The 71,409-nt window shown below is 49.0% G+C and overlaps 2 long non-coding RNA genes across 2 annotated transcripts; one reads left to right on the top strand and one right to left on the bottom strand.

Moving 5' to 3' along the window:
* Positions 1-13,322: 13,322 nt before the first annotated feature.
* On the top strand, positions 13,323-28,117 carry LOC145505386 (uncharacterized). The gene is made up of 3 exons (XR_014052978.1): positions 13,323-13,836; positions 27,035-27,472; positions 27,571-28,117. It is a non-coding gene; the product is annotated as an uncharacterized LOC145505386 (long non-coding RNA).
* A 29,423-nt stretch (positions 28,118-57,540) lies between these two features.
* Positions 57,541-69,538, bottom strand: LOC145505385 (uncharacterized). The gene is made up of 3 exons (XR_014052977.1): positions 69,192-69,538; positions 66,373-66,832; positions 57,541-62,100 (listed from the first exon to the last, which is right to left on the bottom strand). It is a non-coding gene; the product is annotated as an uncharacterized LOC145505385 (long non-coding RNA).
* Between the last annotated feature and the right edge of the window lie 1,871 nt (positions 69,539-71,409).

The raw sequence follows: 71,409 nt of genomic DNA, 5'->3' as shown, positions 1-71,409 counted from the left end.
ACTCTTTGTTGCTGGCATCTCTAAGGACCAGCTCCCTGCTGTCCACACGTGTCATTGTTTTTGTTGCATTTCATATCCATGGAGACATTCCTCCTAACACCCCAGTGTCCCAGCCCCTTGGTCTCTGTTCTCCGAGGATCATGTCCCTGGTTCCCACAGGTGACCATCCCTTAGGCCTTCGCTCCCAGTGGGGCGTGCCGCTTCTCACACCAAGAGGTGGGCATCCCCTCTTGATCTGGGTTGGCCCTGGGGATTTGAGGACCAGTGGGAGGAGAGCTACTTCTTCTCAGAACCAGCCTCCACTCTGAGGCCACTTCTGTCCTAGCTGCCCATTGTGTAAATGAGTCATCTCTGTGTGCAAAGCCTGAGCCTCCCAATGACACCAATCCCAGGGCTGTCCAAAGCTGGCACAGGAGAGACCCCAAGTGAGACCCTCGAGCCAGTTCCACTCAGCCCACAGGAAGGTGAAAGCTAATAATAAATCCTGTTTTAAGCCAGTAAGTTTTGACATGGTAGATATTCAGTTGTAGACAATAGAACAAAGTTGGAACCAGAAAGAGGAGAGTGGCCGCCACAAAAATAAAAAACAGGTGGCACCACCTTTGGGATCGAGGGACTTGGAGGACAAGGAGGTGCTGTTTTCAGAAATTGGAGAGAGTTTGACAACAGTGCCACCTTGAAAATAGAAAATATACCTCATGAACTGGTGGACTAGGCTCCAGACATTCCAGACAAAATGTTGAAAGCACAGACTGGTTGATTGTTGCCACAAATGATAAGGTGTAAATACAGAGAAACAAACACGCTTCCAGTGGCTTTCCACGTCCTTGGGAGCAGAAGCCAGTCCTTCTCACAGCCTCACAGGCCCTTTCCTGTGGTCCCTTCCTCAGCTCTAGCCCCGCTACTCCATCAGGCTTTCTCCTCTGCACCCTCAGCTCCAGCCCCACCTGCTCCTGGCTGCCCCAAAGATGTGCTGGTGTGCATCCACCTGTGCTCTGTGAGCTGGACCCAGAGTCCACAGCCCTGCCCCCAAGGGACACTGCCTCAGTGTCGGGGACAGCTAGAGAACCCCAGGTGAGACAGGCCACCCCAGAGAAGCAGGGTCCAGGTGTCACGTCCAGCTCCAAAGCCCTCTGGTGGTGCAGCTCTGCACCCAGCCTCCTCATGTGCTATGGAGGAGTGGTGTCTGTGAGCTGTTCATCACTGGGCACCCGAGCCTGATGGAGGGCAGGCCGCGGGCATCGCTGGGCAGGCTGCAGGTGAGGCACTCAACAGCGGGTGATGGATGCCCTCGAGGGAGCCTCAGCATCCATCCATTCACATTCTCCTCCCGTGAATTAGTGCCAGTCTCACCTGCGCAGTGCCGCCTGGCTGATGGATGGGACAGACTAGCGGAGCCCAGGACACAGAGACCCACTCATCTTCATAGAGGAATTAAAAGGGATTCTGCCTAGGGAATAAATCTCAGCCATAGTCTGGGCACCTGGCTTCTGTTTCTCCTTGAACTCCTGGGAGGGAGTCCTGCCCTGACCAGCGGTCCTGCTGATGGGGCTTAGGACAGGACCACAGGAGACGACCCTATCCCCGCCCACAGTGCCCACTCAGAGTGCCCACCTGCCCCACCAAGGGCTGCTGTCTCCAGGGGACTGAGGGTTCACACGTCTCAGAAGAGCGGCGAGATGCTTTCAAGGGCAGCTTCCTAGTCTCTGTAGGAGTGTTCCCAGGGGAACGTGGTTCTTGCCTTAGCATCTCTCTCCTTCTGCTTCTTGTCCTGCATGGTTGGGGTAGGGCCTCCTGTGAGGGACTCCTGCTGGCCTTGGGCCTTGATGGCCCTGCAGGCGGAGGGTGGGCCTGGGGTTTCCCTGGCTCCCCTTGCCCCGTGTCCTCTAGCTCATCTCAAGAGGCGGTGCAGACCACAGATTTCCCAGAGGGTCCAAATGCAAAGGCTCCCCCTCCCACCATAAAGACTCCCATGGCTGAGTCTGGGAGGCTGGCCCATGTGCCAGGTTGCCACGGAGAATGGGATTCCTCACCTGTGTTAGAACCTCAGGGAGCTCACTCCTGTCACTCCTGCAGCCACCGTGACATACCCTGTGGCGAGGTAGCCTTCATTCTGCCAACAGGCTGGGTATCTGCTCAGGGTGGGCACAAAGGGTCCCAGTCAGGGCCAGCCCTCATTAGCAGGGATTTATGTCCTGCAGCATCCCGTGGGCCAGCTTCTAGGCAAGGGCACAGGGTGTTTACAATGCCCATGTCATCTTGAGGGGCAAGAAACTTCATCATCACCATTTCAACTAAAATTGTTCTTTGAAGCGGCAGGTCTCAAGGTGTGGCTATGAATTCCAGGTTTTGATGCAAGCCTCTCCCCTCAGAGTTTTGAGTTGGAAGGGTCTGTCTGTCTGTCCTGGGAGGAAGCAGAGGCTGACCAGACAGTAGGTTTCTTGTGGCAGTGGTGTCAGTTATTAATATAATCGGAAAAGTGTTGAGGGTCAGGATGCAGGCTTGAAATGTCATCAGCTGTCGCTTTCACAGGCTGTCCAGAGGATGGAGAAGAGGTGACCAGGAAGGAGGCAGCACTGGCCATCCAGGCCTGCCCACCTGCCCCTGGCAGTCATTGACAATAACTTCCTTCCAACTGTAAAGCCCTCGGATTTCATTATGGAGACCTGGAAACTGCAGAGGAGTAAAAACACAGCATCACAACTAGTCCTCAATCCAAGGGGTCTCGAGGGACGGCTGTTGTTTTTTATCTTCTGCATTGCATTCTACAAATATTAATTCTGCGTGCTATGTGCTAAGTCATTTCCGTCATGTCTGACTCTGCGACGCTATCGACTGTAGCCTGCCAGGCTCCTCTGTCCATGGGATTCTCCAGGCAAGAATACTGGAGTAGGTTGCCATGGCCTCCTCGAGGGGATCTTCCCAGCCCAGGGATCAAACCCTTGCCTCTTACGTCTGCTGCATTGGCAAGTGAGTTATTAACTCTAAATATCACAAAATCAAAATGATATTGGATTCTTAGGTTTGCATCCTGAATTGTGCTGTAACCTAACAACTATGGATAAACATTTTCCTGTGTTTTAAAATATTCTTTGAAATAATATTTTTATGGCTAGATAATATTCTAATTTACAAGCATGCCATAAATTACATATAATTTTCACATCTTGAACTGCCTGTGAGAGTCCTTGGGGCCACCTGAATAATAATAACCCATTTCTCATTCCTCATGGGGCAACTGCTGTGTGTTTATTTGGCACCTACTGTGTGCCAGGCTTTGAACATGGAGCCTGCAGTCTAGTGAGTTCTGTCCTGGTTTGCTTCCCTCTCCCCACCAGGACCCCTTGCATTCCTGGAAGATGGTCTTCAGGTAACAGTCCACCTGCCCACCTGCCCTCCCAAGGGAGCCCAGCCACTTCCTCTGCTTAGCACAATGCCAGATGCTGCCAGCTCCTGCTTTCTGGCATCCATGGGGAGGGTCCAGGTGTCCTCTGCCTTGCCCCATCAGGGTGCAGAAAGACCACATGTGGCTCCATGTGCTTTGTAGGGAAAGAGGTTTTAGGGGAGAAAGAGGAGCCTGGGATGGCTCTGGGGTCAGACACCCCTGGGTTCAACCCCAACCCCACTTCTCCACAGTTGTTTCTGATCAGGAAAGTCAGTCCTCTAACCCTGGTCTTCGCCTCTGTGAAATGGGGCAACAGCAATGCCTGCATCCCTGGGTCGCTCTGGGGATTCAATGAGAGTTGGCTGTGGCGGCAGCATGTTCAGTTTTTCCCTGAGCTCCTGCACTGGGCAACCTGGGCAGGGCCAAGCCAGCTCCCTCCTGATGGCAGAGGCTTGGCTACAGTGTCCAGATTGTCCCAAGGGGAGTTAATTCTCTCCCTCACACAGGCCACGAGAGACCCAGCAGGGGAGCCAGCCTAGGACAGGTGGTAACACAGAAATGAAAAGCAGATCCTAACCCATGGTGGTCTGACAACAGGGACTCATTTTCTCCTAAAGAAGAGTCTGGAGGCTGGAGACAGCTGGAATCCGTTCCAGTGCCCAAAGCTTCTGCCAAAGATCCAGGATCTGTCTGGCTCTCTTCTCAGTTTTCTTTGAATGTTGTTCTTTTGCCCCCAGCCCTCTATGTTTGTTCCCTCATGGTCCCAAAATAGCTGCCACAGCTCCTGGCAGTGCTTTGGTGTCCATGGGGGAAAAATGGCAAAGGAATAGAACCAGTGAGTGCCCCTTTTATGTCTGAGCTTAAAACAGGGAGGGAAGGCTCCCCAAAACTTGAGACCATGCATTCACTCATGGTTCCTCTGTCATGAACAGGTCACCTGGCTGTTCAGTCACTTCAGTCGTGTCTGACTAAGTCACTTCAGTCGTGTCTGACTCTGTGACCCTATGGACTGTAGCCCTCCCGGGTCCTCTGTCCGTGGAGATTCTCCAGACAAGAATACTGGAATGGGTTGTCACGCCCTCCTCCAGGGGATCTTCCCAACCCAGGGATTGAACCTGCATCTCCGATGTCTCCTGCATTGGCAGGCAGGTTCTTTATCATTAGCACCCCCTGGGAAGCCCAGATCACTTGGTTACCCTTAGCTAAAGGGACGCTGGGGAAGTCAGTGCCTTTGAAGTGGGAGGTGAACAGGCAGGAACGGTTTGGGAACAGCTGTAGGCTGGCTGACTCACCACAGATACTCCTGTCTGTGATCTGACTTCTCCTATTGCTGGATAAGTAGGCTGCTTCCAATCCTTTATTGTAAGTAGCAGTTTAATGAGCCATATTTGTAATATTTTCCTAAGTTTATGATAATTCTCTTATAATAAATTCCTTTAAGTGGAATTATTAGGTCAACAGCACACGCTCCTTGCAGCTCCTAACATATATGGATGTAACTGAACTCATTCAGTCAATGGCAACTCAGTCTGTCCAGCTCCTCGGGCCGCTGCCCCAGGTCCCCTGGGCTCCTTGCCTTCTCACAAGGCACTCAGTCCTCCAGCTCCCAGACTGCATCCCCCGTCGCCCTTCTCACCATCTCTGCGGTGGTGCCTCCTGCATTCAGAGCCTCCTGGGTCACCCTGCTTTCAATATTTGGTTTCAGTGCCTGGAATTTTATGATGCTGTTAACATACCTCCTCCACTGGGGACCTCCAGGGTCTCATTTTATGCTCAGTAAAGGTCAAAATCATAACAGGGGCTTACAAAGCCCTACTGGATCTGATCCCCATTATCCCCTGATCTGGTGTCTTATTGCCTCCCCCGGTCACCCCATGGCCCCCTGGCAGCTTCTCAAACCCACCAGGTACACCCTTCCTCCCCCAGCCATACCTCTCTCATACTGTCCCCTCTGCTGGAACTTTCTCCTGGAATCTGCATGGCTCGTTCCCTTGCCACCCAGTTTTTGCTCCAATGTCACCATCTAACTGTCCCTTCCTTGGAATGCACAGCCCCCAGAGGTGGGCAAGTCCACCTCGGCCTGACACCTGGCAGCACAACCCAAAGTGGCTTGTGAGCCATCCTGGCAATTTCACCCCTGTCCCCAAGGGGTCATTTAAATTTTTATAGCTTCATTTATTCTTTGTAAGTGGAAGCCATTTCTCTATTTTTCTCTTTGCCCCACATAAGCTAATTTGTTTGAAAATCTTTGCAGACGGCCCCATAAAGTTAATTTGATCTACTGTGAATGTGTGTTATTGTTGGATGTTCAGTTTTGTTTGTTGGCTTTTTAGCATTTCATTTCTACGTGTGTTAAGATTTTGGTTTTCAAGTCCATTCTGGATTGGAGGTCTTTGATTTTCTCTGACTCCTGATGCCCTGAGTACCCCCACCCTGTCAGTTGGACATCTGGTTGACCCTGCAGCACAGGGGCTCCACGCTCAGTCTCAGGCAGAGTCCAGGGCCCCATCACCCAGTGTTTGGGGAGGTGTTGCAGATCCTTGGTTCCTGGTTGCTAGACTGTATTGTGGCTTCCTGCATCCTTTGATTCACTGCTTGTTGATGCTATGGGGCAAAGCCGTGGCCTGGCTCCCATGTCCTGTGTTCTGCAGGGAGCTTTGTGTCCCCTTCCTCCCAGGGCTGGACTTCCACCACTGCTAGTCCCTGGAGTCCACAGGCTTAGGGCTTGGCTGTGCCGTGTCTGCATGTCAGTTCCTTTTCTGGTCCCGGGGCTTATTTATTCACTGTTTGTTTTAGCCCAACTACATCTTTCTTTACTTTCTATTCTTATTCCTATTCTCACTCTAATCTTATTTCTATTTTTATCTTACATTTTATCCATCATTGCTCTGTATTCAGAGCCAAGATTATTAAGGTGCGAGCTCAGTGTGATCTGTCTCGGAAGCCAACTGTCTCAGCAGCACTGATCCAGATACCCCACCCTGCTCCCCTGTCAGGTCAAACCTCTCCAGCTCAGAACCCCGGGGAGATGGGTGCTCACTCCATCCTCAGGACCCTGCATGGACGCAGCCTGCACTGCGTGCACGTTCACATTTGCAGGATTAGGAGGGAAGCCCCACTTGGCACAGCAGAGGAATGATGAGCTTTGCACAGAGATGTTGTTGCTCAGTAGCTCAGTTGTTGTTGACTCTTTGTGACACCATGGACTGTGACACGCCAGGCCTCCCAGTCCTTCACCACCGCCCAGAGTTTGCTCAGATTCATATCCATCGAGTCCGTGATGCCATCCAACCATCTGGTCCTCTGTTGTCCTCTTCTCCTCCTGACTTCAGTCTTTCCCAGCATCAGGGTCTTTTCCAATGAGTATTCTCTTCGCATCAGGTGGCCAAAGTATTGGAGTTTCAGCTTCAGCATCAGTCCTTTCAATGAGTATTCAGGGTCAATATCCCTTAGGATTGACTGGTTTATCTCCCTGTTGTCCAAGGGACTCTCCAGAGTCTTCTCCAAAACCACAGTTTGAAACATGACTCGCCACTTTCTGGCTGAGACACCTTGCAACACATCATCTTAACTCCTCTGACCCCGGGCTTAGTCATCGCCCATGGGGGCGACAGCTCCAGATTGTTGTGAGGGTCAGAGCTGGTAGTGCTCTTTGTGGGGTGCCTGGCTGTTGTTACCGGTGGCCCTGAACTTCACCAGCACTGGGGACAAGAGGGGTGGCGGGGTAACAGAAGGCTGAAACAGGTTGTGTCTTTCCATTATAGCACACGTCTTAAAAGGGTTATATGTGGAGGAAATAAGTTCACAATGAAAAACGCTTGGCATTTGCCTGGCAGGTGTGTGTGGAGGGGGAGGGGTATGAACACTCAGAGAACAAAGCCTGGAGACCACTGTAAATGCAGAAACTGGAAGCAGGTAATTAGAGCTGACCAGCCTGCAGCCGAGCTTAGGAGGAAGTAGAGAAGCCAAAGGAGGTAATTTATGCATCTCTGTGTCACACTCCATCCTTATGAATACAAATACCCGCGAATGTGGATTGTCCTCGATAATTGCTTGCAATGTCATCTTTTTAATGAAAATTAAGTGCTTCAGTAGCACTAAGTAGGAGCTTTGCTGGCACATTTAATTGCTGCACGGGGAGTTGATAACCTCGTTTAAAAGCAAGCAAAAACCTGGGAGAATTGGCTGCGGCTCCATTAAAAGCCATAGGGCCCATTAACTTAAAAGAAGAAAATATTTTCTGAGTTACTGTTGCCTGATTGTTCTTCCCTTTATTTTACCTCAAAGGAATGTGATGAATTAATTATCACACAATCTGTTTTCTAATCCAGACTTCCACGTGATGCGTTATCTGGAGCCGGTTTGCTCTCCCAGTCTCTCTGGAAGGCGATTAGACCGCGTGCAAGGAAGAGAAAATCCAAGTGCAGGGTTTAGGTGTCTGCCCGCCCTGGCTTCCTTTTGACTGCAGATTGGGCTGAGGGTTAACTTTATTCCGCCAGGTGCACTAAAACCGGCCCGAGGAGGAATGCAGACAAGCAGCAGCAGCCGGGTGGGTAATCGGACCAGGGGAATAATTAGCCCAGAACACGAGCAAGCTCTCTGCACTCGAATGTACTATTAATTGCAAATGATTCTTATCTGTTTATAAAAACAGGTTTCTTCAGCTCGACAAGGATAAAGCAATTAGTTACAAGGAAACTTCTGAAGTCGTCTTCCGTTGAAAGCCTTTGGTAGCCTAGAATATTTTCCTACAGTAAGCCTGAAATAATGAGATTTGACTGTATTCAAACTCGGAGACTTAAGTTGACTTGTTTTCCTAGTTTTCTTTCTTAAACCTTCTAAAATGAATAGGCTTTGCAAAAAATAAAAATAAAAAGAGCTCTTGAGATGTAAATGAGAGAGAAAATGTCATTCAACTGGTAAGTAATGTGTGTGGAGATGGAGGTTGTTTCAGAAAAAAAAAAAGCATATGACTGTGACATCTGGGTGGAGCAGAATAGTTTGGGCTAAGTGTTCAGTGTCTGTCATGTCCTACTCCTTGTGACCCCATGGACTGTAGCCCACCAGCATCTCTGTCTATGGGATTCTTCAGGCTTGAATACTGGACTGGGTTGCCATTTCCTACTGCAGGGGATCTTCCTGACCCAGGGATGGAACCCACATCTCCTGAATTGGCAGGCTTCTTCACCCCACCTGGGAAGCCCCACTTTGCCATGTCTTGTACCATATTCACAGACCTGGAGGATGTGAACCTCTCTGAGGGGACATAATCAGTTTAGAGCATAATCCAAGGCAGCATTCATTCATTCATTGTGTGAACGTTTCCTGAGCACCTACTATGTTCTGAGTTCACACCACACTGGAAAGGACAACCTGTCTTCCTGTCTGGCTCAGCCCAGCACCAGGGTGGTGGGGGAGGGGATGGAGAAGTGCTTCGCAGGTGGGCACGCCAGCTGAAGCGCCCACGGTGTCGCTGAGCAGGCACCTGCAGGGAGCAGGTAGGGACCAGTGACAAGGTGGGGATCAAATTGCCCTGTGGCTGAATGGTGGAATGTTCGGGACCTGCTGTGTCGCCCAGGGGCATTTTCACAGACTTCACATGCCTTTAGCCACTTCTGCCTGACATCAGAGCCAGAAGATGCTTTAGAGGTTCTTCAAATTCTCAGTGCTTTCAGAAGAAATCTCCTTCAGGAGATATAAAGCAGATTTTAAAAAAAGAGAGGAAGAGAGAGAAGAGCTTTGGTTCAAGGTGGGGTCACAGACAAGGTGGGGAATGGAAGAGGGGAGGAAGACCCTGTCTGCCAAAGCCCATGGGTCTCCTGGGCAGAACCCCACACCCCTCAGAACTCAGCTTGAAAACGAAGGGAAACTGACGCCTGAGGAGAGCATCTTCGCGAGCTCATTCAGCCAATAGCAACCGGGATGCCTAGCCAGTGCTTCCCCCTACACTGCGGTGCTGATGACTTCAAGCTATAACTTTTAAGCCAGGCTGGCATTGGAAGTCCAATTTATCTTGGAAAACCTTCTCTGAGGCATGTAGAAATTCCATCTATAATGAGGCACCCCTGGCCCGCTGCCGATTTTAATTCTGTTCCCCGTCTGCCTCCATCCCAAGATCTGAGGATGTGCATGCAGACCAGTAAGCCCCTTGCGGAATATCTCAAAGCTCTTTCTTAAGAGCCTGGCTCAGCTCTGTCTCACACGCACGGCCGCCACCTCCTTGCCTGGGCCACGTGTGAAGGAGGGTGATGTCAGTTTGGTGCCCTGCGGGGGCGTGTGGCCTCACGATGAGATGCTGACTCAATCTCTGGAATGTGTTTTTTGTTTGAAGCTTGGTAGACTCACTCCCTTAATGTCCCTTCGGAGGCCCATCAGCTCAGTGTTTCCTGCCTCTCAGCTCTCCCTGTTTGCCTAGGAGACTCAGTTACGTCCCAGTCTCCACACAGGCAGATTTATGGGGCCTCGAAGGCTGCCTGAGGCACAAAGGAGCAGCCCTGCCTGGAAAACAAGCCTCGGGCAACAGACAGATGTTGGGCCTGGGGGCACAGCCTGCTGCCTTTTGGACCCTCTCCCCACCCCCTCTGCATCTGGGTGCTTCTCAAATGCTCTGAGTTCCTGGCACTATGCTGGTCTGTGGTGCGGCTCTCTGGATAGTTCCTTGGGAGCTAGAATGACCAGCCTTTGCTGGTGGGCTTGCTCTACTTTCCAGAAGTTCAGATTAAACATCACCATTACCTGCGGTCACTGGACAACATCTCTGGTCAGCTCTGCATGGAAACATCATCCCCCAAATCCCCCTTTGGAGCCACAGCAGTCATTAACACTCTAGCTTAAATTAGGTCCTGTGACCCTTTCCACAAGCAATTCTGTAGGATCAGAGAGCCCCCTCACCCCAGTTCCAGCTGAAGGGAGGTAAAGGGGAAACATAGGGATTTTGAGAAGCCAGAGGGAATGGTATGGTCTCAAGGTTAGGAGGTGAGCAGGCTGCAGTCCATGAGGTCACGAAGAGTCGGAAACGACTGAGCACGCACTCACATTTTTATTTCAGTGAGTCTAAAATATCTCTTCCAGCTCAAAAAAATGAAACTTTTACCAGGGAGAATCATTTTCTTACATTTTACCTTTTCTTAGTCATCATGACTGAAATTAAAGAAAATGATTCTCCCTGGTAAAAGTTTCGTCTTTTGAGCTGGAAGGGATATTTTAGACTCACTGAAATAAAAATGTGAGTGCGTGCTCAGTCGTTTCGGACTCGTCGTGACTCCATGGACTGCAGCTCGCCAGGCTCCTCTGTTTATGGGGTTTCTCAGGCAAGAATACTGGAGTGGGTTGCCATTTCCTCCAGGTGCTGAGCTCCCTGGTCTGGTTTAGGGCGTCGGGATTCCCCGTTGTGCCCTGACTTGGTTCATGGGGCTCATTCTGCTCCGCGAGCTCTCGGGGTGGGGGGCTCCTCCTTTCCCACCCGCTCACCTCCACCTTCAGAAAGTTGCCACAAAGCAGCCGGGCCACGTGGAGGTGGTGCTGCCACCTGGTGGCCGGCCTTGCGCACTGCAGGTTGCCGGCGCCTGTCCCACTGGGGGCCCAGGACTCCAACGCGGACCCCGCCTGGCAGGAACCCGGCCTGGCACTGCGCTTTTAGGGGCACGCATCGCCGTAGATGGGGAATGGGTCCCTTTCCATGAATGCATGCACCACCAGCGAGCTGCGTTTGGCAAGGTCCTTCTGCCCAGGATGCCCAGGCTGGTGCAGACCCTCCCTTCTCTCTCTGCCTCCTCCAGGCAGATCCCTCCAGGCTGGGGGTCCTCCCAGGGGTCAGTCCCTGATGCGAGGTCGCCGAGATCCAGCAAGCTGCCCTCTCTCTGATTCCTGTGCGAAGCCCCGCCCTGTCCCCCGTCCTGCTCCAGAAGCAAAACAAAGCAGGTTCTGAATCTTGGCTGCTGGCTGTCTCCTGCTGACACAGGCCTCACACTCAGGCATGCACTGAGAGGTGAAGCCAAGGCTGGTGGACTCCCGGACTGGGTGCCCTGCCACCCTGCCTAGTCTGGCATGAGCTTGGGGAGACCCCCAGGACTTAGATGATGGAGCCTCACAAACTCTAGGTGGGAATACAGGGAGGGCCCCCACCCAGAGTTTTTGATTTGTGGTTTCGGGTGGGAGCCTGAGAATTTGCATTTCTAGCAAGTTCCCTTGTGGCTGCTGTCCGGAGGATCCCACTTTGAGAACCACGGATACAGGCCAGTGGTTCTCACCTTTGGCTGCAATTGTAAAAAGGGCAGATGCCTGAGTTCCCCACCAGAGTTGCCCTGTGATCAGGCAGGGCTGACCTCAGGCACTGCAGAGTTTAAAGGCCCCTTGGGAGAGTCTAATGTGCAACCAAGGTTAACAATCAAGGATGTAGTTCCCCCTTCATTCAGGGGAAACCGAGGCCCCAAGAGTGGAAGAGATTTACCCCTCTCTGGTCATAGGGCCAGTCAGTCCTTCTGGGGCAGGGTCTTCGGTTGGTGTTGCTGCACCTGGCTTTTGGTGGGAGTACATCTCTTTGCCTGGCCGCACAGGGATCCTAAGTGGGCGGGGAGCTGGGCTCAGGAGTAGGAGTCAGTGGAAGGGGGGCATCTTCAAGGACAAAGCTGTGTCCTACTGTGTCCTCCAACTCTGCCTTACCCAGATCCAGCCCAGGAACGTACACAAGGCAGAGCTCCAGACCACATTCCCTGGTTAGATGCCAGGTGGGAAATCAGAGCTGCCTGGAGAGGGGGATGGGTAGGCAGCTTGTTGGACGCAGACAGGGGCTGAGCTGCAGAGCAAGATGGCCTGGGGTTGGTAGCATTGGTGGGGATGAAGGAGGGAAGGAATCAGGACTGAGTCAGTCCATGCTGGGGCCAGGGTGGACCACTGTCTGGTCTCAAATTGACCTTGACCTCCTCTACCGCCTGGGCCAAGTTCTTCTGCAGGAGCCTCAGATGCCTCACTGTTACCATGGTGGACCCCATGGACTCCGTGATGGAGAGACAGTGCTACCCTGATGTCAGGAATTACTACAATCCTTACACACTCGCCCACCTGAATTGGGTGGACGCAGGATCACACACATCCTGTATCAACTCTGTGGGGTCTCAGGTACAGTTATACCTGATGTCAAGGCCCCACTTGCCACTTGCTCTGAGCACCTGACCACAGGCCATTCCTGCCACCCGCTCTGAGCCAATTAGCCACTTCCTTGGTTGGCACACTCGAATATTCTCCATGGAAATGTGGCGTGTCGGCAAAGCAGGGCTATAAATTCTCTAGTGAGCCATCTCCTCATTAGTTAAAAAGAGGAAGGGCTTCCAAAAGGAATGAGATAAGTGGCCCAGTACCGGAATGTTCTGCTCAGCATAAGTGTAAATATTATAAATAAGCATCTCCAGTGGTCCATCTGTCAACCGAGGCAAATTAACCTAGTGTTGGCACGCCTAGGGGAACTCTTGCAGCCACTCACTGCCCAGCCTCCTCTTCCCTGACCCTGGGCTTGCAAAGGAAGCTAGCAGCCTTTTCATTGACCTTGACACTGGAAGCAGTGAGTCTAAGGAAGCGAGAAGGGTGACAATGAGGGTTTTTCCCCAACCAGAGTACATCTCTGGGGGGAGTACCAAGTGAAGAGTGACATCACTGTTTCTCCCCGCCACTTAAATGAGGTCAGGAGTGCTGTGCTTGTCAGGGGAAAAGGCAAATTCTTTTTATGGGGCAGGGGTGTGAATAATGAATGAGATGGTTGCTGACAACACAAGGATTCTATGGGCACCTGTGCCAGCTGGGTCTTTCATCTGCTGTCTGCTGGTCCCTGCCGTTGGGCTCTCAGATGAGGTCGGGTATTCTTAGTGATGTCACGGGACAAGGAGGCATCATAAAGAGGGGAGGATAGAACCAGACTCTCATGATGGTGGAGAATCCTTACATCACGGCCATGCATCTGTCTCTCCCCGCATCTGCGCTCTCAGGAAGGGGAGAGGTGTCCCTGGGGAAGGGTTTTCCCTTCCCCGTCAACGTCCTGCTTTTTTCAATTCAGGTCTCCTGAGTGCTCTCTCTGCTACCCCCGCTGGAGGTAGGCAGCGCCTGGCCAGGTCTTCAGGGGGTGAAGAATACCCCTGGCCAGTCGGTCCTTCTCTCACTTGGCCAGTCGTTGTCCAGTTTCTCTGGCCAGGCCTCTTCCTTCTTGTCCCCTCAGCGGGAGCAGGCACAGCACTGCAGGCTCTATGAAGCCTTGCTCTTGACCCTAGGGTAACAGTCAGTCTCCAGCCTGCTGGGGATTGGTAGTTGGCAACCGCACCCCCACTCTTGGACTTCAGTCTGCATCAGCTGGGGGGCCGCAGGGTCCACTGTGGCCTGGTGATCAAGAGATGGGGTCATGTCCAGGCTCTCCTGTGGCTCTCTCCACCACACTGATCTCCCCTGAAAAGTCTCCACCAATACAGGTGGGTGTGTGAGTAGACTAGTGTCTTTGGCTTAATTCAAGATGGGTCGTTACCAGTTCCCTGGCAAGGAGGACAGGGGGTCTGAATTGGAATCCAGCAGAGTAGGGCATGGATACTGCCACGGGTCCCAGGTGTTGGAAAGGATGCTGGTCTTCACAAATGACCCCAGCTGACCCTGTGCCCAGATCCTACAAGAGCACAGCTTAGCGCTGCCCTGATGACAGCGGTGGGTGTCCCACAGGGGTGAGGATGGTCTAAGGCTCAGCTCCCAGAGGGAGGACACAGGGACTCCTTCCCAGAGCTGTGACCTGGGTCTGAGCATGTGGCCAATACCTCTGGGGCTAGCAGGGCTGCTGCATCCTCTCTGTCGTTTCTGTGGCTTCCTGCAGGCCAGACATGGTCCCCAGCCCTGGGGAGCCAATCACAGGTGGACAGAGATCAGACAGATGGCCCCACTTCCCTGGAGTACTCTACACAAGAGGCAACACTCCCACTTGGGGGACGCCTTTCTCACATAGAGATGCAAAAACACATGCTTGGCAGAGAAGGTTATTTCCTGCAAACATTGAGTTGGAGGTGGAGACACTCAAACTAATTCATGCAACAGGTTTGTGTTGGAGGGGTCCCTGTGGAATGAAGGATGATAATGTTGGGGTCCTGCAAGCCCATCTGCACTTCCTCCTTCAACCATGAATGGCCCAAAGAAGGAAAGGTCATTACCCCTCTCATTTGTGTTAGTCGCTCAGTCGTGTGTGACTCTTTGTGACCCCATGAACTGTAGCCCGCCAGGCTCCTCTGGCCATGGGATTCTCCAGGCAAGAATACTGGAGTGCATTGCTATTTCCTTCTCCAGGGGATCTGCCCGACTCAGGGATTGAACCCAGGTCTCCTGCATTGCAGACAGATTCTTTACCATCTGAGTGACCAGGGAAGCCCATCATTTACTAGATCAGAAAACAGAGTCTCAGAGGGACCAGGCATCTGAGCAGACATGCTAGAGCTGGGAAGAGGCCGAGGTGGATTTGGTGTGGCTGCAGTGCCCTAGTTCCTGACATCAGATGGAGCCAGGGGGCAAGTCCTTCCCTTCCCTAAGAAGTCTTTCCTGCTGGCTCATCAAGCGATTATTAGAATTCAGCGTGAGTCCCAAAGATTCAATTTGGTGCATTTAATCCTATTGCATCTATTACCAATGCCCTATCACATTCCAGAGTGTACACGACAAAATGCAAATGATAATTAGGTTAACACTGTATCCTCTAAAACAATAATAAATTAATGCTCACTTAATAACCGACCTTAAAAGTGGAAATGGCTATGCTAATATATGATAAAATATCTCTCTGTATATACACAACACTCTGGAAAATACATTAAAAATTAATTATAGTAAAATCGATATGAGTAGAAGCAAAAGTCCCTTATGCGAAGGCAGTAAATGTGCTTAAGACCTTACGGGAAAGAAAGAAAAGTAACCCCGTGTGATGAAAGAGCTGGGGAATGCTTATGGAAAACTTTTAATAAACGTTCTCTCCGCCAGCAATTTACATGACAGATGCTGGGAAGATGCTTCTCTCTGATGCAGTGTCATGAATGATCTCTGTCACTCTTTCTTCTTCAGCTGCAACTTTGTGGTTTGGTCTGCTGTTGCCCAGCCTTATTGGAGGCCACCCTCCAGGAGTCCCCAAGTGCTATATTGGTCCTCTGTCTGCCCTGCATCAGTCAGAATGGACTGGGTTGTGATGTGGTAACAAATAGCCCCTATGCAGGACTACCCACAGTGCTGTACTGTCTCTCCCTCACACGACAGCACTGCAGGGCTGAGAACTGTCCAGAATGACCATCTCTTCATGGCATGGCTCAGAGATGAACCTCCCTGTCAAGGACTCTTCCTGAATCTCTGGCTGGAGAAGAAAGTTCTGTATAGTTTCACATCAGCAGTTCCATCCCCCTGCCTGGAAGCCGAAGAAAGTCACTTGACCATTCATTCCTTACATCACAGAGTGGGTGAGAACTGTCCCCACGTTCCTGGAAAGAGGAGGAGAGGGAGAATTGGGGAGTTACATGCTGTCTTGGGGGTCCCTCCCCCAGGGGAGAGGTGGTCTCCACTGAATGGAGAGTCTTGGAAGCCTCTGAATGAAAGCACCCCTCTTGCTGCCCAAGTTCTGGAGATGCAGGGAAGTATAACAAAGCCGCCAGTTTCCTGCACAGGGAGGCCAGGCGGGGATGTGGCTAAGGTGTGCTGGTCAAGTGTGCTGGCTTGTCTGATTCTCAGATCAGACCAAACCTGCCCACATCCCCAGTGCCAGGCCTGCCTGGGCAGCCTGTCACAGAGTTCCTTAGGTAGAGAGTGTGGCCACTCTGGGCCAGCCTGCCCACAGGAGGAGGAAGGAGGTGGAGATATACCAAGCACACCTGGTTCCTCCTGTTTTCAGTGTAGATCTTATTATTGTTCAGATGTGTTGAGGTCGACGAGTCAGGAGATGATTGGCATTGAAAAGGTCATTTGTGACTCACAGTTCCCAAGTGGAGGAGGCAAGCCACGCCACATAGGGCTGCACAGGGAAGCACCAGGGTCAGCCAGGAGGAAGAGGAATGAGGGGAAAATGTGGGCAAGCGCCTGTATTGTGTTTCCTGCAGGAAACAATGGAGGAAGCAGGGTCAGTCTCAGGACTGGGTAGTCTGAATAATTCTAGCGGGCTCTAGGGCATTGGGGTTGTCCCTGGCCGTGTGGCTGCTTGGATCAGGGGAATAGTGGCTGGAAGGTGACAGCCCAATAGAGGAAGGAGGCGGGTGGCTCTGCAGGGGTTGGTTTACGTAAGAAAAGTGTGTTTACAGCCTGGTCTTCTACCATCTCTAGGAACCAGCTGGCCCAGCGAGGGGTGGCCTGTCCAGGAAAGTTGAGGCCCCAGATGTCAATGCATCAGAAATTCAGAAAATGAAGGCATGGTGAACACCTGTCTTCAATACTTCCCGGAGCAAGCCCAGGGCAGAGAGAGGCCACAGTGCTTGTCATGGAGTAGGGCAGATGGACCTCTTAGCCACACCTTCCTCAAGGAAGACCTGGTTGTCCCCCATACATGGTCCTGTGTCTCTCCCTAAATGTAGAGATTACACTATTCCATATGGCAGAGCTGGGGTCTGGACCCTCTTTACCTGCTATTAGGAGGAATTGCTTCCAATTTTGAGTTTGTTGACTGGCCCCTTATGTAATCTGCATGGTTACCCAGCAAGGAAGGCTGTTATTCCCATTTCACAGGTGAGTAAGCTCAGGAAGCATCCGGCCAAGAGTCTCTGCTGAAGACTCTGTCATTTGGGACTTTACTGCAGCGTTTCTGTCCCTGCGCCTTCAGGGAGGATGCTGCAGTGGTGGAACCCTAGTCCCTGGGACAAACATTCCCCAGACATTGGGCAGAGAAGAGGCGGTTTCCTCCCTGGAATGGACTCCAGCCCTGACCGCCAGAGTTGTCCTGGCTGAGCGTGCAAGCTTGTGGTCCTGTGTGTCTTCTGATTTCACTTGATCATTTGTCCTTTTGTTAATTCCATGCACGTTCCGGCTAGGGCTTGTGGCATCTCTGAGATACCCCTACATGGCCAGGTATGCTGCCTGTGGCCACCTGCACAGCCCCAGTGAATGCCCACAAAAGCTTCTGCCCAGTCAGGGGCACTGTGCAGGAAGCTCGAAAGTACCAGGAGGTGTTTGTGGCTCACAGCACTTCACCCCCAGGTCTGGGACTGGTCCTGATAAATCTCTTAATTTTGCACCGAAGTTCTGAGTCATCCTGCTTTTGTGCTTCCTTTATTCCTTGGCTCTTTCTGGACATTGCTCAAATTCTCCGCCTCTGATTTATGACAGGGCAACCATCTGTGCCAACAAGAAATCTGAGTCTCTGGGCGAAGGAGCTTTTAGGAATAAATCCAAACAAAACTTTAAAAAAGTCACACTTAATCACACTTACTCTTTGTATCTGGGACCCAGCCCAAGCGCTGACTTGCAGCCGTTTAGTACAACTTGGGATTTGCTGGATTATCCTTTGTATTTATGTAGCTCGTAAGTCTCCCTTGACTGGTGGGATGTCTCCATAAATACTCCGCGGCAGGAGTGCGGTGGATGTGGGCTTGCTGGCAGTGGCCACATTCATATTTCACAAATGGCTGAATGGGAGGAGGTGGACCCGGTCAGAGATGCCTCATTGGATCCTGCAGTCTTCCTTGGCCTCCAAAGTGCATGTGACAGGTTTGCTCTTTTTCTTCTCATCTGTAACACCCTTGACCTTCCCTGACCTCCATGTGCTGGGCGTTCTACTCTGTCTCCAGGGGGTACAGCTAGAAGATCTTTGTTTATCCTCACTGGAATGCCTGGCCATGAGTATAGTATTCCCATTTTACACCGACGCCCATAAGGTGGGGAAATGGTCAACTGTCCAGGGTCACCTGCTTGAGGGTTTGGGATTTGAACCTTTGTCTTTGGGCCCCCAAGCACATGTTCTAGCCCCCATGCCACATATTTAACTTGTCAAACCAAAAGGGAGACTTTCAGAGCCCAGGACGAAGCCAGAGCTGATGCTTGATGCCTCCTAGTGCTTTCGAGGGTCAACCCCGAGGCACATAGGCTGGATTTCAGTTCCATGATGTGTGTGTACAGTCACTGACATACTGCCATGTCCCTGTCTGCATCAGAGCAATTCCCTCAATGAACTAATCTTCTCCAGAAAGTGGAGATGGCTTCCAGGAAGGAGATGGGTTCATCCAGAAGGCAGGGCCTGGACTAGTTAGAAGAACTGGGAATGAAGAGCCCAGCCTCGGAAAGGGGACCATCAAGGGCCCCTGATTGAGGGTGGGGGCAGGGTGTGGCTGGAGGGTGCTGACAGACCATGAAAATGAAAACCTTGGATGTTAGCCAGGAGGCTGTGTGCTGTCAGCAATGCCATTAAGAATAGATCGAGCTGGTGGACCAGGGACAAGTAAGTCATGGTAAATTCTTCATGAAAGATGCTGCTGAAGAAAGGGGGGAATTAAGACTCAAACTGTCCATGTTCTCAGCTCTCTGCGTCAGCCTTTTAGAGTAAATCCTAGTTAATGCTACCCAAGCAAGAGCAGGCTCACTGTTGAAACCAATTTCTCCTCTCTTTGCAGGAAGAGGGCTGCAAGGGAACACCTAGGGTCTATGCAGGGCCTTGGAGATGCTGGGCCTCAGAGGAAGAACACTCTGGTCCACAGCATTCTGATGGAGGAGGATTTTAAACTGCTGCTGTTCCAATTTTTGGAAAAATTTGAAATTATCCATAGTATCATTTCCAGAGTAACTTCTTTTACTTCTTGTACAGAATATTCATTTAATCAGGATAATCCTGGCACAATCATTTTGAGGAAAACATGCTTGTCCTGGAGGAGTCATCTGCAATTATTTACTTATTTATTATGATTTCATAAGAACAAAATTGAGCAAAATATTTTTGGCTCTGGATAAATGTCTACGAGAATCCAAATATGACCAAGAGCCTAATCACAGCTTCTGTTTCCATATTTTATACTCCTATCTACATTTATCTAATATACATATATATGCACACATATATCTCGGGTCACACAGAATCAGACACGACTGAAGTGACTGAGCACTCATGCATGCATGTATATGTATGTTATGGTTTACAGATAGCTGCATAGATAGATGCTTGGGTGCATAGCTAAGTGGATGGGTGGATGAATAAATGCATGCATAGATGCATAGGTAGGTAGACAATAGATAATGGACAGATAATTAGCTAGCTAGCTAGCTGATAGAAGCATAGATATATACACTGATGAGAGATAGACATATGATAATAAGAGATCGATGAATGATGGATGGATGGATACATACATACTTAGATGTGCTGTGCTAAGTCACTTCAGTCATGTCTGACTCTTTGCAACCATGTGGACTGTAGCTTGCCAGGATCCTCTGTTCTTGGGATTCTTCAGGCAAGAATACTGGAGTGGGTTGTCATGCCCTCCTCCAGGGCATCTTCCTGACCCAGGAATCAAACCCATGTCTCTTAAGTCTCCTGCATTGACAGGTGGATTCTTTACCAATAGTGCCACCAAGGAAGCCCTAGATAGATATACAGATGTAAAAATTCATAGCTGAATAGATATTAGACAAATAGATAAATACATGGATGAATAGATAGGCAGATAGACAGACATAGAAACCAAAACAGAGAGAAAAAATTTTCCATCTAAAGCTGTTCTGCCACCTGGTAGCTGGGGTGAAGTTTCCCTGCGTAGCCCAGTGGGTGACCCAGTTTTTAGGACTCTTTCTTCTGGGTAGAAGTTAATGGTCTTTACAGCCTACCTCTTCTCCCAAGGCTACCTCGACAGTGACCTCAGCAGGTGGTCACATGGACTGTTTCTGAATGGCCCTGCTCACTGCCCCTCAGCCCTGCCCTGGCCCGTGCAGCGCCTCGGCCCTCCCTGGCTGCACTGCTCTCTTGTCAGCTTACACAGGCTCTGCTCTTGCTGAGGAGGGAGGGTCACTTTTTGCTCACGGCTGCATCGCAGCCCCAATACCACGTGGCACCTAAGAGGTGCTCCTTAAATGCTTATATTTTTGCTTTTTATTGAAGTATAGTTGTTTTAGTTTCAGGTGTATAGCAAAATGTTTCAGCTATACACATATATATATCTATTCTTTTTCAGATTCTTTTCCATGATAGGTTATTGCAAGGTACTGAGTACGGTTCCGGGTGCTACACAGTAGGTCCTTGTTTATCTATTTCATATACAGTAGTGTGTATATGTCAACCCCTATCTCCCAAATGTACCCCTCCCTCATCCCTTTTCCCTTGGGTAGCCAGAAGTTTGTTTTCTGCCAATCTGTTTCTGTCTTGGATGTTCATTTGTATCATTCTTTTATTTTTTTATTTTATCCTTTTTAGACATGTTCATTTATTTATTTAGGCTGTATCAGGTCCTAGTTGTGGCCCAGGAGTTCTTTGTTGCAGCTTGTGGGCTCTCTAGTTGTGGCTCCGGAGCCTGCAGGCTCAGTAGCTGTGGCGCATGGGCTTAGTTGCTCCACAGCAGGTGAAATCTTAGTTTCCCAACCAAGGATCGAACTCATGCCCCCTGCATTGCAAGGTGGATTCTTAAGCACTGGACCACCAGGGAAGTCCCTGTATCACTTTTTTTTCAGACTCCATAGAAGTGATATCGTATGATATTTGTCTTTGTCTGATTTACTTCACTTAGTATAATAGTCTCTAGGTTCATCCATACTGCCGCAAATGGCATTATTTCATTCTTTTTTATGGCTGAGTAATATTCCATTGTATGTATGTGTATATATATATACCACATATGCATCTATACCACATTTTCTTTGTCCATTCCTTTGTCAGTGGACGCCTATGCTGCTTCTGTATCTTGGCTGCTCTGAATGGTGCTGCTGTGAACACTGAATGAACAGATGAGTGAATAGAACTGCATGTCAGGCACAAGTTCCCGGTGTGGTTGTCCCCACCCACATCAGCCCAACCAGTGTGCCCATGAGTCCTGACTCCCTGCACACTGGGGTCTGCTGGTCATTCTGAAAAATTGTCCTTTGTCCCCCAGACACTTGACCAGAGGCCCTGGGTCTTCCCTGGCAGAAGGAGAATGCCAGTCTATGTCAAGAAGGATGCTCTGCTCCTGCCTTGGGTCTTGGGAGGGAAAGTGTGTGTCCCCATGTCACCTGTGCTGAAAAGCATGTGGGGCCTGAGATTCCATCTTGGGGACCAGCTGTGTGACTCTGGGCCAGTGCCTCCGCATGGCTGAGCCTCCTGTTCTCATCTGCTGCAAGCATGGAGGAATCTTCTGGATGGGGCAGGGATATGTGTGACTTCAGTGCCTTGATCACCTTGTCTGGCTCCTGACTGAAGCCCAGAAACTGCAGTCTCCCTCGCCACCCCTTCCCAAGAGCCCTGGACACCAGGAGACCCCAGCAGGGATGGGGAGGGAGTGTGGGCATGACCCCAAACCAGAGGGGTTTCCTTGCTGCTGATGTTAAGAAGACAATTTTCTTTTTTAAGACAATGGCCCTCCACAGCCGGAAGACAGATTTGCTTGCATCCAGGCTCCATTAGAAACAAATATTTTATGGCTTTTATGTTAACCGGCCCCATTTATGTCTCATAATTTTTAGCACTAATATTCCGACAAGATTGAAAATCACAGGCCCAAAGAGAATACAGGTCTCCTGGTGATGTTTCCTAATTACGCCCATGTAATTAAATATACAAACAAACCCACACGCACGGCACACACACCTGCACATACATGCATATACCTGAACATACACAGCACACATGTATTTGCCTGCACATATATGGACACACACAACTACACATGCATGCACTGCCCATGCTTGTTGAGATGGGGATGGGGGGGCCTCAGGATCGGTGCTACAGTGGGTTGGCTCAGGGGCCACAGGAAGGATCCCTGGTTTGAGGTGGCTCTGTGATGTGAGACAGCTGGGCCCTGCAGCCTGACCCTGGAGCTGGATAGATGGTACCTTCCTGGCTGGGATGTCCAGGCCTTAAACCCTGCCTGCACGCTGGGGCATGGAGTTGCCCTCAGCAGTCTTCCCTTAGCTTGTGGACTCTGTCCATGGTAGCAACTGCTTGTTCATTCATTCATTCATTCTGCCAATGGAATTAGGCATCTATTTTCGAGCTGGGCATGTGATGGGATAAAAAAGGCTCTTCATAGGGGGCTGAATGGTGGCCCCTCAAAAGGATATGTCCATACCCTTGGAAATGGTGAGCAGGATTTATTTGAGCAGGGTCTTTAAAGGTGTTACTGAGGATCTTGAGGAGTTCACCCTAGATTGTCCAAAAAAAATTTTATTGCTCAGTTGTGTCCGACTCTTTGTGACCCCATGGACTGTAGCCCATCAGGCTCCGCTGTCCATGGGATTCTCCAGGCAAGAATACTGTAGTGGTTTGCCATTCGCTTCTCCAGGGAATCATCGCAACCCAGGGATTGAACCTGGGTCTCCTACAATGCAGGCAGATTCTTTATCGTCTGAGCCACGAGGGAGGCCTCCAAAAGAACTGGGATGCTAGTTGAGGTACTTCTGGGATTTGAGCCCATGATCTCCTGTTTATTAGACAGGCGCTTTAACCAACTAAGACTTGGTGCTGCTCACATAGTCCAGGTGGGTCCTAATTCCAATGACACATGCCCTTGTAAGAGAATGAGATGCAGACAGAGAAGAGGAGGGTGTCCTGTGCAGATGGAAGCAGAGATGCAGCCCCAAGCCAAGGAGCAGCTGGACCCCAGGGGCTGAGGGAAGAAAGAAACACGTGCTTACCTGGGGCCTCTGGAGGGAGCACAGCCTGGCTGACACCTTGATTTCAGAGTTCTGGACTCCAGAACTGGGAGGTAATATATATCTGCTGATTCAAACCACTAAGTTAGGGATAATTTGTTACAGCAGCTGCAAGAAACAAGTACAGTCATAATAAAGTAGGATCAGGGTGGTGACAGTGGACTTGCTGGTGCCTGGGGGCCCAGGGAGCCCCTTGTCTAGTTGGGGGTGAGCAGTCAGTTTCAAGATGTGCATACGTGTTAAGTGGTTTCAGTCATGTCTGACTCTTTGCAACCCCATGGACTGTCACCCACCAAGCTACCCTGTCCATGGGATTCTCCAGGCGAGAATACTGGAGGGGGTTGCCATTTCCTCCTCCAGAGGATCTTCCTAACCCAGGGATGGAACCCGTATCTCTTATGTCTCCTGCATTGGTAGGCAGGTTCTTTACCATGGGCGCCACTTGGGAGCTTCTGAACAAACACAGCTGGTTAGAGACAGAGGCCCAGGCTGAAGCCAGAGCTCTTCCCATCCACTCACCCAGTGCTTAGTGGGTGCCTGGGAAATGGCTGCCCATCCCTTCTGCTGGGTCCTGAGCCACAGTGACCAGCACGAGAGGGGCAGATGTTTAGGAAGACTTTGTGGTCAGCCAAGAAAATCCGCAAACCACGTCAGCGTTTCGAGCCAGTCACTATCTCAATCATCTGTCATCTTCATCTAAATGGAATGCAGAAGGGGAACATGCTTCCTTGCTCTGTCTCAAATGTTACTACCTGCTTCCACCTGGAACCAGCAAAGGAGTGTCCTGCTCACCTTCTGCCTTCAGGTCTCCCAGTGATAGTGTAAGGAGCCTGTCTGAATGGCCATCATTCTGGCTCTCTCCAGGGTTGGAGGAGCACTGGGCTGTCTCCAAGTCTCTGACACATCCCACTCCAGTGGTTGTAGTGGCAGTAACTCCACCGCATCTCTGGGAACTGCTGACCAAGAGCAGCGGGCTTCCCGAGGTCTCCCTTGAAACTTCACACATGGGGGCAGCATCCATACTTAAATGTAGGAAGCAAGGGCTCCTGGTCTGACACTGGAAAATTCCAAGTATAAAAGAATTTCCAAAATGAAATCTGCCCAGTGAGAGAGGCTTTTCTGGGGCTTCCTGCAGAATCATGGGGAATGATGGCTGTGATCAGAGGTACATGGTCAACCTTCAGCTTGGCGGGGACCCTGGCTCCCTGGGGTCTGGCTGGCTGTGGGTGCTGCCCTGGCGGCTCTCATGCTTTGGGGATGGAGGCAGCCCCACTAGCTGTTGTCCAGCTGGTCACCTCCTTTGACTAATAACCATGTGCCCTCTCTGTGCTAGACCCATACCTGGTCTTTCTTTTGAAAAAAAATAATTTTTGGCTGATCTGGGTCTTTGTTGATGCACAGGATTTTCTCTAGTTGTGGCAAGCAGGGGCTACTCTCGAGTTGTGGTGTGAAGGCTTCCCATTGTGGTGGTTTCTCTTTTGTTGCAGAGCACGGGCTCTAGGGAGCATGGGTTTCAGAAGTTGCAGCTCCTGGGCTCTAAATCACAGGCCCAGTAGTTGTGGGACATGGGCTTAGTTGCTCCACAGTATGTGGGATCTTCCTGGACCAGAGATCGAACTGAATTGTCTCCTGAATTGACGGGTGGATGCTTTACCACTGAGCCACCAGGGAAGCCCCCCTGGTCTCTCAAATATGTTAGTTTGTTTAATGTCACAGCAACTTTGGAGGTGGCAGTGATGAATGCCATTTCTGCTTTGTGGGTGAAAAGAGTTGTGCATGATTTATCCACACTCAACTAGGTTGCCTGGGACAGAGCAGGGTTTGAGGTTTACTTGTGCTCTAAGCTCTGATCATCGCCTGGCCAGACAGAACGTGGTGGGTGCTGACGAGCAGGTATGGAAGTATTTTTTCCAAGGTGGTCTTTCCTTGACGGCAGCTCAGAGTTCTCTGTGCTGGATCCCTCTCATCTCACAAGTGTCCAACCACAGAGTTCTGAAGGACCACAGATACAGTCTTTTAACCACAACACCTGATTTTCAGGTGAATAAGCAAAAGTGCGGTTGTCAGCTCATGACAGTGCCTCCCATGTCACGCAATCGCACGGGGAATTTTACACACATTGGTTTGTTTAGTTTGGGGCTATCTGGGAATCTTGCTTTAATCTAATTTGCTGAGATTTGACTCAATTAAAGGGTATTGATCTAGGGTGTCTAAAATTGCTGCCATTCATCAATAGTAGCTTGCTTATAAAATCTCATTGTTAATAAATCATGTCCTGGCTGTTCAATATGTAGTTATTATAGTTGGAATACAGATGCCGCTTCCCCTCTGGCAGACTGTGACAGATTCATGCTATTAGAAGTTGTCAACTTGCCTTTCAGTGAGTCTTCTCTTGGCTTTTATTTGTACTTTTTCTCCTCTGGATTTTGGGCCCCCAGAGAAGCAGTTGAAGAACTTTGAAGAGCTGTGAAGTTTCCGGAAGGAAGACCAGGCTGGGGTCAGTGGGAGTAATTCCATATTGGGGTACAATGTGTCATCACTTTGTTGTTTTGTTGGACAAGTAAGAGTTGGTCTGGTGGACCATGTCTGTCTTGGGAGCCTCATCTTGACAGAACCTCAGAGAATGTTACTGGGTGCAGGTTGAGGACAGGACCCCACAGAGCAGGTGGTTTCTTAGAGCCAATCGTGGGAGAAATAACTGCATTGTTGAAAGCAATGAAGGGGCTTCCCGGATGGCTCGGTGGTCAAGAATCCACCTGCCAACGCAGGAGACACTGGTTTGATCCCTGATCTGGGAAGATTTTACATGCGGCGGAGCAACTAAGCCCGAGTGCCACATCTATTGAGCCTGTACTCTAGAGTCCAGGAGCCATAACAACTGAACCTAAATGCTGCAACTACTGAAGCCCACATTCCTAGAGTCCATGCTCTGCAACAAGAGAAGCCTGCATGTCGCCTCTGGAGAGTACGCCCCACTCATTGCAACTAGAGAAAAGCCTGTGCAGCAATAAAGACCCAGCACAGCCATAAGTAAATAAACAAAAGTATTTTTTAAGAAAGGAATGAAATCGGATCATTTGCAGAGACGTGGATGGACCTAGAGACTATCAGAGTGAAGTAAGTCAGGAAGAGAAAAACAAATATCGTATATTAATGCATATGTATGACATCTTAAAAAAGTTGGTATAGATGATCTTATTTGCAAAGCAGAAATAGAGACAGAGACACAGACATAGAGAACAAAGTTATGGGCACCAAGGGGGGAAGCAGGGGTGGGATGAATTGGGAGATTGGGATTGACATATATACACCATGTGTGCCCTCAGTTGCTCAGGTGTGCTGACACTTTGCAACCCCATGCACTGTAGCCCGCCAGGGTCCTCTGTCCTCGGGGATTCTATAGGCAAAAATACTGGAGTGGATTGCCATGCCCTCCTCCAGGGGATTTTCCCAACCCAGGGATCGAACCCAGGTCTCCTGGGTCTTCTCAATTGGCAGGCAGATTCTTTACCACTGTGCCACCTGGGAAGCCCATATATATGTACACTACTATGTAGATAACTATATATTCCCTTTATATCTCAGGGAACTCTACTCAGTGTTCTGTGGTGATCTAAATGGGAGGGAAATCCGAAAAAGAGGGATATATGTATACATAGAGCTGATCCACTTTGCTGTGCAGCAGAAACTAACACAGCAGTATAAAGCAACTATACCCCAATAAAAATTAAAAGAGAAAGAATGACATAAATTAATAAATGATCCAACATCTATGAATTCTCTCCTTCGTGCGAACTGCTCAGCTAGAGACATGATAAATATTTGTTAACACGAGTTTTTGTGTTTCAGATAAGAAAGGTTCTCAATGGAGAGCTGGAACTCAAAAGAACCTGCTGATGCATCCACTTGGGCATCCTGTTTTGAGAGGAAATAGAGAGTCTTCCCACTAGGTCAGCATGACTCTGGCCAAGGAGACCTGGGACCTCAAGAGGGAGGTGACTGGCCATTTGTCCTGCTTCCCAGCCTGTGTAAGTGGGCACTGGTGTTCCTACGTGTTCCTGTGGTGAAATCCACAGAGGCAGGAGACGTTTCAGAGCCTCCTTGGTGCCCTTGCCCTGCAAGGTTGTAGAGCATGTAGTCTCGGCTGGCCTGTCTCTTCCCAGGACACCTACCAAACCATCAGCCTTCAGAGCCATCCAATCCATTTGCCCGTTGCAATGAAAAGAAGAAAAAGAGGAATGAGTTTTTTCTTTCCCTTTTCTGAGAACAAAGAAGATAAAGAGAATGGTGAGCAGGCCTGGACATTCCTAATTTTTTTTTAACTTTAACTGCTCCTAATTCTGCATGTCTGAACTAAGCATGCTTTTCTGCCCCTAACTCTGCAGGAGCTGCACTTCGCACCTATTTCCCTCAGACTCCATGCTAAATACATCCTGAAGAGCCAACTCATTGGAAAAGACCCTGATGCTGGGAAAGATTGAGGGTAGGAGGAGAAGGGGACGACAGAAGATGTGATGATTGGATGGCATCATCGACTCAGTGTACACGAGTTTGAGCAAGCTCCGGGAGATAGTGAAGGACAGGGAAACCTGGTGTGCTGCAGCCCATGGGGTTGCAAAGACATGACTGAGCGACTAAACAATAGCAACAATCTGGTGTTTACCCTTACAACACCCTTCCCCTTGTAGCTACATATCAGGAAGGAGGGCACAGAGCCGCTGAACTGCCAGACTCAATTACCAGGTTAGTGATGCCAGCTTATGACTGTTTTTGGTGAGATCCCACACCTTTGTTCCTCATCACTGACTCCTGACTGTGAGCCCTCATCTTATATAAGCCCCTAGGCTCCGGGCACAGTTCTTGAGACATGAACCTACTGTGTTCCCCTCTCTGCCGGCTGATAATTAAAATCACCTTTCTATTTCCTCCAAACTCTGTCTCTGTATTTTTTATCCGACTTCAGTGGGCAGAGAAAGCCAAGATTTTGGCCAGCAACATGCCCAGATTTTCATCTCTTCTGAGTCTCTCAGACTGTACTGGCACTGGATGAAAACTTCTCTGAAAAGCCTCTTTCTTTCCCAGGCATTTTATCTTCTCATTTTGAATCCTGAGAGATGCTTTCCCCTCCTCTCTGCTTTGTTCTGTCTTTAATGTGCCTTTGCTGGAGGCCTGCCCCAGAGCAGGGGTTCCTCTGCAGGTTCCTTGGCATGTGGGGGTTGTCACACTGAACCCCTGTCCCAGAGCTGGGTCCCCACAGGATGGACATAATTTCTGCAGACAGCTGATTTTTGAATGGAGGCAGTAGTTCCAAGCAGCCTTGGCCAGCAGTACAGGAGGCCTGATGGAGGGCACTAGATGTGCTTTGCTGTCACTGGTCTGCGTGTCTTCTGGCCTCAGGGGCCCCCAGGAGTTGTGGGGCAGGAGCGGTTCCGAAGCTTGAGAGGTCAGGCTTCCTGCATTTCCAGCAGGCCTGCCTGCTGGATTGGGGAACTCGATCTTCCAGGAGAGCCCTGGGCTGGGCTGAATGGGCCGAGGGCACAGCGAGGATGTTCTCTGAGTTGTTTGCAATGCATAGAAATTTCCAGGGCTTGTTTTCTAGCATTGTTCTTTTATTCATAAGCTTGCCTTTGAGGCTTGTAAATGACATTACCCATTTTGCATTAAGCAGGCCTGGTAAGGCTGGTTGGCTTCCACACTGGGGGCTTCGTTTGGAGGGCCAGATTGATTTACGGGCCAATTGCTTTATTAAGCATCTTGAGAATATGCCAGTATCTGGGCTTTTTAATCTCAAATTCATTAAGTGGCTTTGTGCTGGGGGGAGTCAGGGGCCCAGCACCCTGTTTCTGCGTCCTTGGAAGCAGAGCTGGTCCCTGAGTCCTGTCTTGTTCTCTCCTTCACCTCCAGGGAGGATGCTCACATCTCTGGGAGAAGGACTGTGTATGTGTGTGTGTGTGTTGTGTCTGACTCTTTGCAACTCCATGGACTGTAGCCCGTCAGGCTCCTCTGTCCATTGGATTTTCTGGGCAAGAATACTGGAGTGGGTTATCATGCCCTCCTCCAGGGGATCTTCCCAACCCAGGTAACAAATCCAGGTTTCCTGCATTGCAGGCAGATTCTTTACCAGCTGAGCTACCAGGGAAGCCCCAGGGCCTCTAAAGAAGGAGACAGTTATGTGTCTACAGGTGCAGCATGGAGCGGGATGTGGTAAGGGCACATCACATGTTTGTTGAATGACTTCATGAGTAACTTAGCATTGATTCCTGGTTTCTGGAACCAGGAGCACTGAAAAGAGGTATTAAAACAAAGGCCCTTTTTGGTAGCTTTTCAAAACCCGAATGACATTCATTGGTCTTGTGGACACAGACTTCTGGAATGACCTGCGGGGTGTTGATGAGTGCTGTATAACCCACACAGAAGAGAGATAGTGTGGTCAAACAAATTTGTCAACCATTAGGGTGAACAAAATATAGTTGCTGCAGGACTTCTCAGAGACTTTAATCAGCTCCTGAGAACTCGGGAGCCTTCTGTAAGGGGTATATGGAAATCAGGATTTCCCATTCATGTTTCAATAAATAATTTTTTTGCTTAAAATTGAGAAATTCTGGAAGTGATTGGAGCTGCACTATTGAACATGACAGCTGCTAGTTACTTTGTAAATTTAAATTTATTACAATGCACAGAAACTAAAAATTCACCTCCTTGGTCACAATCATCATGTTTTAGGTGGTGGATCCTGAGTCTGATAGCATAGAAAAGGACTTGCTAATCATTCCAGAAAGTTCTCTTGGCAGCACTGGTCTGGGGAGATATTGGTATTGAGAAGATGGCTTAGAGAGACCTTGAGGGGAGCTCCTTGGTCCCGAGAGCCATTGTTCTCTGAATGCCTCTGTGAAATGTCTTTCCTGAATAGTGAGGATAAAAAATAGCCAGTATGTATTGGGCTTCCCAGGTGGCTCATACAGTAAAGAATCCACCTGCAGGAGACCCAGGTTCGATCCTGGGTTGGGAAGATCCCCTGAAGAAAGGAATGGCCACCCACTCCATATTCTTGCCTGGAGAATCCCATGGACAGAGGCATCTGGCGGTCTACAGTCCATGGGGTCACAAAGAGTTGGACATGACTGAGCCACTAACATTTTCTTTCATTTTACATGTATTAATACGAAACGTTTACCGTGCATCAGTGTTCTCAGTATATCACATATTTATTTAATCCTCAGAAGAATGCTCAGCAGTAAAAACTCTTACACTCAAACTCTATAGGCAGAGATTCCAAAGCAAAGAGAGGTAGAGTGACTGGCCCAAGGTCACACAGATAACACATTGATGAGGTCAGGATTAAAACCCAGGCAGTCTGAGACCAGAGGTCATGCGCTTAACCACCAAAGTAAGCTCCACTGATCACCCTGTAGGCACTTAGCTGTGGGTCCATCCACGCCTCTGAGACCTCAGTCTTCATTCCAGGTGACCTGCAGTGGTTTCTGAAAATAGTTGTTATTGTTGTTCAGTTGTATCCAACTCTTTGCAACCCCATGGACTGCAGCATGCCAGGCTCCTCTGTCCTTCACTATCCCCTGGAGTTTACTCAAACTCGTGTCCGTTGAGTCAATGATTCCATCCAACCATCTCATCCCCTGTCAACAGTGTCCAGCTTCAGTGTCGAGATGAACATGGTCCACTCTTGAGGATCTTGAGAATATGTTCTGGCTCTGAGGATGCTTTCCAAAGAGGAGGGCATTCCTGGCCCTGACTGCATGGTGTAGGTTGTCGTCCATGGTGGTGCAAGGGTGAGTGTGTCTTGAGAACAGAGCACATTTTTCATGTGGTATTGGGAGGATTGTACACATGGGCACAAGTGGGCATCCCTCTGTACATTTATTTGTGGGCTTTGGCGGGAGGGGAACTTGCTTCTGTAGTCATAGAGGCAAAACCCTTCCAGTGCCCAAAAAGGATTTTAAAAATAGCTCAAAGGGTTGAAAACAAGACAGCAGAGACAATTTCACTGAATTTGATGCCTTCAGCCCACCCAGGTGCTGGGAACATCATTTGGTCCTGTTCAACCAGGTGTGTCCACTCTGGGTCACATCTGCAGATTCATAACTGGAAATGGGAGCCTTTGGTGAGGGCCTGTTGACCTGAGCTGTCACCACATTTGCTGTCTTGTTGGACACAGAAAGTGAGGGGCCTGGGAGGGCTCAGGTCAGCCTGACACCATGGGCATGTGCGTGAGGATTTGTATGTGAGCTGAGGCAACAAGGGGCTCACCCTCTGAGACTCCCTCCTTTACCCTCGTCCAGGCCTGCAGAAGGGGGCAGAACCACCTGGAAGATGAGGCAGGTATTTCTTGGGGAATCTGCCCTTCCACCAGCAGCCTTACCCTGCAGGAACTCAATGGGCATGAGAGTTGTGTGTCCACAGAACCCCCCAGTCAAAGTGGTCCATGCTTGGTTTCACTCTGTGCTGTTTCCATCTTGAAATTCTTAATGCTTTCTTAACTTTGAAATTGGGTTTTGTGAGCAAAGTGCTATGGCAAGATGTTTGAGCTTCTATGGCAATGATGTGTGTGTGAGCAGAACAGACACATGGGGTGTGTGTCCACTGTTCCTTGAAACCCCACTGGCACTTGGCATTCATAGTTCCCCACAAGCACAGAACTCTGGGAGACCCATGGTGAAGCCAGCAGGACTCAGCGTGGTCCAGGGGAAGCGACTCAGGTCCACGGCAAAGGGGAGCACTGACCATCCCAAGCAGCCATCCATCCCATTTGGACTAGAACTTGCTCTGAAAATAGAAAGAAGGCTCTGGCCTCCTAAGAAATGTGAATGACCAAGGAGCCCTGTATCCTTCCTTGTTCCTTTCACTGCCCTGTGTCAGCAACCAACCACTTCTGTGGGGGAAAAAATGATGCAGAATAAAGGGGATCAAGAATGGTGCAACCCCCTTCCCTTTGAAACCTTCCTTAACCCATATGCCAAAGGTAGAGAGTGCTGGGGAAGTGTGCCTGATCTGAGAGCGAATTAAAGACAGTTGCATTGGTTTTGTGCAGACTTTTTGCTGCTCTGGGAAGAATGAAATACATCTTCATATATGAGCTACAAAATATGAATTGTACAATTTCAGTGATTCTGCATAGGAGTTAAATGCTCTTATGTTTGCATTTAAAATTGGCATTGCACAATATAGAGATGAATGGTAAAAATCCATGCTAATAATTTGAAATTTAAATTTTTCTTGAGTTAGAATGGTATTGTACAGCAAATATAAATCACCATGACAAGTCAAAACAGAGACTGTGGAAGAAAGGAAAGTGGTTTATAGTTTCTTACCTTTAGCACTTTATTTGCTGCCTTTTGAACAAGGAGTGCCACATTTTCATTTTGCACTGGGCCTTGAAAATTACGTGACTGGCTCTGGGTAGAGCTTCCTATCCAAAATTCTCTAGCTGGGGTTTCAGGTGAGCGGTCCCCACCAGGGTCTTGGAGATCCCCTTCCTGTGACCTTTGTGGATGTGGTTCTTTGCTGTCTGAGAACAGACTGTGGAGGGTCCCTCCTTCCTGCCAGTGCCCTTCTGTCTTCTGTCACAGTCTGACAGGCCTCCCTGGGCTCCTGCTCCTGGGCTCCTGCCCTTACAAGCAGGCAGTTTTTCTGTGTGCAGGGTCAATAAGGACATGCTGAGCTCTTGCTCAGCCTTTGGCCAAGCTCCATGTGCCATATGGAAGCTTCTGCGACAGTGACAACAAAGTCCCTCTCAGGATTTCTGTTTCTGTGGACCCATCCTTCTCTTATAGGGTCTGCCCAAGAGCCACTCTGGTAATTTTCAATGCATATGTGTATGTATGTATACACAGAAGGGTGGATGAATGGATAGATGTACAGATGGTTGGATGTACAGATGGGTGGATGGATGGATGGATGGATGGATGGATGGATGGATGGAAGTACAGATGGATGGATAGATGTCCAGCTGGATGGATGTACAGATGGATCGATGGATGGTGAGTGGATGGATGATGGATGGGTGGCTGGTGGCTGGTTGTTGGCTGGCTGGATGTACAGATGGATGGAGGGATGGATGGATGATGGATGGATAGGTGGATGAATGGATGGTGAATGAAAGGATGGATGTATAGATGAATGGATGAATAGGACAAGGCACTGAATGAAATGCAGACCCAGCCCAGAGGCCTTTCTCTGCAGACAGGAAGGCATTCAGGCAGGTGTGACCTAAGTCCACCAGTGGACCCTATGTGTTGTACTTCCCCTCACCATCATGGTCCCCAGAAGCTTTGCTCCTCACTCAGTGAGCTTAGTGCTGGACCCTGGAATAGAGACCTGGGGACTGTGCCTGGACCCTGGAGGCAGAGGTAACCGTCTGCAGCTGCAGTAGCCTGGACATCCCAAATGGCAACCCGGAGCTTCCTGGGAAAACAGAAGAGCCACCCTGAGAACTCAGCCTCCTTCTCTCTCAGCTTAATGGGGGTATTTCCAGAATTAAATTAGACCCGGGCAGTGCAAGCACGATATACTTATGTGTTACTGAACTGATGGTCCCTGGTGGGCCTCTCCTGGGGGCACATTTAGTCCGTGGGGAGGGTTGGAAGTGGAGGGTGAGGGCTACAGTGTAAAGAGGGGGCCCACGGCCTTGACCCCAATCCAGGGAAGCTGCCTGCTGCCATCCTCTTGCAGAGTCCAAGTCAAAGTTCCCTCCAGCCTGCTCTGCCCTTTCTCAAGCCACCTCCCTCCTTCCCTCCCCAGCCCTGGACCAGCTATTAATGTCCTGGTGACTCTGGGTGGACCCCTAGAGAGGCTGGGTGGTTGCCTGGCAACCCACCAAGGTCTGATGGATGGGCTGGGTGTCCGATGGCCGCTTCCCTGGGCACGGCAGACCCTTCCCGGGCCGCAGGCGTGGGCAGGGCCTCTCTGCCTGCTCTGTAGTTCCGCCATTGGGCTTGGGCAACGGAGCTCATATTTTCCTAGAAATCCAACGTTGGATACCAGCCTGGATTTATTTAATAGTTTTCAAAAGTGCCTAATGTGTTGGTAATCAAGGCCCTGTGCAGACTTCCCAGCGATACGGTGACCCTGGTATTTTATTCCTCGCTAACCTTCAATTTCGGTCCCTGACCTTTCTCCGTGAAATATTTCAATATAAATAATGCAGTTTTGCAAACACATTGCCCTGATTACTTTGTAAGGCCCTGATTCTCCATGTGTGAAAGTCTCTGAAGTAAGTAGTAATTTGTTCTCCTTTCTGGTAATTGCTGTTTTAGAAATAGCTTCTTCAGACGTCTGCCACAAATTGGCATCTCCTCGACTCTGCTCGCTCACCAGAAGCAGCTGCTGGGTGCGCATCTCCTGCAAAGTCAGGGTGTGGATCTCAGCAGCAGAGGCCCCCTGGCTGAGGAAGGAGGCAGGGGGCTGGTTTCTGGCTGCCCTTGGTCCACGGACCTGCATGTAACCGCTGCTCAGGCTCCCAGGAGAGAGGAGAGGTGGGTGCTGTTCCCTTCACCTGCTGCTCTGGACCGTGAGGCCTGGTCAGCAGGGGTGAGCTGGGCTCTGACCACATGCTGGCTGACAGTTGTGGGCAGGCAGAGGGACACAGCTCTGGTCCTGTCCTGGGAGATGCTCACAAACTGATGTGAGGCTGGAACTTGCCTCTCACCAAGTTGCCCTTCTCTTTAATGTCTGAAATGAAGCCACACATTCTGTACTCCTTCCCCCCTGAGATTGTGCCATCAATACTTTCTTCTGGAGGCAGCCCCCACTTGTCCTCTGTGGGGCAGAATTGTGATCACTTGTTATGGCAGGAAACTGTGATGTGAATAAAGAGTGGAATGACACAGAGGTGGAAGTCCCCATTGGGAAGATGTTGGTGTTTGGAGGCGTGACCTGGCAGGGAATGAATGAGGGTGTGCCAGCTCCTCAAGAGTCAAGCCAGAGTGATGTACAAAGATGTTGGCCAGGAGGAGGGTCGGAAAGGATTCTGTAGATCATGCTTCCTGCAGCACACCTGTCCAGATCTGTGTGTCTGAGCCAGCTGCTCTACCTGGGGTCCCTTCCAGATCCTCTAAGGATCCTAGGACAAAACCCTTCAATGTGGCATCACAATCATTCTTGATCCTTTTATTCACTTTTTGTTTATGCATGCATGTATTCATTCATTCGTCTCTCTGCCTACTGCTCTTCACCGGCTTCTACCTTCTTCTGTGTTTCTCCAGCCTCACAGCCTGAGCTCCAGCAGCCCTAGGACTCCAGCTCTTGGAACCTGTAATAATAGAGGCACCGGCAGCTATAGTAATAACAGTAACCATTTCTATGTGTGGGCTTCCCTGGTGGTTCAGACGGCAAAGAATCTGCTGCAATGCAGGAGACCTGGGTTGGATCCCTGGGTCAGGAAGATCCCCTGGAGAAGGGAATAGCTATACCCACTCCAGTATTATTGCCTGGAGAATCCCATGGACATAAGGAGGCTGATGGGCTGGAGTCCATGGGGTTGCAAAGAATTGGGCATGACTGAGCGACTAACAACATGTGTAGCTTCTTACCTGCAAGTAAGACTTCCTAGGCCAAGAGACTGGCACTCGAGAGGGCAAATGACTACAGAAAGACAACTTCATTGCACAGCTGGCTGTTGGGGGCAGAGGCTGTGTTGCGCTCTGAACCTGTGTCTGGCTGCTTCCAGGCCTGACTCATGCTGCTCCTTCCTGGAGAAGCTCTCCCATGGCAGACGCCTGCCCCTGCTTAAGATGAAGCTCAGAGCATCCTCTCCTCCAAGAAGCCTCCCTAGCTTCCCCAGGAACCTCTTTCACCTCCTTTCTTGGGCTCCCAGGGTCCCTGTAGTCCTTCCGGCCACACTGTTGGGATCAAGTGGTTCCATGGTTGGGGTCACTGCTCTGAGGTCTGACTCTTTGCGACCCTATGAACTGTAGCCTGCCAAGATCCTCTGTCCATGGGATTCTCTAGGCAAGAATACTGGAGTGGGTTTCCATTTCTTCCTCCAGGGAATCTTCCCGACCCAGGGATCGAACCCGGGTCTCCTGCATTGCAGGCAGATTCTTTACAGCTGAGCCACTGGGGAAGCCCCAGTATATCATAGGTGCTCAATAAATGCTTATATGGTGACTAATGACTGCATGAACCCACAAGGCACAGAAACCTACTTTTCTTCCCTCTCTTGTTGAGGCCAAATCCCTTCTCTTCAGAGCACGTGAGGCTGATGTGTCTGTCCCATGGGATGGGATCTGCCCTGGGTAACAGCTGTGGAGGAGGAGGCAGGTGGTCAGGGCCTTCAGGCTGGCCGCAAGATAGTCATGTCTGAGTCAACAGCAAGCTTCTGGGGAGGGGGAGACGAAATGAAGATAGCAGGGGGAGGGGTCCCTCTGCTCTATGTGAATAGAGCATGCCAACCTTTGGTGGCTTCTTTGAGCCATTTGGCGATTAATTTCCACAGAAGGTTAAGATCCAACAGGAGGGAAAAAGTCAATGACTAATCTATTAAGCCCCTGGGGTAACTTAATTTACATGTTTTTAATGATTACTTCCTCCCCGGACTTTCCAGAAACAAAGCGGACATGAATCGGACTTTCCAGAAACAAAGCGGACGTGAATCGTTGAGCACCTCGGAGACGGGCTCAGAGGGATAAGGACCATGGCTGTGAGCAGGTACGGGAGCCCCTTGTTTAGCAGAAGATCATCAGACAGAGAATGAGATGGTTGGATGGCATCACCGACTCAATGGAATTGAGTTTGAGCAAGCTCCGGGAGATTGTGAGGGACAGGAAAGCCTGGCATGCTGCAGTCTGTGGGGGTCTTAGGGAGTCAGACACAACTGGGCGACTGAACAACAAATCACCGGTGAGTGAGCTCTGGGGTATGGCTCACTGCTTCTCATCAGATGGTTGTGCTCACCCATCTTTGGATGGTTTCTCTGGCAAAAACCTGTGGGCCTGTCTGCTGCTGAGAGGGCAGAGGTACTCCAGTCCATCCGGAGGCGAGAAACCCACACACATCGGCCGTGCTGGCTGCCAACACCCACATCTTCAACTCCAGCCTCAAATTTGACAAGCCATGCCCTCCAGGGGCCGTTCCTCCAGACCCAGTGATGTCCCAGACAGGGGCTCGGGCTTGCATCTCGGTCCAGGACTAACAAGGCAGCTGTGATCTTCTCTGGCAGCAGGTTTGGGGCTGAATTAGGAGATCGGATAACTGTTAATGGCTTGTGCTACGAACGGCGTGCAAACTGCTTGAGAATGTTGGGTCCATTGGTCCTTGCACTGGGTTGAATGATGTCCCCCCCCAAATTCATGCCCACTGAGAATGTGGCCTTAGTGAGGATGGGGTTCTTTGCAGGTGTCATTAGATAAGATGAGGTCACACTGAACCCTGGGGTAGAACAGAGCTGTTAGGAGCAGGCTTACTAGGGTCCAACTGTCCAATTTCAAATCCCAGACCCAGTCCTTACTGATGCTGCAGACCTGGACAATGATATGATTCCTTGAGCCTTGGTTTCTTGTCTGTAAAAATCAGGATGTTTATAACAGCACCAGCCTCCTGAATAACAGTGCTGGTGCAGAGTGGGATTCAGGGACAGTCAGCCTTTTCAGCCTCTGCACCTGCAGTGATAAGCACCCACCACCCACAGGTGGGCTCTGGGGACACACAACCTTGTTTCATACGTATAAGTTGCATAATCCTTCTGTCAATAGGCTAAGCTAAATACCAAAAGGACCCTTTTAAGAGTGCTGTGCTAAGTCACTTCAGTCATGTCTGACTCTTTGCAACCCTATGGACTATAGCCCACCAGGCTCCTCTGTCCATGGGATTCTCTAGACAAGAATACTGGAGTGGGTTGCCATGCCCACCTCCAGGGGATCTTCCCCATCCAGGGATCTAACACACACTAGTGCCACCTGGGAAGCCCCTTGAGTTTAAATTACACAGAGACCTAGAATAACAACAGTAAACAGAGTGATCACTTTTGGGGGGCGTGTTTTGGGTCCATGCACCATAATCTGTGTACCATGAACACCACTCATTCAATCCTTAAGAATGTGTAAGCCCTGAACGTTCTGATCAGGAGAGATGCTGAGACCTGAGGGCTGGAGAGATGCCCTGCAGATACTGTAGGCGACTGGCTGTGTCCTGTCCAGATCCCTGAAGTCACTCACTCACTCTCTGAGATGGAGCCCAAGGAATTCCCTGAACACCCCATGGGAAGTTTTCCTGCCTCCCTTCATCCCAGGGCCTTGCTCAGATTAGCCAGTGTTTTCTTGTCTTCCTCTCTCCACCCTGTTGTCAGTGTTCAGTGAAAACCCTTCCATCAGCATCAGCCCTAATAATTTCAGACAAGCCTTTAAGTAAATCTCGTGCCAATGGTTTCATTTCAAACAATCTGGCTGAAATTGCTGGAGGCAATCTGGGCAAGTGAACAGATGTGGCCGAAGAGTTTCCGCAGACATCTCCCTGTCCCCCTGCCCCACTGGCTGCCTGTCCCTTGCCGTCTGGGGGACACCATCACAGGGAGAACCAGTAAGAGTGACACTTCCCCCATGTGCACAGAGCAGAGTCAGAAAGATACTGTTTTTTCTCAGTCCTGCAAGTTGAGTGCCCAATAGAGCCTCCTGTGCGGCTGGGGGTCGCGTGGATGTCGGGTCCCCTTAGTGTCACGCTGGAGATGGACAGACTCATTCTTACAGCCAGACAGGGCGGGCCTGATTGTGTTGGTCCTTCTGATGATGTCGGCTTACTTGGCAGTTGTAAGTACCAAACAGTGCTGGAGCCAAATCCTCTGTGAGGCCAGTCAGTGGTTTGAATCTGGCTCTGATGCTAACAGATGGAACAGTTTCTAAGCCCAGTGTCTAAAATAGAAACAATAATTCCTGTCTTTGAGGACATCTGGGACAGAGTGGAGGGCGGAGGGCTGTCTCTGGATCCAGACCACCGCAGAGGCTCACCGGCCCATCGCCTAGATGGCTGAGCTTCTACCCTTGGATGCTCTCAAGACTTTAGCGTGTGTTGTGGGCTATGGAGCTGGGCTTAGGAAACATGGGGAAAGGGCTTCAGATGGTCCTGGGACATAGTAAGTGCTCGATAACTTAGTTTCTGTTACTATTTTTTAGTAGTAGTGTTATTTATGGAATTTGTGTCATAAACACAGTACATTCTGCATGGTTGTTATTGCAAGAACGTCTTTATGTTCAAATATTGGCAAATGCAGTAGGGTTCACCCAAGTGGGTTTCTCAATGAATTGGAGAGGCATAATAAACATAAGGAAAGGCCCAGATGCTGGCATGTAGGTTCTGGTTATGACTTTTGATCTTTGCCAACCGTTTTGAGCCGACTGCCACTTGCTCATGCTCAGATTTGCTCTAATTTTTATTCACACTCACACGGAGGGGTCTCAGTGTCCACCTGGAGGCTCCTGTTTTGGAAACTCTCGAGGGACCCCTCCATCCTCAGCCTCCCTCTCTGCCTTCACTCTCCCCTCCCTGACACTGCTTGCGTCAGAGCAGCTGGTGCTGACCAGTCGTCTTGAGCAGGTCATCCATTGATTAGCTCCTTCCTCTCATGGACAGAGGAGCCTGGTGGGCTACAGTTCATGGGGGTCACAAAAGAGTTGAACTAGTGATTTAACATAAAACACATATATATTGCGTCTCCCAGAGTCAGGCACACAGAGGGTTTTTGTGGTGAAGGAAGGGACCCGCCCTCTGGCCAGGAAGACTGGCTTGCAATGTGGTCACCATCAGAGAGCAGTGAAGATGCACAGATTCTGTCCACAGGGCCCAGAGCATCACTCTTGTGCCAGGGTGGAAGCACACGTGGAGGACTTAGTGAGCAGGGAAGGGCATGGGAGGCCCTGAGAGTAAAAGGAACAGCTTTAGTGGAGACCCAGAGGCCAAGAGGGCAGAGGAGGGGCTGAGGCCCCTGACTGGTGGGAGCCGGGCTGAAGAAGATGGGAAAGCCAGGCATGTCTCCGTGGGACACAGTGGGCTCAAGGCTCCCAGCCCACAGAACTTTCAGAGGCCGTGCAATGTTTCAGCAGCTTTTAGAATCAGAGGGGAAAAAAGCAGCTTTTAGGTTGAAGAAAAACGTTTCAATACATAAATCAAGATATTAATCTGTATGCCAATGCCATTGTAGTATGTTATTTTTGGTGTTTTTAACGGATGGAGTGACTCACGAAAGCTGCAGTGTGGTCTTGCTTTTCCTTAGGTCATAGGGAGCTTCAGAGACCACAAACAAAAGTGGGACAATCCAGCCTGAAGCTTAGGAAGGGCCGTTGGAGGCAGCCAAGCGGCTGAGGGGTTGGGATCCTGGAGGGAACACCCTCAGGGGCCAGGGATATCAATGATCAGAGGTGACAGTGGGAGAGGTTCAGTTTCCTGGGGGTATGTTTGCTGAGTGGGGCGAGGAGGAGTAGAAGGAAAGTCCTGAATTTGCACCTGCTGGTCAGGGAAAGGGCAGAGGCTGTGGCTGAGGTCCACAGCTCGGTACTCATCTCCTTACTACGTCTGATCCTCTCTCGCCCCCAGACCATGAGAGTCTGGCCAGCTCTTGCTCTGAGGTTGGGCATATTTTAAGGCTGCAGCACACTGTTGTGCATCAAAGATCAAGTTATTCCCTTGACTTTTGATTTAAACACATCCCATGTCAATTTAACGGAATGCTGTCCGTGGTCCTGAGATTCAGGGGGAGGAGCAGTTGCCTGCCTTTTGCCAGGTGAGATGACCTTGAAGGTAAAATGCCTCTGAGTTGGGAATTTGGGATGAACACGAGCGTCACCCTTCTTATTACCGCCCACCCTGTGTCCCCATGAACAGCTGTCCTCCAGAGTCTGTCCCCTTAGTCCATGGGCTGATGTAACTGAGCAGGACCCTATAAGGCCTTCCCAGAATAGACCCCTCCCATGTTCTCTGCCTGCCTTTTGTCTGTAGAAAAACTTTAGTCAAAGAATAAATTTAATCAGAGTAGTGAGAAAATGCAGAAAGAAAAAGAGAACAGTCAAGCAAGACAAAATAATAATACTTTAGCAGTTAAACAAAGTCAAGGACCTTTAGTTCCTCCCCAAGGACTATAGGTAATATTCTGAGACATGTCCTTGGAGCTGTTTTGCAGACACTGAATCCCCCATTAGGTGGGAGAAGTTAACTCTATGCTGCTTGCAAGCATGCAGACTCCAGAACCAGTAGGTTGATGATGCTGACTCCTCATTACCTCACCTCCCACCAATCAGAATAATATCCATGAGCTGACCACACCCTGCTCCTTGAACACTGTAAGACTCCTCACTACTCCCCTCCAGAGCAGGACACACAGTTTTGAGGGCATTAGCCCTCTGTGGCACCCTTTGCCTGGCAAAGCAATAAAGGTACCCTTTTTTACTCCACCCCAAACTCTGTCTCCATGTTTCTCTTCAGCACCAGTTAACAGAGGTTGAGTTTTGGCAACACTGGGGGCTGCCAGGAATGGGCAGGCCAATCATTCTTGGGGTCTGGGCATCAGTCATGAGAGGATTTTAATTAGTGCCTTTTAATCATCTGTCCTAAAATGGATGGATGCTTGCTATTAAAATCCAAACACTTGCACACTTTATAAATGACTCAGGCCTAATTTGGAAGACAGAGAAGCTTTGATCAAAATCGGCCAGGAACAAATGGCTTATTTACTTGCAACTTGGAAGTGGCCAGGGAGTGCTGGGTGGAGTGCTTCTTGCTGGGTCCTTACTTGCCAGTCAAAGGGCTCTGGTTAGTGAGGACAGTGAAGGTCAAAGCTGTAAGTACAGCAAAGTGAGGAAGAGGCATGTCAGGCCCCTGTGCAGGGCAAGGAACTGTATTGTCCCAGGAGCCTGCACTGTCCCATCCTGAGACCTCACTAAATAGCTCTGCCAGGTGAAGTCCTGTGCTGTGGACTGGATGTTTGTGTCTCCCCAAATTTATAGGTTGAAGCCCCAATTCTCAGTGTAACTGTATTTGGATGGGGAGAGGGCTTTGGGAGGTGATTGGCTTTAGATGAGTTCTGACAGTGGTCCTAATTGATGGGATTAGTGGCCCAGAGCTGCCCCCCATCCCTGCTGTGTGAGGGCACAGCAAGAAGAAGGCTGTCTGTCAGCCAGGAAGTGGGCTCGCTCCAGGTGCTGAGTCTGCTGACACTTGATCTTAGAAGCTCCAGCCTCCAGAAAGGAGAGAGGTAAATGTCTGCTGTTTGAGCTGCCCAGTCTCTGGTGTGTTGCAGCAGCCGAGCCGACCAAGACACCTGGGTCGTGAAGAACGTCTGAGGTCAGGGGAGCCAATCATAGTTTTTAAATATAAGGAGAGGCTGAACTGAGCTTAAAAGGCAGAAGGAACTTAAATCACAACAGGAAGAAAGATGCTCTACAACAGAGAAGCCTGAGTTTCTGGGGGCGATTTTGATCAGGACAAACACTGGACTTCCTGGGATGGCTTAAATGGAATCTTTCTGTGAAATAAGACCTGGAGAACATGACCTTGTGAGGTCCTACTTTTTATAAAGATTCTGGGACTCAGTGGGTTCTGGGACCTTTTAAAGAGTGATCAGAAATATAGCTCCATCAGTCCAGACAGCATCTCACATCTAGTGACAGATACCTGGATTTGCTCTAATGATGCCCTTGATTGGCAGTGTCCTGGAATGATGAATGCTCCCCATATAAGGCAGAGTTGGGGGTCCAGTGAGCACTGGGGTTATTTCTGAAATATCTATAGACTCCTTCATCAAAGTCTGCATCATTTAGAAAGCAGAACCCGGAGCAAGGGTTGAGTGCTGATGTTGTGTTTGGAAGGTACGTATTCAGCGTGGCAAGAGTGAGAAGGAAAGGAAGGGAAGGGAAGAATAAAATGTAAGCAAGGTGGTGGGACCTGTTACCCTTCTCTTCGCTGCTCTGTGAAGAGAGGTGAAGAGACACAGCAGGTGGCAGTCATGTTCATGCAGCGAGGGGGCTTCCATGGAAGGCTTGCAGAAAAACGGTGCCTGGAAGCTGTCTATGAAGGGGAGGAAGGATGGGGATTTGTCTGTCCCTCCTTGGTCCCGAGTCTCATTGGAAGGCTAGTTTCCCTGAGCTTAGGTTGTGTTGTCAGCCCCCTAGAGGTTATTGGTGAAGTCAGACCCCACCCTCCATCCCACATTATGGCATCTCATCCAGCTTGGTGACAGAGTGGCACCTCTGTGTGCTGTGGGGTGCTGGCTGAGAGAGGAGGAATTGGAGGAGGTGCCCCCAAGCTTACGCTCACAAACGCTGCACATGAGCAGTCTTTTATGTGAAAAAGACCTGCGGTGGGCGTTTCATGGACCCACAGCCGTGGTGCAAATGTCCCTGTCTGGCAAATGGCAAGGTGATCAAGGAGTAAATCATACAAAAACAGTTCAGGATAGAGTCTGAAGCCTGCTCACAGGACGATCATAAGCCTGGCCAAGTACTTAGACACCGAGAACCTACATTCTTTGTTTTCTTGCTGTTCCACTGGCTTGATTTTTCTCAACTAGCCTTTTGGGAAAGAGCTTGGATGTAGAGCAAAAATAACAGGCATAATTGTGTTATCCAGTGAAGTGGAATTTGGATAAAGTGGAAAAGCATGAAAATGCCACATGTGTGCCATAAACGTTCTCATTTTCACATAAAATATCTAACATGTATATCGTTTTGTTGATCACTTTGTGTAGGACAAAGCCTGTTTCTTTGAGCTCAGCTCCCCTATGGGAATTCCAATCCTTCTGCTCCCTCTCATAAACCATGCTTATGCACTCCGTCTTTGATTTCTGCTGTAGGATGGAGAACTTGAAGTTGTATATAAAGCAACCTGAGGTTAGAATGCTTCTAAATTCATATGACTTATTTTCCAATCTCTTATGGTTGGCTTGCCCAGCCTAAATCAACAGCAATATATTGAAGAACTCACCTTTATCTATTCTCTCCAGGGAAGGCTAGTTTTCAGAATGGAAGTTCTCCTTTCACACTCATATAGATTGGCTTATATAATATTTAACTGAATTACCTGGTTACAAGGTAACAAAGGCAACTAGTGTCAGCAGGCCTGGGGACAATGCAGTGGCCTCAGATAATGGTATCAGTTTCTATCTGCTGCTGTAACAAAATGACATACACTGAGTGGCTTTAAATGATTTACTGTTTTATCTTCATGGGCTTCCCTGGTGGCTCAGATGGTAAAATATCTGCCTGCAATGCAAGAGACTCGGGTTCTCCTGGGTTGGGAAGGTCTCCTAGAGAAGGGAATGGCAACCCACTCCAGTATTCCTGCCTGAGAAATCCCATAGACAGAAGAGCCTGGAGGGCTACAGTCCATGGGGTTGCAGAGAGTTGGACACAATTGAGCAACTAATATTTACTTACTTTCACTCCCATCCCCAGAGGCCAGAGATCTGAGATCAAGGTGTGGGTAGGGATGGTTCTTTCCAGAGCTTCCGAGGGAGGATCTGGTCCAGGCCTCCCTCCAACTGCTGGGGCTCTGCTGGTGATGCTTGGTGTCTTAGACTCATAGGTGTATCATTGCAACCTCTGTCTCCATGGCAATAGGGGACTCTCTGTGGAGGTGTGTGCCTGTGTCTTTCCTCTTACGAGGACGTCATACTGGATTTGGGGTCCACTGCATCCAGAATGGCCTCATAACAGTTTGAGGATGTCTGTAAGAACCCTATTTATTTCCAAAAGTCACCTTCACAGATTCCAAGGGTTAGGATATCACCACATCTTTGGAGGGGACCCAGTTCAACCCGTAACAATAAAGTGTAGCTCCTGGGGGGAGCAGAAGGGCACAGAATACGGCCAAATGACCCCTTCCTGAGAGTCTTTAGTGGGTAGAGGATGATCCATGTTCCACAGCTGGGCAGTCCCGGCTGAGAAAGGCCCGTGAGCAGCAGTCTCATGAGGCTGGAGATCTCTTTGGCTTCCCCAGCATATGTGTGTGTGTGCCTGCGCATGCGCGTGCGTGCACATGTGTGTGTGGTTCATGCAGAGGCATTGAGCATGCCTTTCCATTTGGCCTCTGTTCATTGGGAAATTGGGGTGGTAGAACCAGGCACCCCTGCATCTACACCTTCCTCTGCCCTTCACTAACGTGAGCTCGTTGTTCAAGGCACAGCTGTCCTAGCCTCTGGGCTATCTGCCCTGCAGGGTCGTAAAAGCTGGAGAGCAGGTCTCCACAGCTGCAGTCCACTTGAGACAAAGAGGGGGTCTCATTTTAAAACCTGCCCTGACACCTGCTGGCTACACAATCCTTACCATCAATTTACTGAACCCATCTCTCCCTCAGTTTTCTTGTCTTTTAAGACAAGGATAATGAGAACATTTTTCAAAAGATCAAATCAGATGATGTAGGCTAATTAATAATGCACATAGAGTGGACAGACAGCAAGATCCTATTGTAGGGTACAGGAAACTATATTCAGTACTTTGTGATAAACCAACATGGAAAAGAATATAAAAAAGAATGTATAGATGTATAATTGAGTCATTTTGCTGCACAGCAGAAATTAACACAGCATTGTCAATCAACTATACTTCAATAAAAGTAACTAGAATACGGTCTTCCCTGGTGGTCTAGTAGTTAAGAATCTGCCTGCCGTACAGGGGTCATGAGTTCAATCCCTGGTCTGGGAAGATTCCACATACCACAGAGCAACCAAGCCCATGCGCTACAGCTGCTGGAGCATGTGCTCTAGAGCTTGCGAGCCACAACTGCTGAAACCCTCATGCTCTAGAGCCCATGTTCCACAAGAGAAGCCACTGCAAGGAGAAGCCCACACACCAGAACTAGAGAGTGGCCTCCACTTGCCACAACTAGGAAAAAAAAAACTCGTGCAGCAACAAAGACCCAGCACAGCCAAAAATAAATAAATAAATCTTTCAAAAAATCTAAATTAGCAATAATTGTTAAAATGGCCTTAAAGGATCCTGGAAGCTCAGAGACACATATTAAATTATTTGTATTACTACCATTATTATTAGTTGACCAATAGGTAATTATTAGGTGAGCATCTACAATAAAGAGACTTCCATTAAAGACAGGAGACTGAGCTGGCCCAGGGCAGTCCCCTCACCCAATGCAGAAGCATAGGAAGAGTGTGGACACACATGTGCAAGGATGTGCATTGATGTCTAAGACTAAAAGCAGGACAATAGAACCCATGGTTCCAGAGGCCAAGAGGAGACTGCAGAGGGTGAGGGGAGTGAGGACCCAGTGGCCTGGGATCTCTGGGCTGAAAGAGTCTGGCCGGGCTTAGTGCCCTTGCCGTGGGGACAGCTGGGACTCAGACCCTGGGTGAGAAACAGCAGAAGTAATGAAAGGAATGCATTACATGCTGGGCAGTACAGAAAATGGGACAACTTCAAAGGAACGTAAAAATAAGTATGTTTCAAGTATTTTAAGAGATAAAGGGAAGAAAAGACACTCAAAAGTAAGAACATGACATTAGGGGAAAAATAAAATTACAGCAGGTGTGTCTGAAAAAGGAAGAAGCAGACCCTCAGAAATTAAACCCAAGAAAACTAAACGAGACAAAATGAACATGTCCCACCAGAGTTAGGGACTTAGGGAAACCTTCCAGAACAGAGAGGTCTCAAGACCCAGCAAGAGGAGCAGATCAGGTGTCTGCACAGGGGCAGGAAAAGGCCGAGAATTTTACAGAAATTCTTTGATGAGAGGCATGAGACAGATGGAAAAAGCAAGTCTCTGGGCAGGATATGTAAAATTGAATCCTCGCATAGACACATTTCTCTTCCTGTGAGGTGACTGATTCAAAGAGAAAAACCTTAGCTGCCATCAGAGAGAAAAATGAGCCTTTTCTGACAATGCTTAAGGATGTGGATTGAGAAATCCTTTTCTGGGAAGTAATAAGAGGTACAAATTTTTGAAAAATTCACAAACCCATTCACTTGTCATTTTTGCTTCTAGAAATTTCTTCTCAGGAAAGAGAGATTGATGTATACAAAGATTTGAATTCAGCAATGTTTACTTTGGCTAAAAATAAGGGGGGTGGGTGGGTGGATCTAAATGGTTTCTAAACAAATAAACATATAAAGTATGGTGGTGGTTGTTGTTCAGTAGCTAAGTCATGCCTGATGCTTTGTGACCCCATAGACTACAGCATGCCAGTTTTCCCTGTCCTTCACTATCTCCTAGAGTTTTCTCAAATTCATGTCCATTGAGTATTCTCAAGAGTCTTCTCCAGCACCACAATTTGAAAGCATCAATTCTTTGGCACTCAGCCTTCTACTAACCGTAAACTTGAATGTGACCCAGCCATAAAAATTGTCCTGAAAAGAGTATGTGATGATGTGGAATGAAGAACATAATTAATTAACAATCGAATAATTAATTAATAATAATTAATTAATATTAAGAAAAAGCAGATGAAAAAATTATGTTAGCATGTGCTTACTTCCACTCTGCATGAGTCCATGTGTGTCCATGTGTGTGTGGATGTAATTAGAAGGATTTGACCAATATTACAGTAATTATCTCTGCACAGAGCACATATTGTGATTTCATTCTGTATGTTTGCATTTTTCTACATAGGTATTGCCTACATTAACTATAATAAATATCTATAACAAGAAACCTAGATATAGGTGATTCAGGGGTGCTGCCACTCAAAGATGCCACTGAGGACGCAGGTGTGAGTCCCCCCAGCATATGTATCAAGTGATCTACATCCTTTTCAGTCAGGTAGGGCTGGTGCTGAGGTACAGTGTCTGTTGTTTAGGCAGAAGAGAGAAGAAGGACAAGGAGTAAAAGGTATGAAGGAGGCTATGAGATGCTGATTCCTTTGGCTGACCCAGTGCTCTTTTTAATAAGAAGTGAAAAGTGTGAAAAGTGAAAGTGTTGTTTGTTCAGTTGCGTCTGACTCTTTGTGAACCTGTGGACTATAGGCCGCAGATTCCTCCATCTATGGAATTCTCCAGGCAAAGATACTGGAGTAGGTAGCCATTCCTTTCTTCAGGAGATCAGTGGGTTCTGTTAATAAGAGAGCAGGGCTTAATGGATTTGGAATTGGCAACCAGCAGAGTCTGTCCCAGGGTTGGTATCTAGAGAGAAAAGAAGAAAGAATCTGCAATCCTTACATTGGGAAAATCTGTTACGGGATCATTTTCCTGGCCTCCAGTTCCTGGCACATAGTAGGTGCTCAAATAATTTTGGAGAACAGTTGAACTGTGCTTGAAACTTGAAACTGATACCTTCTCATTGAATATTTTCTTTTTCTGGTTGTTCTCCACACTGAATCAAATTTAGGGATTTCAGAGGACTGCAGGAAGCCTCTCTTTGGATATGTATAAACTCTGAGAGTGTGCATGAGGATAACAGGCAGTGATGGGGGTTGGTCATCAATTAGGCTGGTAGGAGGAAAGAGTGAGGCTTGGTTCTGAAAGGAAAGAAAGTCCAGCAAATTGGGGAAAGCTGAAGAGTCCAGGTATCAAGTACTAAGTGCAACCAGCCCTGTGCTGAGGTCTGGAGATGCCATGATCCTAGGAGGACCCTTGAGTTTGAGCAGCTTGGACTTGAAGTGGAAGAATCTGGCAAGGTCAGGCAGAGGATGGTGGAGGTGAAGCCGGGGCCATTAAAAGGCCATGGAAACTGGGTAGAGTGTGTGATGTTTCTAGAACTGATCCTCCATTGAGCAGTCATTTTTCCTTGTACTAGAAGTTACATGTCTAACAGTGTTGATTCCAGAATGGACACCCTCAGGATCCAGTCCAGGCAGCTGGCTGTTCATAATGGAGCCAAGAAAAGAATGGACATTTTGAAAAAAGGACCCTAAGTGTTTGATCTCCCATCACTGCCACCTTTCTGAACAAGCTGGGTCTCTGCCCTATCTCCTGTTTCCATGATGACACCAGGGAAGTGCTACCTTATGAAACAGAAAGGAATGATGCTGGGGGTATTGTGGGAAAGAGGAAGAATTCTCAGTGGGAAATGGCACTGAACACTTGCTAAAAATGGCAGCAAAAATTTTATTCGAGACTATGGCAACAGGGGAGAGAGTGGACTTGAGTCTGCTGGAAGAAAAGGCTGCAGGATTTTTAAACCTGGGTGATGAGGGGGAAGAGTGCTGGGCACTAGAGGGGGTGTTGGTCAAGGTTGTTACCCCACCATAGGTTTGCTAGTAATAATTTTGGCTTCAATGGTGGCTTCTCTTAGGGAAATTAGGCTCCCACCATCCCTCCTGGAGACAGGGAGATCAGATTACATCTTAAAGGAATGACTCCCAAGTCCTTGAGAAAGACTCTTCTGGGCAGCTGAAGATTTACATCTCAAAGGGACTCAAGAAAGGATTTACAACTGCAAGTTCTTCTAAAGGAAAAGCTCTAAGGAGAGGGAGGTCAGGGGTCTAGAGTTCAGAAGAAGTCTGTGTGAAGTGTTGTCAAGTGAAGAGAAAGGTCAGGGCCACTGGACATAAAGAGAGTGGACCACCTGCCTCTTCCAAGTCCTGGATGCTGGGGGTGGGGGGCGAGGGAGAAACACAGAGGGAGGTGGAAGATAGGTCCGAGGAGGACAGAGGGCAGAGAGGCAGGTGTCCAGCTTTCCCCAGGGCTGGGGTCCTGGACGAGACAATCTTGCATGTCCCTGGCCCCCAGCACACACACAAAGCTGTACCAGCACAGGAAACAATGGTTGTGTCCAAATAGGCACAGTGAAGCCTAATAAGGGGGAGGGGCCTTCCTCAGTCTCCCAAAAAGTCCACAAGGCGAGAAAGATGATTTTGAATCTCATCATGGATGAGCTTGGAATGCAGCCAATGAGGCTGCTGGTTAGAATCTGTCAACTTAAAAAAAATGCACAATGTGAGAGTTGGGAGTCAAGTTTTATTTGGGCCTAAATGAGGACTATAGCCTGGGAGACAGGATTTCAGAGAGCTCTGAAAACTGCTCCAAAGAGGCAGGCAGGAAGGTCAGTACGGTGTGATTTTAATGAAAGGGAAGTTCAGGCAACCAAGCACATTTTTTTTTTTCCTTGCAGGTTTCTGCTACTCATGAGGAGCAGTCATCACCATGAAAGATTTTAGGGATTTTCTAGATATGAGGAGATCCAAGAATTGGGCTCATAAAATTGGCTTCTGAAAATATCTATCTGAAGGCCTGTTCTTCCAGTTTTTCCCAGAGCACAGTGTCTCATTTCTTTTCTCCAGCCTGAGCTCCTTTCAAGGGGTGTTGAAGGTCAGCAGGTACAGCAGCACCTGATTTAATCCTTGGAGAGGTAGGTGGTAAGTGCCAATGAAAAAGTGAAAGTGTTAGTTGCTCAGTCCTGTCCAACTCTTTGCAACCCCATGGACCACAGTGCGTCAGGCTCCTCTGTCCATGGGATTCTCCAGGCTAAGTATACTGGAGTAGGTATCCATTCCCTTCTCCAGGAGATCTTCCTGACCCAGGGATCTAAATCAGGTCTCCTGCATTCCAAGCAGATTCTTTACCATCTGAGCCACCAGGGAAGCCTGGCAAGTGCCAAAGGCAGATGCCAATTTACAGTTAACAGACCCCAGGAGGGCACATGATATATCTGCAAAGAAGGCTTCCCAGTGGTCCTCTAGCAGCTGGACCTCAGGGGATCATCTCTAGGAAGGGCCAGCTCAGGTAGAGTCCATCTGAAGGGTCACTGTTTCCAGAACAACCTGAGAACATTCTTTCAGTTTTTAGATCCCTAGTCTGGCTGAATTCTGAGGCTGTGAGTGGGGAAGGGGGCATCTGTCAGCCTGACCAGGAGTGCGATTGCCAAAGAGGCCAGGAAGCCCCAGGGACCAGAACACAGGTAAGTCCCCTCCTCTCTCTGCCACACCAATGTCATGGCCAGCTGCCTGTGGCCTCAGATGCCATCTCGGGGAGTATATGGGGGAGATGCTAAGCTTAAAAGTCTTTGTGTGCATCTGTAAAGAGCATCTTAGAGAAGAAGCTGTGAGGGTAGTGTTCCTTGAGACCCTACGGACACGTAAGTTTAACTCCATTAAGCCTCACCCCTTCCTTCAACCTCACCACCCAGCAGGTGGAGGTCTGTTAAGGAAGATAAGATTAGTTTCAGAAAATAAAGAAGCATCATTTTCTTTGTGTATCTGAGTGTGGGGAACCAGTGAGGAGCTGTGCTACACTTTTATTGGGTGTACACAAGGTGCTTGGTGTTCAGTAGAGAACACAGTTTAATCCTTACTCCATCCCTCAGGTGTGAATTATTATCTCTGTGTTACAGCCGGGAAACTCAGCATTAACAGTTTGCCTGGAGTCACCACATTCTCGGGGTTCAGGCTGAGCTGCTGAAGAAAGGGGACCCTGATCAAGTGGCTTCTATACAACAGAACTTCCTTTCCTTTCTCTTCCACACACTGCCTGGGAGTGAGCCAGCCTGTGCTTTCCCCAAACCTTTGATTTCACGGTTGTCACTCCCAAGCCATCAGGGAGGGGGAGAGCAAGAAGAGGGCCCAGGGCAGATGACCCCAAAGCTGCAGGTACCATGTCTGCTCACAGCCCACTGGCCACATTTATTTTCATGGTTCTGGAGGCTTCAAGTCCCAGATGAGGGTGCCTGGAGACTTGGTGTCTGGTGAGAGCCTGCTTTGTTGTTGTTAAGTCACTAAGTCGTGTCTGACTCTCTGCAACCCCATGGACCATAGCCCACCAGTCTCCTCTGTCCACGGGATTCTCTGAGGCAAGGATACTGGAGTGGGTTGCCATTTTCTTCTCCAAAGGGTCTTCCTCACCCAGGGTTTGAACCCATGTCTCCTCCCTGGCAGGTGGATTCTTTATTATTGAGCTACTAGAGAAGCCTGAGACTCTGCTTCCTGGATGGCTTCTCCCTGCATACTCGCATGGTGGAGAGAGAGCAAGGTCTGGTCTCTTCCTCTTATAAAGGCACTAATCCCATCACAGGATCCCATTCCTCGACAGACTCATCTAAACCTAATCACCTCCCAAAGGACCCATGTCCTCACACCATCACTTTGGGGGTTAGAACACCAACATATGAATGGTAGGGGGACATAGACATTCTGTAAATAACACGCGTGGTCTGGGGAGTTGATCTGTATGCAGAAAATCATTTGGGGGGGGTGGTTGTTCAAAGGGAGAATGAGCCCTGGTTATTAGCAGTCCCTGCTTTCAGTCCCTTCCTTTGTTTCTGGTCTCTGTGGGTGTAACTGAGCAGGGCCCCATGGGGCCTTGGTGGCAGGTAGTGGGTGTGGGGGCAGGCCTTTTCCCCCACATCCTTTGATTTAGTTCCTCTCTGAAGGACCTAGACAACAGTATTTGATGCATACTACCTGAGTTGTTTTGCAGATGTAAAAAACCTCCCCTTCTCCAACAAATGGAAGATATTAACTCCTTAATGACCCTGAGCACACAGCCCAGGCCCTGAGGATTGATAAAGTTAACCCTTGTGATGCCACCCTGTTACCTTAGCATCAGCCAATCAGAGAATTGTGCATGAGCTGATCACACACCCCAGGACCTCCTCCCTCACCTGGGCTTTGAAAGTGCCTTGTTGAAACCCTTCAGAGAGCTCCAGGCTTTTCAGGGCAGGAGCCACCTGTCTCTTGCAGGGCCCTGCAAAAAACCTTCCTCTTCTCCATACTTGAACATTTCAGTTTGTTTGGCCTCTCCTGCATGTCAGGTGCATGAACTTGCATTAACATGGGGACAGTCTCCCCACTCTGGCAGTCTCCGCACCATCGCTTCTCCACAGGGGACACCCATGGTCCTTTGTGCTTCCAGCTCTTGTCCATGACCCTGTGTTTTGTTCTCTGCCCTCTCTCAGGTTCAGCTTAGGACCTGGTGGTCTGTTAACTCAAAGACGAGTATCTTATCTTCTTGGACATGTACCCCTTGAGAAGCAGCAGAGGAAATCTACAAGAACAGCTCCCATTCAGAAAGGCATGGACAATATCACAGCAGTCAGAGGTGTCCAGTGGTTATCTCTGAAACCTCTCCGAGCAGTAATCATTGCAAAGCCTCCCCACCCTGGCAGCGGGATGAGCTCCCTGGTTACCACCCTCAGGAGCATCCCCCTGTTTACTACCTCCTGGCCCAGGCTGTCCCTGGGAGGTCCTCCTTGTCCTCCAGGTCCTTCAAGGTCCTGTGATATGTGTGGGTGGTGGTTTCCCACCACGAGTGGGTAATGCACAGCTTTTGCATGCTGCTGCTCCATATTTGAAAGCCTGAAGCCCCAACACAGGCTTCTGTAGGCCCAGCTTGGGGCATGTTTTTAGCAACAACATCCCTGTAAAATCAAATTGCTTCCAGCCTCCCCACTCCATGTGAAGGCAACCATATCCCCAAGTCTCGGATCTTAGATAAGCCAGGTCCCTGCTTTGGTTCCCTGGCATCCATGGTTGAGCCGATGGATCCCTTTTACTAGTTCCCTGGAGTGGCTTAATGAAGTCCTGCAAATGAAGTGGCTTAAAGTAACAGAAGATTATTCTTTCACAGGCTGGTGTCCAGAAATCCAAAATTATGGTGTTGGCAGGGAGGGCCACGTTCCCTCCAGAAGGCTCATGGGCAGGTCTGCTCCTCCCTCATCCCAGCCTCTCAAGGTCTTCACTGTCCTCCACAAGCCAAGGCTTGTGACAGCATCAGTTTAGTCTCTGCCCTCATCTGTTCTTCCCTGTGTGTCTCTGGGTCTAAATTACCTTCTTCGTATAGGACACTCGTCACGGTGGATTTAGGGCTACCTTAACTGAGGATGACCTCATCTTAACTTGATCACATCTGCTGAGACCTTTTTTCTAAATAAGGTCACTCAGAGGTACCAGGTGGATCTGAATTTGGGGAGCATTATTTAAGACAGTGGGACTGCCCTGGTGACTCAGTGGTAAAGATTCTACCTGCCAGTGCAGGAGGTGTGGGTTCCATTCCTGGGTCAGAAAGATCCCCTGGAGAAAGAAATGGCAACTCACTCCAGCATTCTTGCCTAGAGAATCCCTTGGACAGTGGAGCCTGGTGGGCTACAGTCCATGAGCTTGCAAAAGAATCAGACACAACTTAGTGACTAACAACAATGAATCATCCAGAATAGGTAAGTTGTAGAGACAGAGAGTGGATTGGTGGTGACCAGGGGCTGGGGGAAGAAGGAATGGGAAGTGATCACTTAATGAAAAAGGGTTTTCTGTTGGGACAGTGCAAGATCTTGGCATGAGATAAAGGTAATGGCTGCACTATACTGGAAATGCACCAAATGCCACTGAATTGGACCTTTCAAAGTAATTCACTGTTAATTTTATGTTATGTGAATTTTACCTCTATTTTAAAAATAAAGAAATATGCACTTGCAATTTAGAGAAAGTTGAGTCTCTTTTTCTGAGTTGAGCCAGTTCTGGAATAAGCTCACAGTCAAATATAAACCCCTCTCCCAGGGATGCAAAGAAAGACTGACTCTGGAGGCTTGGTTCAAAGGATGAGGTCATTTTGCACAAAGAGTCAGACACAACTTAGTGACTCAACAACAGACAATAACAATTTAAGACAGTACATCCATTTTTTTCTGTTTTATCAGGGTTATCCAAGGCCTTCTGAGAAAGAGGGTCTTATAGAAAAGAGGTGCTCATGGTTTGAGCTTTGAAGCTGGGATAGCCAGTGCGATGCTCTCCCCAGCCTGCTTCTGTGTCATCTCCTCTATCTATCTGTCTCTGTGTCCTGATGTCCTTCTTTGTGTAAGGACATGAGACAAGCTAGGGTTCACCCTCATTGATTTCCTTTTAACCTTAACACCTCTGTAAAGCCCTCCAGCTTCCCAATGGTACTAGTGGTAAAGAATCCGCCTGCCAGTACATAACAGACACAGGTTTGATCCCTGGGTGGGGAAGATCCCCTAGAGGAGGGCATGGCAACTCACTTCAGTATTTTTGCTTGGAGAATCCCACGGACAGAGGAGCCTGGTGGGCTATTTTCCATAGGGTCACAAAGAATTGGACATGCCTGAAGTGGCTTAGCATACTTACAAAGCCCTCAACTTCAAATACAGAAACACTTCAAGCAATTGAGGGTTGGGACATAAACATGAATTTTTGGGGGGGGGGAGGTGCTCAAGGCAGGCCATGACAGACATGTTGTTTGTAGCCTCACATGTCTTTGTCCCCAGCACCAGTTTCCCTTACAATGGGCAGATGGTGAGTGGTTGCTGGATAAGCACTGCTGCTGCTGCTGCTAAGTCGCTTCAGTCGTGTCCGACTCTGTGTGACCCCATAGACGGCAGCCCACCAGGCTCCCCCGTCCCTGGGATTCTCCAGGCAAGAACACTGGAGTGGGTTGCCATTTCCTTCTCCAGTGCATGAACGGGAAAAGTGAAAGTGAAGCCGCTCAGTCGTGTACGACTCTTAGCGACCCCATGGACCGCAGCTTACCAGGCTCCTCCGTCCATGGATTTTCCAGGCAAGAATACTGGAGTGGGGTGCCAGTGCCTTCTCCTTGGATAAGCACAGGAATGTTTAAACACAGGGGCTGATGTGACAATCAGTGCTGCCTCATGCTGATTTAAAAAAATGGCCAATGTGAGAATTGCGAGTTAAATTTTATTTGGACCAAATGAGGACTGCAACCCAGGAGACATGATTTCAGATAGCTCTGAGAAAATTCTCCAAAGAGGCAGGGAGAAGGTCAGTATATATGTGATCTTGGTGAAGGGGGAATACCTACCTCAGCATGTATTTTTTTGAAGAAGTTTTCTGTTAGTCACAAGAGGCAATCATCAGTATGAAGGATTTTAGTGCTTTTCTATATATAAGGAGATACAAGAACCGGGCTCATAAAATCAGCCCCTGAAAATACCTAACTATCTGAAGACCTGTCCTGCCAGTTTCTACTCCTCCCCCCGCCCCCGATCAGCTCAGAGGGCCTCATTCCTGCTCTCCACCCTGAGCTCCTTTCAGGGGGTGTTGAAAATCAGCAGCTGCAGCAGCACCTGATTTAATCCTTGTAGAGGTAGATGGCAAGTGCCCATGGCAAGTGACAATTTGTAGTTCATACTGGTGCAGAGTCATCACCCTGATCCTGGGTGAGGGAGGAGCTCAGGTGACGGAAGCAAATGGAAACAGAGGAAGGGGAGCAGGCCCAGCTCTGCAAGGAACCACTGACCCCTTGTCCAACATGCTTCCTGTGTCCATGGAGAACAGAAAAATCCCAACCTACCTAGCCCAGAGCTTTCCCCAGAGATGAGAAAGCACAGGATGCTGGCCCCATGTAGCTGAGGTGCATATCAAAGAATGATTTCAACAGGCCTTGATTTTGCATCTTTGAATCCATAGAAAAGCACTACATTCTTTGACTTGAGATGTCTGGTTTTCTTTAATTAATGGCAATTTTTGGTGTTCTGATTACCTGGTCTTTGTTGCAAAAACCCCTATATATCCTGGCTTCTCCCTTACCTCTTCAGAGAAGTTTCTCTGAGCTGTTTGAGATGCTGTGTCTCAGAAGACTTAAGTCCTCAGTTTTGTCCACCATATAAAACACAATTCTCAACTTTAAGGTTGTGTAGTTTTTTCAGTTGACAGAGCTGCAGGTGTATCTCCGCAGGAAAGGCATGGACACTTGGTCTGGAGAGCTCACTGTCTACAAAGGGGACACTGGTGGCCTTGAATTTAGTTCCCTGTCATCCTAATGGCCTGGGTGGGGGCTAGCAGCCCTCTTCAACCATGTTTGATGGGAAGGGATGCGACCTGCTCCAGAAAGGCTGAAACTGCATCGCTTACCCACCCATCCCTTCTGCTCCTCCGCGATGAATGAGGCTGGGGTTCTACTACATGGGAAGGGGCTGGGGTGCCTGTGCTCCTGCCTGAAATATTTAAACACTGAACTCCACTGGCCCATAATGTAATCAAATGTTAAATTATGAAAAGTCTCTGGGTTCAGCTCAGCAGCCGCTGAAAATGGATGGGTTTCAGTAATTCATGAGGCAGGCATGTCAGGAATAGCCACTGAGGGTGTTCTTGCACGACTAGTGAGCAGATTCATTTGAGGGGAGAGGCCAGAGCTCCAGCCAGGTGCTGGGGGGTGGGGGGAAGAGAGCCACCTAGACACTGGGTTACATCCTTTGTCTGCAAGTCGTGACCTCCTCTGGGGTCACAGCTGTGAGCACCAGCGGTGGGGAAAACGGTAGTGGTCACTGACCCATGGGGTTCTGCTGGTTACTGTGCAACAATACACCCCTTACCTTGTGCATGAGCTGGGGGAGGTTGTGGGGGATTCTACACCAGCACTATGAGTAAACTCTCTGGACTGCAGCTCCCTCACCGCAAGTTTAAATTGACATGCATGTTGGACTTGACTTCCTGCCTTATCCACTGATGACTTCTTGCCTTGGTCTGCTCCAGCTGCTGCAACAAAAACACTACAGGCTGGGGTGGGCTGGGTGGGGGTGCTTAAACCACAGACATTTATTTGTTGCAGTTCTGTAGGCTGGAGGTTCAAGATCAAGGTGGCAACAGATGTGGTTCCTTGGCTTGCAAACCCACTTCTGGGCTTGCAGACTGCTGCCTGCTCGCTGTGTCCTCATATGCAGATAAAGGAGAGAGGGAGACAGAGACAAAGAGAGAGAGAGGGAGAGGGGACTCTGGTGTCTCTTCTTATAATCCTGCCACGAGGGCCTCATCCTCATGACCTCAAACCTAATTATCTCACAAAGACTCCACCTTCTAATACAAGTGCACTGGGGGGAAAGATTCAATATGAATTTGGGGGGATGCAGACATTCAGTCAATAGCACCCCTCTCTTCCTGGGGATCCCTAGGACCTGCCATTGCCCAGGTGACCCGGGTCCTCTATGGTTTTTGGATACTCATTATGTAACATCCTACTTGTCCCTAGTCAAGCTTGGAACCAGCTGAGAGAGAGTGAGATGTAGGTGAGAAGAAGGTGAAATAAACATCTCTATATTACTGACTGAAGCTGGGGCTTGAAGTGAAGTGAAGTAAAAGTGTTAGTTGCTCAGTTGTGTACAACTCTTTGCAACCTCATAGACTGTAGCCCACCAGTCTCCTCTGTCCAAGGAATTCTCCAGGCAAGAATACTAGAGTGGCCATTCCCTTCTCCAGGGGATTGTCTTGACCCAGAGATCGAACCTGGGTCTCCTGCATTGCAGGCAGGTTCTTTAGCATCTGAGCCATCAGGGAAGCACTCAGGATTAGAGAGAAGACTCTCTTTCTTTGCCTTTTTCAACTTCTAGAGGTCGCTTGCACTCTTGAGCTGTGGACTAGCATTACCCTGTACTCACGTTTCTGACTGCCCCCTCTTTCCATAAGGGCCCTTGCAATGACATGGTGTCTACCCCGACACTCTAAGGTAATCACTGCATCTCAAAGTCCATCATCATACCTGCCCTGTCCTTTTAGCCAGTTAAAGTCACATATCCATGGGTTCTGGTGATGAGGACGTGGACATCTTTGGGAGTCATTATTCTGTCCACCAGGTATGCTCCTGGGCATGCGGTGTGCAGCCACGAAAAAAAAAGGACACAGTCCCTGACCCCATGGACATGCGTTTTAGGGTTAAACACATTTCTCTCCACGACATCTTTTCTGCAAGGGTGGGGTGTGGAGCAGTGCATATCTGAAAACAGCAGTCTCCCACAGAATCTTCTGGAAGGATCTAAATGTCCTCCTTCGGCATGGCCAACACAGGAAGCCCCAGGACTTAAAATGTGGTCAGTGTGCCTTTTTTTTTTTTATCCCATTTCAGTTAATGGACATGGGAATGGAGATAGTGAGGGGTCCTGGACAGCACACCACATGTGTGTCTCTCTGCGGCTCTCCCCTCGCTCTGGGGGAGACCTAGCGAGTTCATTTTCCAGGTCCACCTGCTCTTTAGTGTGGCCTGTACCCTCTGACACATGCTGGTTTGTGTATCTGCCCCCTCTCAGGGTCTCCCTCCTTTCAGTTTCCCTGTTTGCTGAACTAGACACTTGTTTTTCTGACATTTTTCTCTGGATTCTTTCCTGCTGTAAGAAATATGAAATCAATAAGTCCTACGTCTGCCAAAACCATGGTTTAAACAAATCTTTTCCTCATCACTTTCCTGATTCAGAAGATGGCATTCCAGTATCTAATCCCTCTGGGTCAGCATCCTGTCAGGTATGGTCTGAATAGATTCTCGCCCTCCCTGCTCCCTCCTCCCAATACATGACTGTTTATTTATTTTTAATTGGAGGATGACTGCTTTACAATTTTGTGTTAGTTTCTGCCAAACATCAACATGAATCAAGTACAGGTATATATAAGTCCCTTTTAGGTTGTCACCAAGCACTGGATTGAGATCCCTGCATCATACAGCAAATTCCCACTGGCTTTCTATTTTACATATGGTAATGCATATGTTTGGAGAAGGCAATGGCAACCCACTCCAGCACTCTTGCCTGGAAAATCCCATGGATGGAGGAGCCTGGTGGGCTGCAGTCCATGGGGTCACTAAGAGTCGGACACGACTGAATGACTTCACTTTCACTTTTCATTTGCATGCATTGGAGAAGGAAATGCAACCCACTCCAGTATTCTTGCCTGGAGAATCCCAAGGATGGGGGATCCTGGTGCGCTGCTGTCTGCGGGGTCACACAGAGTCAGACACGACTGAAGCGACTTAGCAGCAGCAGCAGCAGCAATGCATATGTTTCCACGCTACTCTCTCAAGTCTTCAACTCTCTCCTTCCCCTACTGTATCTACAAGTCTGTTCTCTACATCTGCCTCTCCATTGCTGCCCTGAAAATAGGTTCATCAGCACCATCTTTCCAGATTCCATATATATGAGTTAATATATAATATTTTTATTTTTTTGACTTACACTATTCTGTGTGATAGGCTCTAGGTTCATCCACTTCATTAGGACTGACTCAAATGTGTTCTTTTTTATGACTGAGTAATATTCCATTGTATATATGTACCACAACTTCTTTATCCATTCATCTGTCAGTAGATGGTATCCATCTATGCCGGGCACTGCTGCATGCTTTGCAAACACTAATCTGTTTAATCCTCAATCAGTCTTACAATGTAGATAGAGATCACACCAACCCATTTTACAGATGGAGATGTTGAGGTACTGAGAGGTTGAGTGACTTCTTCCCAGGTGCACAGTGGCAGGGGACAGAGCTAGGATTGGAACACAGGCTGTGACAGAGGTGTGCTTGAACCCTCCCTGCCACTATGTTGCCTTTGCTGGGCTTCATCCTAGAGCTCTGATCGCTTAATTTCTCTATCAGGGCGCTGGCTGCACCAGCCCTGAGAGTGAGGTACTCCTTGGAAGTTTTCCCCCTGTTTTCTGTCCTGTGGACTGTTGAGGGTTTCGTTCCTGTAGCTGTCACTGTCCTTAGAAGGGGAGGCTCCTGGTCGCTTGCCTTAATGTTCACTTTCAGTTTCACTCCTGTCCAGGTACGGTGCTTCTTTGTGGGGGAGTCTCCACTTCTCACCTCTGAGGTTGGAGTTTTCCAGTTGATAAGAATCCAAGTATCTCCTTTCACCCCCTAAAGGGCTGCTCCTCCAAGATACAACTTTTTCTTTTAATATTGACTTAACCTGGCCTAACTTTCTTCACTTTCCTCACTCTGTTAGGAGCAGTTAGATCTGAAAACTCTCATTCCGTCTTCCCATCTGCCTGGCATGTGTCCTAAGAGCTCTGTCTTCCTTCCAGGGATTCTCGCCACATCTGCACCTGAACTTGCATGTCTGCCCCTGTTACCTCTCCCTTCTGGCCTAGCTGCTGATTTGAGAGAGGGCGTCATCCTGAGGCATCTTCTCAAGCCCCCACTTCCTCCTTGGCTCCCTGAATGGAGCAAATCTGGGTGCAGAGGCAGAAAGCAGCAGCCAGGCATGAGCCTCTGCCTAATTATCTTTCCCAGCCTTGGTTTGCGGCAAACCTATATCCCACTCTTCACAGGAAGGATGCTCACCTTCCTGCTGAAAGTTCTCCTAAATCTGCAAATGTGGAGACATCCAGGGACTCAGAAATCTAAAGCCACGACTGGAACATATGTGACTAATAAATCCAGGTCTCTCGAGAGTGTTTGTAAGCAATGACTTGTAAAAGCCCCAGAGACTCAAGGTTAGTCCCCCTTTATCTCTCTCTTAGCCTTGAAGCAATTAGAAAATAAATAATGAATCAAGGGGAAGGGGATTGGCCAGATGATCTGACCCGGCTCACTCCGCCCGGGGCACTGACCAGCTGATGCTCTGCAGGCAGAACACAGCTGCTCCCGCAGTTTCAGATCCTGGCTCCCTGGCCTGCCAGCCTGGCTAAGAGACACAGTTATAAAAGCAGCAAAGAAGAAGTCGTTTCATCACCTGATGCCTTAAAGACCTTATACCCAAAGATTCTCCATCATCAAAGCTGTGGCTGCACTGGGCTTGCTAAAAATGGCCCATCCTGCCTACAGCAGCTGGGGCTTTCCAGGTGGCTCAGTGGTAAAGAATCTGCCTGCAGTGCAGGAGCTTCAGGAGACGTGGGTTCCATCCCTGGGTCAGGAGGATTCCCTGGAGGAGGGCATGGCAACCCACTCCAGTATTCTTGCCTGGAGAATCTCATGGACAGAGGAGCCTGGTAGGCCACAGTCATAGGGTCTCAAAGAGTCAGAACTGAAGCAACTTAGCGTGTATGTACCTGCAGCAGCTAAGCTCTACACCTGCTTAAAAAAAAAATAGCCTCTGGCCTGTGGTTAAAGCCTCCATAAACTGCAATGACCCACCAAAGTCTAGATCCTGCAGAGTTCATGTCCTTAGGCCTAAGGCCCAGTGTGGCCCACGCAGGCTGCACTAGGAACACCAATCATACCTTAAATTCTGGCTACATGGAACCTCAGCGTTTTCACAAAGTCAAGATCCCCAGGGGTGGTGGAAACGAGGCTCTGGCCACCTGCTCAGACGGCTCTCAAACCTCCATCTCCATCATATCTGTATTCCTTGATTTTCTTCTCAGTTTTTCATCCATTCCTGGAAATGTAATAGGGGTTAGAAGTTGAGTGGGTGGACATAGGGCACACCCTCCCCTAGCTCCCTCCCCAGCTCCAGAGAAGAACCCAAGAATCAAGCACAGAAAGAGTGAAAGGAAATTGTCTTCATTTCTGGCAAGGCTGTTGGGGAAGAAGATCAAGGTGCTTGTTGGAATCTCCAGACACTGGCTACACCCAGGTCTGGCCACCTGAGTTTTTATCACGCTGTGACAAGGGGCAGGATGTGCCACCTCGTCAGGGAGGGGCTGGGGCTCCTGTGTCCACGTCCTTCCCCTGTTCTGGACTAATAATGCCCCCATAGATGTCCGCGTATGCAAAGAGATTTTGCAGATGGGATTAAATTAAAGATCTTGAGACAGGAGATGATCCTAGAGTAGACAGGTGGGTCCCTGTTACCACAAGCATCCTCACAAGAGAGAGGAGGGAGGGTCAGAGTTAGGGATGGTGATGTGACGATGGAAACTGAGAGTGATGAGGCCACGGGCCAAGGAAGGTGTGCAGCTTCCAGAAGCCAGAAAAAGCAGAGAAATTCTCTCCTTAGAGAATCCAGCCATCAAATCCATTTTTTGATTTCTGAACTCCAGAATTGTAAGATAATAATCTTTGCTGTCTTAAGCCATACTATTTGTAGTCATTTGTTTTAGCAGCAATAAGAAATTAAAACAAAGACTCCCCCACTAGCTGTCATCCCCCCATCAGGGAAGCCACTCCCCATCAGTTAAATCACTCCCCATCAGCTAAGTCCCTCCCTCTTGCCTTGTGAGGAGGGAGTGCGTAGGAAGTGAAGAGCATTCAGGAAGGACATTTTAATCGGGTGCCTCCACATGGAGAAAAAATGAACCAAGGGGAGAATCACCTCCTGTCCTCACCATCGTGGGAGGATGGGTCTAATGTTTAAACAGAGGGACCCAGAGAGGCTCAGAAGTGTGTGGCTCAAGGCCACAGAGTCGAGCAAACCCAGTGAGGATCCGTGCTTGATACTTGGTTCTACCCTTCTTTATGGATTCAGACCCCATCCCCCTGAAGCCTTGGGGAGCAGAGCTCCTTGGGGGTTGGGGAAGAGAGGCAGGGAGACCTTTACTGCAAGGTCACTCCAGCTGGACAATGTGCTCTGAGCTTTGCATCCAGATATTGACTGTCATTATTCATCCTAACCTATTTATGCCTCTTGGTGGCATGAGTTAATTCACACCATAAGGACTTTTGCTGCCAAGTGAATAGTGCATTTTGTTTTCCCATTTGGCAAGAAGAGCAGGACAGAGAAACCAAGTTCAACTGGGTGGCCCCGAGAGACCCTTCTGTCACCCTCCCCTGCCTGCTCCTGGGGCGCCCGCAGTGGCCCCTGGTCTGCCCGTGAATGGGCTTTATGCTTTGCTCAGGTGATGACGTCACCTCTGTTATTTTTGTCTATTTACTTATTTGACAGATATTTGATGAGTGCCTGTTGTCGGTGGTGGGGACATACCATCAGCCAAACACGTTCCTGCCTTCACAGAGGTGATGGTCTTGTGTGCAGGGCCAGAAAGAGAGCAGGTGCTCACAGAATCAAACACACCCTTTAGTGCCACAGCTGCTGTGAAGAGTGTAGGTTCAGAAACTGGTAGACCGGCATTTGAATCTCCCTCCAGTCCCTGGGAGCTACCGACTTCGGGAGTGAGGCTGGACCTACTTCTGCAGTGGGGGATGCTGACCACACCTTTGTCCAGGTGGCAGGATGACCATGGCCCTGGCGCTGGCAGGCCTGCAGAAGTAGGCGTGGCACGTGCATACTGGTGAGTTCTGTCCATGACCCACCTCGCCAGTAACTTCAGCCCCCTCTCCTCCTATCTAACTATCTCCTTAACACTGTCTGGATAGGATGTTGGGAGGGCCGGGTTTTGCTCTGTGGTTATTTAATAAGTTTCAGTGTACAGAGTGGTTTGCAGAACAGGGAGCACTGGAGACCTCCATGGGTGGTCATCTCCACACCCACTTCCCTCCCTAGAGCGGAGCTTTTCCAACTTTACTATACTTGGGAGTCACCCGGGATCTTGTCAAAATGCAGATTCTGATGCCATGCGTCTGAAGCGAGCTCGAGAATCTACATTTTTTGACAAGCTCCAGGCTGACACTGCCCTAGTTTAAGGACCTCACTTTGAGCAGCAAGGTCCTAGGGAGGCTGCTGTTGGAAATATCATGCTGGTTGAGGGTCGTGTACTTCTTCCTCTGTGTGACCCTGGGGCCACACACAGTAGATGCTCAATTAATGTTGGCAGGATGTACATGCAGGTAGCTATTTGATCTTGGGGGCTGGTAGCTTGAATACTGTTTCCGAGGACAAAGTCCCCTGGCCAGGAGCATTCAGAGGCTCAGCCTTTGTTTTGACTCTGTCTATTCCTTGTGGAATAGGTCAGGAAAATTCCTTGACTTTTCTAACAGATTTCTTTATCTTTAAGATGCTATTGCTCATCTCTGAGGGTTGCCATGGGAATGGGAAAGACAATGTGCTAAGCAAGCAACTGAGGGTATGATACCTCCTCTTCATGTATCAGCAAGTTACCTTGAGTGCCCATCCTTACCCAGGGAATTCCAGATTCAGGAGTCACTTTGGAATTTACCTCCACCTGGAAGCCCACCCTGATTCCCCCAGGGTGAATCATGCATCCTTCCTCTGTGCCCAACGGTAGTTTGTTATCACCCTTACCCAGTATCTAGCCTCCTGCAGGCCTCTCAAGAGCATCTGTATCCTTGCACCAAGCTCAGCTTCTGACATTTCAGAGACACTCCCCAAATGAAGAATGGTAAAGGAAACAAGTCTAGGAGAGTTAAGAAAGAGAGGAAGAAATACCTGATGTTTTGGGGGTTCACCAAACAGCTCCCAGAAGAGAGGAAGCATATAACAGCTCAGTTTCAAAATTTAAAGGAGGGATGTGTTAAGGGATCTTCATGTTTGTTTCTGGTTTGACCCACTCACTTCTCCTATGCAGGGCCACACTGGGACCTCAAAGACTGTCAAGAAATAGTGACTGAATTTTGATTGAAGTGTTGATTTAGGGGAATCCAAACTTGTCAGAAGATGGCATCCTTCAATCCCTCCCAACACTATTATGAAGAAAAATGTTCCTGACAACCTCCTATTCATCCTTCAAGACCCAACTCAGATGACCCCATCCCTCCACCCCCATACACAAGGCTCTCTGTGTTTCCCAGCCCCACTCAGGCCAAGATGAGTGCCCATATACCTGTGCTCCTCACCACATGGAAAGCCCCTGGAGAACAGACACTGGGTGTTTATCTTGAACGTGGAGGCCTATCCTAGGGTTTGGCTCACAATAGTTGCTCAGTGATCTTTTGAACAAATGGATATCGTTTTGCACTTTTCACGTTCTACCTGCAGGGTACCAAATGAATCCCCTTCCCTTTATGTGGCTTCTGCTGATTAGATTTTAAAAGCTGCCATCCTGTCCTCTGCCTGGAGCCTGTACACTCTTGGCTGTCATGGGGGCAGGGCCAGCCCATCTGGAATCAGTCCCCAGTGTCTCTCTAATGGGTTTGTGTGGAGGAGGCCTGGGGCATGTAGTGGCCATTGATTTTTGTCTTTATGATTTAGGCTGCGATTGATTTTCTCAGGTGGAGGCTTTGCACTTAATGAAGTGAGGGCTGCTCTGCACCATCCAGACAGGATTACGCGCAAGGACAATTACCCTTCTGGGTGACAGCGTCTCTTTTTGTAAAATATACATAATGCAATGAAAATAGCTCAGCCGATGAAGGAGATATGATGAGATGTAGGTGGTGACATTACAGTGGGCTGCTTGCAAATCATGCTACTGGGGGATGGCATGGTTAAAAAGATTGTGCTATTATTATTATTTTTTAAACTTGAGAGAAATGAACAGTGTTGATGTGGAATTAAAGGATGAAATATTTAATTTAGCAAGAGATTATTTTAGATTTGTTTTCCTTTAACTGAAGCTTAAGAGCTGACCTAGACTGAGATTCCTTCATAGGATTTAAGCTGCTTCCTGGAGAAGGTGGGGGTACTGAATAATTTTTCTCCTGTTCTGCGACTGCCCTCCCCTCCAGGCTCACCCCAGATGCCCTTGGGTGGTGTTCAGCCACTCTGGCCTGGCCTTTTATTAGACGTTCAAGTCGGCATGTGATGTAAATGAATATTGTTCAGTTCAGTCACTCGGTCATGTCCAACTCTTTGCGACCCCATGGACTGCAGCATGCCAGGCTTCCCTGTCCATCACCAACTCCCGGAGCTTACTCAAACTCGTGTCCATCGAGTCGGTGATGCCGTCCAACCAGCTCATCCTCTGTCATCCCCTTCTCCTCCTGCCTTCAACCCTTCCCAGCATCAGAGTCTTTTCCAATGAGTCAGTTTTTCACATCAGGTGGCCAAAGTATCGGAGCTTCAGCTTCAGCATCAGTCCTTCCAGTGAATGTTCCAAAAAATATTGTTAGAATGATTCTTTTTCCAGGAATATTGAGGAAACCAGCTCTTAGATAACTTGTCTCATATTTAATAAAGGATCCATGTCCCGTGGATGTGTTTTCTGTTTGAAGTTGGTCTCTAGGCCCGTTTCTCTCAAGAAGCTCAGAGAGGGACCAGTTGTCTTTTTTTGAGGGCATCATCCAGGCCTTAGAACTTAAAGTTTGCACCCCAGGGAACTCCTGAGTCTCAGGCAAAGTAGGGCAAGTTCAGTCTCCGAGACTTGGATTGGTTCCTGAGAGACAGAGAGAGGACAGAGAAGGGGGATGAAGTGTAGGTCCCCCTCTGAAGTGGTAAGCACCCCCCGGGCCCCCGCCCTTGATCTGATCTGCAAAGATGGAGGAGCCAAGCCCCCCAGAATGTAAACACAAATTTTAAATAACTTCGGTTTTATAGGACTATGCTATTCAAGATGTACTTCCCTGGGAGCTCAACTGGTAAAGAATCTGCCTGCAATGCAGGAGACCCTAGTTCAATTCATGGGTCGGGAAGATCCCCTGGAGAAGGGCTAGACTACCCACTCCAGTATTCTTGGGTTTCCCTGGTGGCTCGGATGGTAAAGAATCTGCTTGCAATTTGGGAGACCTGGGTTCGATCCTTGGTTTGGGAAGCTCCCCTGTAGGAGGGCAAGGCAACCCACTCCAGTATTCTTGCCTGGAGAATCCCATGGACAGGGGAGCTTGGTGGGCAACAGTCCATGGGGTCACAAAGAATTGGACACTACTGAGGAACTAAGATTAGCACATGTTATTTAGGATGAAGAGAGCGTGGGAGAAGCTCATGGTAGGGTTGTCCAAAGCTGAGGGTTTAAGAACCAAGAGCTCACTGAAGACTTGCAGATGGGCTCTGACCTTGGACTCCAGCAGCCCCTGAAGACATGATCACTGGAGCTGCTGAATCTAGTCCCACATTTTCTGGAAACCAGAAACCTTGCCCCAGGACAGCTGTCTGACCGCTGGGGCCACGTAGGACCAGGCATCATCTTCTCCTCTACCCCCACCAAATGTCATCATAAGCATTTCAGGAGACCCACCTGCATGCATGGTCAGTGCTTCAAACATGACCCCACGTCACCCTGACTTAGATGCTGAGAACTGCACACCGCAGCCTGGGCTGAAGACCATCCCCATCGTATTTGTCTAAGTTCCTCAGCAGCGTTACTAAGCAGCTCTGTTGGAACAGGGACCTCCAGATGCTACAGGCATAGCCCCCACCTGTGCCTGAGACCTGCTGGGAGAAGTGGTCAAGGGGCAGGTGTGGAGATTGGGAAGGGAGCAGGAGGGAAGGGCTGGGGAAGGAACGGGGGCCTCGGAGACCCCAGTAGACTTTGGTTAGAGGACAAGCAGACAAGGGCACCCAGGGTGAGGGACCTCGATGGATTCAAGGGTCTGGGGGGACTGACTGGCACCTGGAGGGAGGTGAGTGTGGAGGAAGGTGAGTTTGAGAGGCATGCAGGTCTCCAAATGGCAGAGAAAGCACTTTCTCACCCCGTTAAGCATGTGGTGTCCATGGCACTGACAGAGTAAACATGCAAAACAAGGGTGACCGGCCTCTGCAGTGTGGAATTCCTAGGAAGCAGGGGCACTTTGGGGCTAAAATAGGAAAGTTCCAGCACACCAGGCTTGTCCCAATCACTCTCACCATTGAGGAAACAGGGTCAGAGATGTCCCCAGCCATCTGACTCCCACGCCCATGCCTCCTGCAATGCCTCCTGGCCAGGGGACCAGGCATCACCCTATGACACTCAGGACGATGGGTAGGGCTCTTGGAACTGGGCAGAGGTCTGGGTGCCCTGGGTGGGGGTGCCTAAGATACAGCTGACTGTGAGTGTCACCCAGCCACCTGCAGGTGGCACTCTTGGCCACTGGGGGGCTTGGCTTACATCTTGGCTGCTCCCCACCACCCCTCTGTACCTGCAATCTCATTCCTTCTCCACCAAAGGCTGAGATATTGGTTCTGACTCTTATCTGTCGTTCTTAAAGTGAGCATCCTCAGGGTGGAATGGCCTGGTGATGCGGTTGAGATGGCACCAACTGAAGCCCTAATTAATGTTTGTTTTATGATGTTCCAGGGAATGGTCGCTCGATAAGGTAATGCAATAGAATTTTTTAAAAGCATGTGTTCTGTTTAAAGAATGGGGACTAACAGACGCTTTGTAAAGCAGCTTATTGGAAGGTGTTATTGTTAAGAAGTGATATTGCACTTCTTAAAATCTGTGCTTGATAATCACCTCATTAATTGTAAACAGGAGTGACTGGGCCCAGTTCCCAGCTCTCAGAGCATCGGGTCAGAGAGAAGATAGCCCTTCAGGAGCAGATGCTCCAAGGAGCAAACTTCCCAGGGAGAGGCCGAAGGCGTCCTGCACTCCCTGAGCCCTACGGGGAAGTAGGGCCCTGGGAAGTGGGTGGGTGGGGGGTTCTGGGTTCTGGTTTGAAGTGTCAGAATCTTTGGACCAGAGCATCCCATGGGGGGAGAAGCTGAGGGAGCGGAGAAGTCCTGGGTTCTCCCTGAGGTTTCAGAGCAAGTATTGAAGTTCTCCAAGGCTGCTGTATCAAATAGCACAGGCTTAGCCCTTTAAAGCAACACACACTTACTATTGGTGGTTAAGTCCAAAGAGGGCCTCACCGGTCCACAATCATGGTGTCGGCCAGGCTGCCTTCATTCTGGAGGCTCCAGAGACAGTCGGTTTGCCTGCATTTTCCAGCTTCTAGAGGCTCCCCATTCCTTGGTCCTTCCTCCTTCTCTGAAGCCACGGGTGGATGGTGGGGTCTTTGTCATGCTGCCCTCCCTCTGGTTCTGATGCTTCTGCATCATCCTGCTCCACTGAGGATCCTGGTGATGACATGGAGTCCACCCAGACGAGGCAGGACACCGTCCTCAGCTCCAGGTCAGCTGCTGAGCAGCCTTAATGCCACCTGCCTCCCTCATTCCCCTTCGCCCTGAAAACAGACCTAGTCATGTGTCCTGGGGATTATGAGGTCACCATCTTTAGGGGACTGCTACTCTGCCTCCCACATTTTGCCTTAGGACATAACTGGCTTGCTTTAATTGATCTATTTTATCTATTTTGTAAGAAAAGAGGCACAGAAGGTGCCGGCCTCTGGGGACTCTGAGGTTTTGTTACGGAAACACCATTAATTCGGTGTTGGACCCTGGGATGTGGTCCACTCGGCCTTTCTGAGGTGCAGGGTATTGTCGTTTCAACAAATATGGGGACACTTGTCCTGATGGCTGCACAGGGTCACCCCAGGGAAAAACAAAACAGGAAGTGAATGTGGTAAAACTTCAAAAAGTGTCAGGGCTGTAAAACCAACTGAGAGGCACCCCTCCCTTCTGGCATCAAATAAACGTCATGCACCCAGAGGCCAGGGTCAGCAGGAGTATGGACACAGGTCTCTGGGAGATTCTTTCCACCTGCCAGTCCTGTCCCACCCCACAACAGACACAGGAGGGGCTAGAGGAGTCCCCCTTTTGAGAAGAGCTGGCCTCCCCTCACTTGGGCCCTGGGGTGGATGATGAGACTTGGTGCAGGCTTTTAGCCTTTTGACCAATAGACACTGGCCATGTGGGGTGCTTTCTGCAGAGGAGGGCACTGCTCTGTCCATCACTCTAATGGTTTCGCCTTTGAAATTCAAATCTGGGAGATGTCTTGGATGAGATCTTTTCTCTTTCTTTTTTATTTTTTAAATTATGAAAGTATGTAACACATTTACAGGAGACTTGGAAACTACAGAATGAAGTTTTATATATATATATATATGTATGCATAGTTTCATATATATATATTTACAGTAACAAGCAATATGTAGTTCTTTTATATATTATAATTATAGTAGATATACAATTTAAGTAGATAATAAAGATTTTTAGTTGAAGTTTCAATAACAAACTCTCAAAAAATAATAGAATGAATATACAGAAAAGTAGAAGGATATAGGAGACCTGAAAAGCACTATGAACTGATTCAACATAATTAATATTTATACAATTTTCACAAAACAGTAGGATACAAATTCTATTCAAGTTCTCATAGACTATAAACTAGGAGACACTGGAACATATCCAGGGATGTAAAACAAGGTGCAAAAATTTTATGGTCTACAGGTGTTAAAATCAGAGTCTGTTCTCTTATCATTGTGGAATTATGTTAGAAATCAATATCAAAAGATATTTGAAAATAACCCACATATTTTCAAGTGCAGTGTGACATTTACAAAGAGAGATGTTAGACTTAACCATGAAAAATTTGGATGAGTTTTCAAAAAACTCTGTATTTTGTGTTGGAACATAGCCGATTAACAATGTTGTGATAGTTTCTGGTGAACAGAGAAGGGACTCAGCCATGCAAATGTGTGTTAGTCACTCATTCACGTCCAACTCTCTGCGACCCCATAGGCTGCAGCCCACCAGCCTCCTCTGTCCATGGGGTTCTCCAGGCAAGAATACTGGAGTGGGTTGCCATTTCCTTCTCCAGGGGATCCTCCTTACCCAGGGATCGAACCCAGGTCTCCCACACTGCAGGCGGATTCTTTACCATCTGAGCTATTCTCTCCCAAACTCCCCTCCCATCCAGGCTGCCACGTGACAATGAACTGAGTTCCCTGTAGGTCCTCGTTGCTTATCCATTTTAAACATAGCAGTGTGTACTTGTCCACACTCTCTAATTATCCATTGCCATTAATGAGTTTTGGCACACGCATGCCCTTGTGTGACGAATAGCGCATCACCATGACCCCGGAAGGTTCCTTCCAGCCCCTGCTAGTCAATCCCCTAGGTAGCTAGCAGTCAGAATGTTTTAAATCATGGATTCCA

This window comes from Giraffa tippelskirchi, chromosome 5 (genome assembly GCF_054371585.1).
Source record: "Giraffa tippelskirchi isolate mGirTip1 chromosome 5, T2T-mGirTip1v1.2.pri, whole genome shotgun sequence".
In the NCBI taxonomy this organism is placed as follows: Eukaryota; Metazoa; Chordata; class Mammalia; order Artiodactyla; family Giraffidae; genus Giraffa; species Giraffa tippelskirchi.
Note: the sequence above shows the minus strand (reverse complement) of the source record. Positions and strands in the feature narration are given on the sequence as shown.